General features: G+C 49.5%; 1 protein-coding gene across 2 annotated transcripts; it reads left to right on the top strand.

Annotated features, from left to right (window-relative positions):
• The first annotated feature begins 18,196 nt into the window (after positions 1-18,196).
• zbtb2b (zinc finger and BTB domain containing 2b) lies at positions 18,197-67,165 on the top strand. 2 transcript variants are annotated; one of them, XM_078405554.1, is made up of 4 exons: positions 18,197-18,302; positions 20,380-20,507; positions 62,874-63,055; positions 64,290-67,165. In XM_078405554.1, exons 3-4 carry the CDS (start codon positions 62,883-62,885, stop codon positions 65,677-65,679), a joined length of 1,563 nt encoding a protein of 520 aa, XP_078261680.1. In that variant the 5' UTR covers positions 18,197-18,302; positions 20,380-20,507; positions 62,874-62,882; the 3' UTR covers positions 65,680-67,165. The 2 variants fall into 2 exon arrangements, with proteins under 2 accessions (XP_078261680.1, XP_078261681.1); XM_078405555.1 differs by lacking the exon at positions 18,197-18,302 and adding an exon at positions 18,431-18,475.
• The last annotated feature ends 4,276 nt before the right edge of the window (positions 67,166-71,441 follow it).

Genomic DNA, 71,441 nt, shown 5'->3' with positions numbered 1-71,441 from the left:
AAGTTTGTAGGTTTTTCAATGGGCATGGGGAGGGAGTTTGTCGGGAGAATGGACATTGGTCAATCAAGGAGGTAGGATGGAGGAATGGAGGAAATTATGTAAAAAACCTCCAGGATCATGTAAAAAACCTCCTGTTAGCAACCCTAAAAATGGAGGGCGTGCAGCGTAGGTTCACTAGGTTAATTCCCGGAATGGCGGGACTGTCGTATGTTGAAAGGCTGGAGCGATTGGGCTTGTATACACTGGAATTTAGAAGGATGAGGGGGGATCTTATTGAAACATATAAGATAATTAGGGGATTGGACACATTAGAGGCAGGAAACATGTTCCCAATGTTGGGGGAGTCCAGAACAAGGGGCCACAGTTTAAGAATAAGGGGTAGGCCATTTAGAACGGAGATGAGGAAGAACTTTTTCAGTCAGAGAGTGGTGAAGGTGTGGAATTCTCTGCCTCAGAAGGCAGTGGAGGCCAGTTCGTTGGATGCTTTCAAGAGAGAGCTGGATAGAGCTCTTAAGGATAGCGGAGTGAGGGGGTATGGGGAGAAAGCAGGAACGGGGTACTGATTGAGAGTGATCAGCCATGATCGCATTGAATGGCGGTGCTGGCTCGAAGGGCTGAATGGCCTACTCCTGCACCTATTGTCTATTGTCTAAAACGTTGTCATTTTGTTTTGTTGCTTGTTTCCACTTTAGATCAGAGGGAGCTTGGGCATCTGCTAACGGGGGGAAATTCCTTTTGTATTCAACAAAAGCAGATTTAGATATGGTTGTTGAACAAAAACATTGAATAATGTCTTCAGGAAGATAATCTTCATCAATGTGTAGGATTAGATGGAGAGAATTGTGTGTGCCTAGTGTCACAATGACATTATCAAGAACAGATCTCCAGATGGAACAACGACCACTGTCTTCCTGCAATTTGCTCTCCCACTCAAACAAACAGATTAATTTGAGGCAAAACAGAAGGGTGTAACTCTGTGACAGAATCACAGAAGGGTGTAACTCATTTCCTGGATAATCTAAAACTGTGGGGTTCAAAACTGTGCCCCATTTTCTGGGCCAGCATTGGTTTGTAAATGATTCAATGGTGTTATTTTAAATGAGAGGGATTCTCTCTGGAATTCCAGCTAATATTTATCACACAATCAAAACATCACTAAAATCTGGTGATTTATTTGATGTTATATTTAGTTTAGTTTAGAGATACAGCGCGGAAACAGACCCTCCAGCCTGCCAAGGCCGTGCAGACCGCCCTGTACACTGGTTTCATCCTACACACTAGGGAAAACTTACCATTTTTACCGAAGCCAATTCACCTGCAAAACTATAGGTCTTTGGAGTGTGCGAGAAAGCCGGAGCACCCGGAGGAAACCCGCGTGGTCACGTGCTGAACGTACAAACTCTGTACAGGCAGCACCTGTATTCAGGATCGAACCCGGGTCTCCAGTGCTGTAAGGCAGCAACTCTACCGCTGCGCTACAGTGCTCCCCCTGGACATTCGCTGTACAGAAATTAGCTGTCATAATCCCTGCAACAGCGACTGCATTTCAAAAAGGACTCTACCATCTGCCAAGTACTTTGGAGCATATATACAGAAAGGGAAAAATTAAGAGCTGAAGGTAATGCTTGGTGTGACTTTGATACAGTGTCAACCAGACAATGTCATCTGAACAAAAAACAAACTGCTGGAAGAACTCAGTTGTCAGGCCGCATCTATGGAGAGAAATGACGGACAACGTGAAGAACCTTCCTCACTTGTTTTCTAGTCAAGAACCCATCATTTGCAATCTCTTGTGTCAGCCAATGTCATTTGGTTGGAATTGGCTGCTATACTTTGGACTTTAGAGATAAAGTGCGGGAACAGGCCCTTCGACCCACCGAGTTGACCAGCACTAGCGAGTACTAGCACTATCCTACAGGCGAGGGACAATTTACAATTTTTTTAGTCACTCTACACCTCCATCCCCCACAAGGATGGTCTCGAAGCCCTCCGTTTCTTCCTCGACCGTAGAACCAGCCAATCCCCATCGACCAACACTCTCCTCCGCCTAGCAGAGCTGGTTCTTACCCTCAACAACTTCTCCTTTGACTCCTCCCACTTCCTCCAAACCAGAGGCGTAGCTATGGGCACTCGCATGGGCCCTTGCTACGCCTGCCTCTTTGTCGGGTACGTCGAACAATCCCTGTTCCAGACGTACACTGGCCCCATCCCCGAACTCTACCTCCGCTACATCGACGACTGCATTGGTGCTACCTCTTGCACCCATGCAGAACTCACTGACTTCATACACTTCACCTCCAATTTCCATCCTGCCCTTAAATATACCTGGACTATCTCTGACATCTCCCTCCCATTTCTAGACCTCACCATCTCCATCACAGGAGACAGACTAGTGACGGACATTTACTACAAGCCCACCGACTCGCACAGCTATCTGGACTACACTTCTTCCCACCCGGTCCCCTGCAAAAAGTCTATCCCCTACTCCCAATTCCTCCGTCTACGCCGCATCTTCACCCGGGATGAGGTGTTTCAGACTAGGGCTTCCGAGATGTCCTCGTTCTTCAGAAAACGGGGCTTCCCCTCTTCCATTATAGATGAGGCTCTCACTAGGGTCTCTTCTACATCCCGCAGCTCCGCTCTTGCTCCCCCTCCCCCCACTCGCAACAAGGACAGAATCCTCCTCGTTCTCACCTTCCACCCCACCAGCCAGCGGATCCAACATATCATCCACCAACATTTCCGTCACCTACAACGGGACCCCACCACTGGCCATATCTTCCCATCCCCTCCCCTCTCTGCGTTCCGCAGAGACCGTTCCCTCCGTAACTCCCTGGTCCACTCGTCCCTTCCTACCCAAACCACCCCAACCCCGGGCACTTTCCCTTGCAACCGCACGAGATGCAACACCTGTCCCTTTACCTCCCCCCTCAACTCCATCAAAGGACCCAAACAGTCTTTCCAGGTGAGACAGAGGTTCACCTGCACCTCCTCCAACCTCATCTATTGCATCCGCTGCTCTAGATGTCAACTTATTTATACCGGCGAAACCAAGCGCAGGCTCGGCGATCGCTTCGCTGAACACCTGCGCTCGGTCCGCATTAACGCAGCTGATCTCCCGGTGGCCTAGCACTTTAACTCCCCCTCCCATTCCCAGTCTGACCTCTCTGTCATGGGCCTCCTCCAGTGCCATAGTGAGGCCCGCCGGAAATTGGAGGAGCAGCACCTCATATTTCGCCTGGGCAGTTTGCAGCCCGGTGGTATGAACGTCGACTTCTCCAACTTCAGATAGCTCCTCTGTCCTTCCCTTCCCCTCCTCCTTCCCAGATCTCCCTCTATCTTCCTGTCTCCACCTTTATCCTTCCTTTGTCCCACCCCCGACATCAGTCTGAAGAAGGGTCTCGACCCGAAACGTCACCCATTCCTTCTCTCCCGAGATGCTGCCTGACCTGCTGAGTTACTCCAGCATTTTGTGAATAAATCGATTTGTACCAGCATCTGCAGTTATTTTCTTAATCTATAAACCTGTACGTCTTTGGAGTGTGGGAGGAAACTGAAGCACCTGGAGAAAACACACACGGTCGCAGAGAACATGCAAACTCCGTACAAACAGCACCCGTGGTCAGGATCGAACCCGGGCCTCTGGCGCCATAAAGGGCAACTCTACTGCTCCGCCTCTGTGCCAATCAATAAAAAATGTTTTATTGTTAGTTCTACCACCGTTATTTGCATTAGAAAGCAGCCGCACCAGTCTGTGGACTACACTGCCAACAAGGCAGGGACGTGACTCTCTGAGGGATGAGCAGGCCAATAATCAAATGTAATCGAGCAAGGCTCTCTATGTAGAGCAGGCAGTGAATAAGGCAGATACATTGATGAGCTTGAGAAATGTGAGTACTCCCAGTGTTTTGCACTGCACATCAAATGAATGGGGATGTCCCCAAGGATAAAGGACATCACTTGAAGTCCGAGGGGTTCGTCAGAAATCCAGTGACATGCGAGAAATGAAGATATTATCATTGTTTATAGTGGGGTGGGAGATATTTGGGACATTGGTAGATCTGTTGACACCAGAGCCTATGGACATGATTGCTTATGAGGGCACAATAGATATTTCAAAGATGAATTTTAATCTTCTGCAAGAAATGCTCAGTGAATGTGTGGACCGACTAAGGACACTGGCAAAAAGGTACAGTGTTCCAAGGAGTTTAGGTTGGACATTGATGGATGATTTATCATGCAATGCTAAGTAATATGTTTGAGGGAGTGTTTATAATGACCAGTCATATGGAAATGCTGTTTGTGATCATGGGACAGCTTTGTTTGGGGGTGCTCCACACATGCGCTGGGCAGAACTGGTGTGGACACAAGTGGACAACACTGGCATTTGCAGGGTCACACCAATGGTAAATGAGCAGGAAGGCACTGCAGATGCTGGTTTAAACCGGAGATAAACACAAAAGACTGGAGCATCTTTTGCATATTTTTCATTCATTTGTTCTATATCTCTCTCTTTCACCGTCTATATCTCTCCTTTCCCCTTCCCCAGACTCTCAGTTTGAAGAAGGGTCTCAACCGGAAACATCACCTATTCCTTTTTTCCAGAGATGCTATCTGACCCGCTGAGTTACTCCAGCTTTTTTGTGTCGAGATGATGGTAAATGATTGTCTTGAGGCCAAGGCGATTGATACAGGTACAGATGATTCATTAATGAGTTGTGGTGGGTGGCGGCTCGAGAAAGCTCCTCAAACAACAGAAAGGTGTATCACCCCAGACACCATATAAGTGCCGACCGAGCTAGGTACAAAATAAAATGCGCTAACACTCTTATACATAACGATAGTGGCGTTTAAGAAGCTTTTATAGAGGAACATGGATATGCAGGGAATGGAGGAATATGGACGAGGTGCAGAGAGAGGAAAATGGTTTAACGGCACCATGTTCAGCACAAACATCACAGGCCCTCAGGCCTGTCCTGTACTAATCTATGTCCTTTGTTCTAACACTACTATTTATAAAACCAGCAACATGAAGTCAAGTCAAGTCAAGTCAATTTTATTTGTAACATCACATTTAAAAACAACCCACGTTGTCCAAAGTACTGTACATCAGTTCAGGTACTAAAAACGAACATACAATAGAACACAAACATAACAGCACATACAAAAACAATTCACAGCGCCCCCTCAGAGGGCCTCAAACGCTAGGGAGTAGAAATAGGTTTTGAGCCTGGACTTAAAGGAGTCGATGGAGGCGGCAGTTCTGATGGGGAGAGGGATGCTGTTCCAGTCAAGGAGCTGCAACTGCAAAAGCGCGGTCACCCCTGAGCTTAAGCCTAGACCGCGGGATAGTGAGTAGCCCCAAGTCGGCCGACCTGAGGGACCTGGAGATAGAGTGGTGGGTTAGAAGATATTTTGATATGGGGGGGGGGGGGGAAGCCCGTTTAGGGCTTTGTATGTGAATAGGAGGAGCTTGAAGTTGATTCTGTACCGTACTGGGAGCCAGTGGAGAGAGGCCAGAATCGGGGTGATGTGATCCCTTTTACAGGTACTCGTCAGGAGTCTCGCTGCGGCATTTTGGACCAATTGCAAGCGGGACAGGGATGATTGGCTGATCCCAGTGTATAGGGAGTTGCAGTAGTCTAGGCGGGAGGAAATGAATGCGTGTATGGGCTGAATAACACCACAAATGCAAAAAAGCTTTGCACTGGGTTTTTCTTGTTTATTTTTTTTTATGATGAATAGTTTTATTTTAAAAATAAAAACAAACTCCCTGTGTGAGTTGCCTGTAGGCAGCGCACTTTGACTGAGGCTTAGTGTTGGCGTTGCACCAAACAACCACAGCGGCTTTCAGTGCAATACAAGGATGGCTTCACTTATTTGGGCAGTCACCACATTGTACGAGGCCCACATTCCCATTCGGCAGTGACTCAATCCCCATTCATTTTCAACGGAGACCAAATCCTTCTGGCCTTAAGGCTTAAGCCCACAGTCGGAGGTGCTGCTAAACTAAAACGGAATTAGGTTTCAATGACGGTTTAACCTGCATATGCGTGGCACAGTGGCACAGCTAGTAGAGCCGCTGCCTCACAGTGCCAGAGCCCCGGGTTTGATCCTGAACCAGTCTCAGGGCCTATTTTCGTGCTGTATCTCTAAACTAAACTAATACGTGTCCCACGTCCTGCTTCTCACGACTTACTTGTGGCATCCGTAGGCTTTCAATATTTTAAGAAGTTGGATCTATCCCAAGTTGACACATAGTGGAATATGGGAGTGAGATACCTGACCTCCAACATGGGCAAAGGGCTGTGTGCTTGCATTAACTTAGCATGAGATTAAGCCAGCACAGAAGGATCTTCAGACGTCATGATGGATGTGTACAATCAGTCAGGACCATAACCTCATTGCCCCAGGGACCAAACCCCCATCACCACCCCATGTGAAGGCACCGTAGGGGTGGCGATGGGGCTAACTCATCAAGCTGCAGACATGCACTGCATGGTTGAAGCATAAAAGCCGTGCATTATTGCAGATGACTGTCTATTTTGGCCTCTGAATGGAGAGGGAAACACAGAGACCTGACGGTCTAAAATCGTTGGCCAGGTTGAGAGACATTGACCAATATTACCGCGCCAAAGTCTTCCCGGGATGAATCGGTATTACTTAAAGGCTCTCCTGATTTGCCCTCTTCACAAGGTGTTGCACAGAGAAGAGTTATGGGGTGGGTAGCAGATAACATAGAGCACGAAGTACCAGTAAATCTGTAGAGCAGAAAGTACCAGGGAATCTTTCCCAGGCCATTTTGAGCTGGGGAAGCCTTTTCCAACTGTCCTGTAGGACACAAAGTGCTGGAGTAACAGCGGGTCAGGTAACATCTCAGGATGTTTCCAGTCCGAGCGGCGGACAGGTTGGTGGCTCTAATCCAGGCAAGGAGACTCAACCGGGGAGACCAAAGTCATGAAGAGCCATAGTAGTGGGTGACACCATTGTCCAAGGTACGGACAGTAGATACTGTGGTGGCAGGCGGGACCTGAGGATGGTCAGTTGCCTCACTGGTGCCAGGGTTCAGGACATCACTGACCGGCTTTAGAACACCCTGGCGAGGGAAGGCGATCAACCGGAAGTAGTTGTGCACGTGGGCATGAACAACGTCGGGTGGAAGAGGAAGGAGATACTGCAATGTGAGTTTAGAGAGTTAGGAAGAAGACTGAGAAGTAGGATATCAAGGGTGGTTATCTCTGGACTGCTACCTGTACCTCGTGCTGGTGAGGGCAGGAACAGAGAGATCGGGGATATGAATGTATGACTAAGGGGCTGGTGCAGGGAACAGGGATTAAGATTTCTAGACCACTGGGATCTCTTCTGGGGTAGGGGTGACCTGTACAAAAGGGACGGGTTACACCTTAACAGCAGGGGGACCAACATTCTGGCAGGCAGGTTTGCTAGTGCTACACGTGTGGGTTTAAACTAAATAGTGGGGGGGGGGAGGGGTTGACAAATTGGGAATATGAAGATGGAGTTAAAGGGGAAGCGAATACAGGAGAAATTGCAAAGGACTCTCGAATGAATGGGAAGGGAAGTTCTAGAAGGGATAAGAGAGTAAGGCCAGGGCCATGTGAGAGGTGAGGTGAATACCGAAGTTAAAATGTTGTATTTAAATGTACGAAGTATAAAATAAAGTGGATAAGCTTGAGGCTCAGTTACACATTGGCAAGTATGATGTGGGAATTACAGCGACATGGCTACAAGAGGACCAGGGCTGGGAACTGAATATTCAGGGGTACACAACGTATAGAAAAGACAGACAGGTGGGCAGAGGGGGTGGGGTCACTCTGTTGGTAAGGAATGATTTTCTCTCCCTTGCAAGGGGCGACATAGAATCAGGAGATGTAGAATCAGTATGGATAGAAATAAGGAATTATAAGGGTAAAAAGACCCTAATGGGAGTTATCTACAGGCCCCCCAAATAATAGCCTCGACATAGGGTGCAAGTCGAATCAAGAGCTAAAATTGGCATGTTGCAAATGTAATGCTACGGTGGTTATGGGAGATTTCAACATGCAGGTAGACTGGGAAAATCAGGTTGGTAATGGACCCCAGGAAAAAGAGTTTGTGGAGTGCCTCCGAGATGGTTCTTAGAACAGCTTGTACTGGAGCCTACCAGGGAGAAGGCAATTCTGGATTTAGTGTTGTGTAATGAACCTGATCTGATAAGGGGACTCAAGGTAAAAGAGCCATTAGGAGGCAGTGATCATAATATAATAGGTTTTACTCTACAAATTGAGAGGGAGAAGGGAAAATCGGAAGTGTCAGTATTACAGTATAGGAAAGGGGATTACAGAGGCATGAGACAGGAGCTGGCCAGATTTGAATGGATGGAACCCCTAGCAGGGATGACGGTGGAACAGCAATGGCAGGTATTCTTGGGAATAATGCAGAAGTTGCAGGATCAATTTATCCCAAAGAGGAGGAAAGATTCTAAGGGGAGTAAGAGGCACACGCAGCTGACAAGGGAAGTCAAGGACAGCATAAAAATAAAAGAGAAGTATAACATAGCAAAGAAGGGTGGGAAGCCAGAGGATTGGGACTCTTTTAAAGAGCAACAGAAGATAGCTAAAAAGGCAATACGGGGAGAAAAGATGAGGTACGAGGGTAAGCTAGCCAATAATATAAAGGAGGATAGTAAAAGCTTTTTTAGGTATGTGAAGAGGAAAAAAATAGTCAAGGCAAATGTGGGTCACTTGAAGACAGAAGCAGGGGAATTTATTATGGGACTGAAGGCTGATAAATCCCCAGGGCCTGATTGTCTGCATCCCAGGGTACTTAAGGAGGTGGCTCTAGAAATTGTGGACGCATTGGTGATCATTTTCCAATGTTCTATAGATTCAGGATCAGTTCCTGTGGATTGGAGGGTAGCTAATGTTATCCCATTTTTTAAGAAAGGAGGGAGAGAGAAAACGGGAAATTATAGACCAGTTAGTCTGACATCAGTGGTGGGGAAGATGCTGGAGTCAATTCTAAAAGACGAAATTGCGGAGCATTTGGATAGCAGTAACAGGATCGTTCCGAGTCAGCATGGATTTACGAAGGGGAAATCATGCTTGACTAATCTTCTGGAATTTTTTGAGGATGTAATTAGGAAAATTGACAGGGGAGAGCCGGTGGATGTGGTGTACCTCGACAAGGTCCCACATGTTTGTGAGTGGGTACATTCAGAGGCACTCCGGAGTATATGTCCTTTATTAGCAGATCATTGGCAGTACAGATGCTGGCTACCGTTACCTCCAGCCCTCAAAATAGTCTCCTAACACCAGGATAACGCAGTACATAACCCGGCCTGGATTATGGACCGGATGCACAACAGTAAAACCAGACATGGATCTACACCACATAGGAGATTATTGGGGAAATTAAGGCACATGGCATTGGGGGTAGGGTACTGACATGGATAGAAAATTGGTTGGCAGACAGAAAGCAAAGAGTGGGGATAAATGGGTCCCTTTCAGAATGGCAGGCAGTGACTAGTGGGGTACCGCAAGGCTCGGTGCTAGGACAGCAGCTATTTACAATATACATTAATAACTTGGATGAAGGAATTAAAAGTCATATGTTGAAAAACTGGAGCGACTAGGCTTGTATACACTTGAATTTAGATGGATGAGAAGGGATCTTATAAGATATAAGATTATTAAGATTATTAAGGGGTTGGACACGTTAGAGGCAGGAAACATGTTCCCAATGTTGGGGGAGTCCAGAACCAGGGACCACAGTTTACGAATAAGGGGTAGGCCATTTAGAACGGAGATGAGGAAAAACGTTTTCAGTCAGAGTTGTAAATCTGTGGAATTCTCTGCCTCAGAAGGCAGTGGAGGCCAATTCTCTGAATGCATTTGAGAGCTAGAGCTCTTAAGGATAGCGGAGTCAGGGGTTTTGGGGAGAAGGCAGGAACGGGGTTCTGATTGAGAATGATCAGCCATGATCACATTGAATGGTGGTGCTGGCTCGAAGGGCCGCATTGCCTACTCCTGCACCTATTGTCTATTGAGAACATGGAAGGGTGACATTTTGGGTCGGGAGCCTTCTTCAGACCCAAAGGGTCGAAATGTCACCTATCCATGTTCTTCAGAGATGTTGCCTGACTCCAGCATTTTGTGTCCTTTTGTGTAAACCACCATCTGCAGTTCCTTGCTTCTACAACTGTAATGCGATGTCCACAGCTGTGGATGAAGGAGGGGAGGGAAATAAGCCATGGGAATCAACTGCAGCCACTTCCAGCACACTCACCCCCAGAGGGGAGAAAGATCAGAGAAGGGGCTCTGGGCATGATTTTATTTTGGTTACTCGATCTCAGAGGTTCTCCAGTGGAAGACATTTCACTTTGATCTTGGACTTTAAACCACTCTACGCAACTAATGCTCCTACGTTGGCCATTCCACCCACAATGGTTGCATGGTTGTAGGAAGGAGCCTCCTGACGCCTCACCCACACTGCTCCACAGAGGACAACACATCGAAGCCAACCTCAGATTTAATGTCCGGGCTCAGATGAGTGGTCCAGGTGTGACAAGAGGAGACCTGGCCATGCAGTCTGATTGTGAAGAGGCATTGATTAAGGTGGAACTGAATCTCCTTCCATTGAGGGGTGCTATTGGCGATTTTCTAAACTTAGCCGAAGCCAAGGCCTGGCATGAAGATACAGAATATCAGTGCTAAAAAGGGAGCATGTCCTGAAGGAATCAAGGACAGAACATGAATGAGGGCAGAAAATGCTGCAAGCATTCAATGGGGTGAGAATAGAACTAGTTCTGAGTTGCTCCTGCAGAGACCTGGTGTTAGTTACGGCTGACACCTTTTGTGCTATTAACTGGTATATTTCTGTCCCTTCAGTGTCAAACAAGCCGAAAAAATATTTCCTATCACACCGGCAAAACAATAACAAATAGCACTTAATAGGTAAAACCATAAAATATATAATTGTTTATTTAATTTAGAGATACAGCATGGAAACTGGCCCTTCCCTTCAGCCACCGAGTCCACACCAATCATAGATCACTCCCTACACACTAGGGGCAATTTACAGAGTCCAATAAAACCTACAAGCCTATTTGTCTTTGGAGATGGGAGGAAACTGGAGCACTCGGAGAAAACCGCATGGTCACAGGAACATGCAAACCGCATACAGACTGCACCCGAGGTCAGGATCGAACCCAGGTCTCCAGCTGCACTACTGTGCTGCCCTGGTAGATACAATAGATAATATAACAGTAAATGCTAGAAGCACTCATTAAATCACTGGTGCATGTACCTCACTGTACTTGTGAATATAATAAACTTGATTTGAGTTGTGGAAATAAACATGGAAGTCCAAAAGTCTTGTATCCATTCTGGACACAAAGGGCTAGAGTAACTCAGTAGATCAGGCACTACCTTCGGAGAATATGGATATGTGATGTTTTGGGGTTGGGACCCTACTTCTGACCTGAAACATCATGTATGTTCATGTTCACAGGAGAAGCTGCCAGCATTTTGTGTCCTTTTTTGTAAACCAGCATCTGCAGTTCCTGGTTTCTACAAATTAATTCTTCCTTGCAGAGGTCTAGAGTTTTGTGAGTTTGCAGCAGGTCCTGCTACTTTCTACATCAAGGGCTTATGCTATGCCACCTCCACTGATGGATGGGCAGGTAAAGTCCACTTCGGTGCTGCTGTCTGCTCAATTAATTTAAGATTCTGGAACCTCAGTGCTGCTTTTGCAAGAAGGTATGAACCTAATGGATCACAGCATGCTTAAATGCTCTCCCACAGCATGCGGTGGGAGAGGGGAGGCTGATGGCAAAGGTAACATCGCTGCTGGACGACTCCCACCCCATGCAGGACACTGTCACTGCATTGAGTAGCTCCTGCAGTGACAGACTCCTTCACTCCAAGTGTGTGAAGGAGATATCGGAGGTCCTTCCTTCCCGCTGCTGTGAGACTGCATAACCAGCGCTACTCCCAACAGACCAGTTAACAGTTACAGTAAAAAAAACAGTAAATGATGACAATTATCCTTATCTTTATTTATATTGAATGCCCCTTGCTATCCACTTTGCTGCTGTAACACTGCACATCTCCCCAGTGTGGGATAAATAAGGGAATTCTATTATTATTATTAAAAGATAAATATTCCCCAGCTCACTAGGAGAACTCTGTTGTGTCTTTTCAAATAGACTCCTGGGAACCACACCTGTCTTCCCCACAGGGCTTTGGTGTAATGTTGCACCGATAACACAGTGAGTACAACAGGGCAGCACTCCTTGCACTAGTGCCTAGATCATGTGGAGTAGGACTTGAAATCATGACCATCTGAGAAGTGTTATTACAGATCCACAGGTAAAAAACTCATAGCATCAAATTGTTCAGTATGTCCTAGTTACAGATATCTTAAACAATGAGCCTCATCTATCTTTAGTGGCCTCTCTCCTCAAGCATATACTTATTTTTCAGAGGGTCTTGAGCTAACCATACAGTGGTGCTCTGTGAATGCACATGTTCATAAGGCTGCCCAATGCGAGAGTGTGATTGCACAAGAGTTTATATTTGTGATCAATTAATTATTTTGACAGCTAGCTTTTGATTAGCTTTGGCATCTGTACATCACATCGATTGTCAACCCTTTCATCTTTTTTCAAAGGTATTTGAACTGTGGTTTTTCCAGTTCAGAATCTCTCTAATGTTACGCGTGAAAACCAGTCCATTCTCTTGCTTAGCAGTTTCAGTGGTGGCTGAAAGCGATATCACTTACCAGGGAAGATACAAGAATCCAATTACATGGCACACGCATTCCAGAAATAGCATTCAGTGAAACTATTTATTAACACTGTGAACAATACAAAGAAGAGCAGGCTTTGAGAGACAGTGGAATTGTTTTATTCGTAATTTTTGTTTTTCAAGCTCACAAGCAAGATGGACATTTCTCCCCATTTTTGAATGGGCTTGAAAAGCCTACAGATGGTGTTTGAGAATCTGTGGTTTCAACTGGATTTCTGTACACCACAAACAAGTCAAACAACAAACAGTACAGACTTATGCAATAGGCAACTTTCGTAAATTCGCACCTACTTAAACAATTCTGTAGTCAGTCCTTAGTGCAATCAAGGCAGTTTGTAATTTCCACAACACTGTACGATCACTCATGTTTACATCGGAAACAAGCCGGCAATGGCAGTGGTGCTTACCCAGAAGTCTGTGCACTACAGAAAGTGCCCTGGACACAGCTGAGACAGTTAATACTCTGTGATTTATTTTAGGCGGGGACGCCAATTCCGACTGACGGAATCACAGAATGTAACCCTCACGCAATTTGGGGAGTACCTGAAATAGGAAAGGTGTCCTTCGCATGCTTTGCACCCCAGCTAGTTTTTTTAAATGGTATTGGGCCAAGAATGATTTGGGAAAGCTCCTATTGATTATTATTTATCAACCTGCCACAGATGAAGAATCAGGATGAGTGTGCTGAAAACTGGTTGGAAGAAGCACTGAGGGTAGCAAAGGTATAGAATACTCACTGGGTGGGATTGGAGGTGGGGGAGTGGTTTTCAGTTCTCTTCAGTCAACTTTCCTCGTGCTTCCTTGCTTGGTGGGCGGCAAGGTGGTACAGCAGGTGGTGCTGCTGCCTTATAACTGTACTGAGCCCAGTGCTGTTTGCATGCTTTGTGCGCTCTCCCTGTGACTTGTGGGCTTCTCCTGGGTACTCCCGTTTCTTCCCATGTTCCAAACACAGGTCAATTGATCAGTTAATTGGACAGTGTAAATTACTTAAAAAAATCAACTGAGTTGATGCACTCAAATGGGACCTGAAAAGATGCTGAGGTCAATTCAGTCTGTTCCACATAATGTATGTCATACATCACAATACAAACCCTCCTTTAATCATTCAGAACCATGTGACATTTAAGGCAAGCCAAAGAAAGAATGATAAAAACCAAGCCAAATTAGCAAAATAATAATCTTGGATATTCTTCTCTGACTTCCTGGGAGATTGACACTAGTCCAGGAGACAAATCTGGCTTTGATAATTTTGTACACAAAAAACAAGACCTACTTGGTATCGGGAGATCTCAGATGGAGGCATTTACTCAAGTGAAAAGCTTTTGTATATTGGCACTCGTTAGACTGGCTCCCATATGCTCTGGTCTGGGCTGGCAGTTATGCCAAGAAATAAAACAGCAGAAGGACAAGGAAGCAGAGATTGCGTGAATAAGCAGCAATAGGACTGCCTTTTGTTAGCTGGTTCTGTGTTGACAGCAGTACCCGAAGATGGGGAGGGGCGGAGAAGTTGTTATACAGATAGTTCTGCGTATTTCCATAACTTGACATCATGTCCAGTGTTAACCTTGTCGGCCGAATGGCCCACTCCTCTGCTGTTCTCTTCTATGCTCTTTAACACAAATTGGATATAATTCAAGTGATGAATTAGAAAACACTATCTGCATTACGAGGGTGGAATTGGTTCGAAAGGTTATTGGTTTCAATTGCTTAAAAGTTAATTTGGAAGTTAATCAGCAGAAAAAGCCTATCGGGGGGGGGGGGGGGGGGGTAAAGTTCAGGGGGAAAAGTGTTTCCATGTAACCTCCCCACAGTATTCAAATACCAATGTCTCTTAAGAACACAGCTGCTACTTTTGGAGTAACCATCAAAATTGACAAGCAAGGGCCCAGACCCAAGGGCACAGCACCCTTCCTTTTTCTCCAGAGATGCCGCCTGGCCCACCGAGTTACTCCAGCACTTTATGTACACTTTTGCTTCCAGTGACAATTGCAAGAAAATTTGTGTGCTGTTGGCCTTTAATAGGGCCAGCCCTGAAGTCCGGTCAAGGAGAGGATTTTTTCTCTGGAACAATATTCTGCACTTTGCTATCTCTCCCTCTTCTCTCTATCTATTGTACTTGAGTTTGTCTTGATTGCATTCATGTATAATATTATGTACAGCAAGGGAAGGGCAATTCAAACAGCGACAGGAAGAGGCGTGTCACAGCGAGGGGAGGGGCAAGACACACTGCGATGGAAGGGGGGGGGGGGCAAGTCACACAGCAACAGAAGGGGGGGGGCAAGTCACAGCAGTGGGGAAGGGGAGGGCACGGTAGGCCACACAGCTTACGGGGGTGGCAAGTCACAGCAGCGAGAAGGGAGGCAAGTCACACAGCAACAGGGGGGTCACACAGCAACAAAAGGGGGAGGGGGCAAGTCACAGCAGTGGGGAAGGGGAGGACACGGTAGGCCACACAGCTTATGGGGGGGTGGCAAGTCACAGCAGCGAGAAGGGAGGCAAGTCACACAGCAACAGGGGGGTGAAGTACCTCACACAGCAACAAAAGGAGGAGGGGTGTATGTATGTGTACTATTATAAATCTCTGTGTCAAACAGGGTCAGTTTAGAAACTTCTTTAACATTTCATTCAGTCAGTTGAGCAGCCTGATTATCAAGATTCACTCAGCTGGTCAACACAATGTTATTTGTAATAGGATGGCAAATCTCTCTGAAAGCCATTATTGGATGATGGTAAATTGTCTCGTGTTTGTCATTTCCTAATTGCTTGTCATCCTATTGCCCTGCTGAGGATTTCTAGTCTTGAATCTGTGCTTGTAATTCCTACAATTTGCTTTGCTTTGCTTTCTTTCATTTGTAAAATTACTCACAAAAGGAGCTCATCCCAGCTTTCTTCGAGGGAGAGAAAAGCCCCAACTGTTGTATGTATATGTAATAGGAAGCATTCACTAGCAGTTATGAATGCTGGAATAGCACTCAGCATTGGAAATACATGCACATAATATAGCCACTGGAGGCCGTCTAGGAATATAAAATAGTGGGGGGAAAAAGAATCAGATAGAGGAAGCAAACAAAGGAAACGAGAGAAACAAAGAGAAAACATTGTTTTGATCTTGTGCCAGCTTTGTGGCGGACAATTCTTCCCATGTAACTCCACTTATGTAGCAGTTCTCATCTGCAACTCCGGCAGAGTTTGAGACAGAAATCCATACATTTAGCCCATGTTAATTGCCCCACCAGGCCATTTCCCAAAGTATTGCAAATAGGCAGTCATGTTTACTCACTCATTGCTGAGCACACTGTGCCATAATACAGTACTACAAGAACTTTAATTACATTTGAAAACTATGGATCAGCTCCATTTTTCCCCACTGTGTAAATCTCTGAATATGTTGGCAGGTCAAATGATGCCATGTTGAATAAAGTAAGGAAAGTATCTAGTGTGATTGAGAATATGGGAGAGCAGCCCAATGGCATTTTACCACTGCAGCTCAATGCCTGTACTAATTTCTTAAATTGATAATTGCACTAGTGAATAACCCCACATCATCCCAGGGTGAGCTTGGTGATACAATTACCTCCTCTCTGGACCCTTCCAATACTTTAATGTGGTTTCAAACGACTGGTCAAAGATGTATTGAAATAGCGGACATTTTGTGCAGGGACCTATCGACATCAGCAGTGAGATGAGGGGTTATGGTCAACACATTAAATTCCTGATTCCACTTCTTCACAAAATGTCTCCACCCAGCTGCCCCCTAGCAATATTTTTGTACGCCCCTGAAACAACAGAGCTGCCACCGAGTGCGGGAATCTCTATGGGCGATTATTGCCGCCTCCAGCCAAACACTCACGGTCATTAGAGTTAGATGAAGCGTTGCTGGAGCACGCAATTAAGGGAAGCTGTTTCTCTCCCAGACACACCTCATTTTCGAAATATTACCTGCTCAAAAAGTAAAAGAAGCGACCCCAGAGGACTAGAAAATAAAATCATGCATCCTTAGCTTCAAAAACAGCTCCACAAATGAACGTAGGGGAAGGAGACACGGGATAAGACGGGGTGCATTTTAACCGACCCCCGCCGCGTTATGTTGGATGCAATGAAACCAGCAGTCTTTGCCTTCGTAAGTGTGTGACCCCCCCCTTTCATTTCCCCCCTGCCATACTTAAAAAATGTAATCGCCTCACTACCATATTAGGATAGCATGCTACCAAATGACCTTGGATTACTGCTGCGGACCGGAGGGGCGGTCTTTACTTTGCAAAAATATTAAATTAAATTGTTATTAAAAACACATATTTTGTCGCAAAGGCGACAAAACTCTGAAGCAAGTTAACTTTTTTTCTTTTCCCTTGCAACAAACACACGTTTAAAAAGTTTGGTTTAAAAGTTAAGGGCTTCAATAAATTAAAAAAAACCCGGCACACACGTTGAACGATGGGGAGAGAAAGAAGATGCATTGCAGCAGGAAATGTGGCTATGCCGGTACATCAAGTTGCTTTAAAAAAATGTAAACCGGGGTGATGCCATGGTTGGAAAGGGGTGTATTTGTATTTATACATACATGTAAAAAGGAACATGCTGGGTAATGAAAGGGGGGTTTAGGATGGATTCGTTACACTGCGGGAAAGGTGGAGATGCAATGCGCCGGTTGCAAAGGGGTACATTTATATGTCTACATACAAAAAGGAAAATGTAGTGGAGTATGCAATGCAGGAAGATGGTTTAGGACGGATTCGTTACACCGGGGGGGGGGGGGGGGAAGCCCCGGTTGGAAAGGGAAGATTTGTAAAAACATAAAAATATATACATAGACGTATAAACATATATACATACATACATGTAAAACGAAAAATAAGTGGAAGACAGGGAGATAGTTCAGGATGGATTCGTTACACCGGCAGGGGATGCAACGGCCCCGGTTGGAAATGGGCCATTTGCATGTATACATGTAAAAGGAGAATGTAGTGGAGTGAAAAGGGGAGGGAGTGTGTATACAATGTGCAGGAAGATGGTTTACGGTAGATTCGTTATACCGGGGGTGGGAGGGCAATGCTCCGGTTGCCTCGGTTGGAGGGAGGGAGGGTGGGTGGTGGTGGGGGGGGAGGTGTACCTCGGTTCGCTGCATGCATTGCAAGCGGGTGAGAGGCGTCCGTGACGGGCCGGGCCGCTCTCGGTTGGCTGGTCAGCAGCCGGCGCCGCCTCGCCCGCCCTGTGCCGAGCCTCGCCTCAGCGCCCCGGGAGCTCTCAGCCCACTCCGGTCATGTGACGGCGAACGTAACGGAACGTGCAGCGACCGTTTGGCAGTTGGGTCGCGAGGAAGGCGGCGGCGGCGGCGAACGGTCCCGGTCGGCGCGCGCGCGGAAAGAGAAAGGGGGGGGGGGGGGGAAGGGGGAAAAACCAACCCCACCACCACACCAGGTCGGTGGAACCGTGAGGTGAAGGAGAGAATATATATATATGCAAACTGAAAACAAACACCGTACGGACCAGGAAGAGGTCGGTAACCGGGGTGGGCGGGCGGGCGGCCTCGTGCGTGTTTGTTTTGTGAGGGGAAGTGTGGAGGCTGAGGAAGGCCGCTTAGGCCCAGGCTCTGCTGGGCCCGGCGTGATGGCGGTTGTTCCTAACGGGGTCGGTGGCGCCCGCCGCGGTGAGGGAGTTCGCAGTTGCCGGTGAAGGGGGTGGGGTAACGCCGCTGCGACTCTCCCTCCCTCCCTTTGTCTCTCTCCCTCCCCCCTCTCTCCCTCACCCCCTCCACCCACTCGTCCTCCCCGCCCGCGCCTACGCGGGACAAGATGGGTGCGGAAGGGGCGGCCGGCTGGCTGCTGACCGCGCTTATTCCGGTCACACGGACGAGAAAGGCTGAGCCACGCAACGCCATCAGCCAACCGGGCCAGCGGCGGAGGCGACAGCGGCGCCAACCAGTCGCCGTCGCCATCACCATCCCCCACCCCTCCCTCGTCTCCTTTCCCGCCCCGTCCTCCGCTCTGACCTGCAAACCAGTCGCCGCCAAAATGGGGGCGCCGCGCACCTTTTCTTCCCGCCCGTCTGTCTGTCAACGAGTGAAAGCAAATCCCTCCTCGGCGGCGACGGGCAGGCGGGCTTGCAGCGCGCCATCTGACTTACACCCCGATCGCACTCCTCCTCTTTCTTCCCTCCCTCCCTAATCATTTTAATACCAGCACGTTGGCGTGCAGGTTTCTATCCGCCGCCTGCTTGCTTCCCTTAATTTTATTTTATTTTTTCTTTCACGTGTGATCTGACTCTCCCTTGCGCGTGCATCCGAGTTCTTCAGGCAATTTTTGCCGACTTTTAAAATATGTTTTATATCTCCTCCCGTAATTGCTCTACTCGCGTGAAACTTTAGTCCCAGCTCAGCTAGTTTTTTTTTTTAGTTCGCACTTCCAAACCTGCGTCGGTTAGATTAGTTTACGTTGGTATCATGTTTGGTGCAGACATTGAGGCGAAGGGCCTGTTTCTTGTGCTGTACTTTTCTAAGTTCTAATTGTGTTTTAGAGGGAAAAACCATATGCAGGGAATGGAGGAATATGGATAATGCGCAGGCAGATGTGATTACTTTATCTTGGTATCAAATTTGGCGCAGACATTGCAGGGCAAGGGGGCCTGTTCCTGTGCTGTACTTTGCTAAGTTCTAATTGGATTTTATGGGGAAACACATTAGATTTCATTTTTCTAAAAGAATGAAATCAAAGCACAAACAAAAATTCTCTTATCTTGTCATAAGAATTAAATTGGAAATAAATGACATTTCAAGTTGACACTCTTCTGAAGATTAACCCCTGCTCACTTGTGTCCATCTATCCTTTGCCAGCTCTTGCCCCATTACTTACCCACACATCTTTCTTTTAGTTCGAAGAAGTGCCCTGTGCCAAAAAGTTGCCTGTCCATTTCCCACCACAAATGCTGGCCCATTGCCCACCCACCACAGTTCCTATAACAGTTTTTTCCCTCCAAATTTCAGCATCTGTAAGGTCTTCTGTCTCCAATTATTGTTTCAGATTGATCTTAAATCAGAATTTTGAATCAAAATTCTGTTTTTGTTTTCTCTTCACATGTGCTCCACATGGATTTTCTAATTTACAGTATCTACAGTATTTTGTTTTCATGGAAAGAGAAATTGTTCAGTTACTGCAAACATACACAAGGCAACATTGATGCCTTGTACTTAAGAAATCAAAAACATACTCAAATAGGATTTATTCCATATATGGGATTTTGAGATGAGATGCTGCCTGAGTTACTCCAGCATCTTATGTCTATATTCAATAACTCTTTTATTTTCAAGAGATAGAGGATGAGTTATCCAGTTATAATTACGTTATAATTAACTACACTACAGGTAGTGTTTGCTCTCTTAAACATCTAAGTATGGATTGGAAGATTTGTCTGATAGACTACTTGTATAAATACAATTTTAATGTAGTATTACAAGAATATTTATTGTAAAGATAAAAGGTTAACTTTGTTATTACACATTTTTGAAATTAGGTAACTTTAGAACTAATTGTTAAAATGATGTTATTCATTTTTTTCATCCATGCAATATGTGCTGCAGGTCCAAGCAAACATTCTACAAGAACCTCACCTGTACCTGTCTCAAGGATCCCTGATTTTATCAGCAACCTGGCCTCAATTGAAATCCGCCAGCTAACTTGAGGAGCTGACAGATGGTCTCGGCCCCAGGTCGGATTCGTTATATGTCTCCATTGTGATTTTAAGCGATGGGTTATGTGATAAGACTAAAAGCAATAATTAATAGGAAACTGCAATTATAATTAATAATGGCAAAGTCTAGAACTAGAGGTCATAGCCTCAGAATTAAAGGATGTTCCTTTAGGAAGATGAGGAGGAATTTCTTTAGTCAGAGGTTGGTGAATCTGTAGAATTCTTTGCCACAGAAGGTCACGTCAATTGATACTTTTTAAGGCAGATAGATTCTTGATTAGTACGGGTGTCAAGGGTTATGGGGAGAAGACAGGAGAATGGAGTTAGGGAGAAATAGATCAGCCACGATTGAATGGCAAAGTAGACGATGGTCCGAATGGCCTAATTCTGCTCCTATCACTTATGACATTATGAAACATTTTAATTTTAATTTAAAGCATTGGACATTATTAGAGTAACTCAAAACAAAGTTGAAACATAATTAAACAATTCCACAATTGTACTGGAATGGAAATACAACGACCCCATCCCCTACTTTCAGTTTCTCTTTTCTACCGCTCCCAAGAAGAGGTTTTCCATCCCAGGACATCCATGATGTCCTTGTTCTTTAGTAATTGCGGTTTCCCTCCTGCATAGATGTATCCCTCACATGCATCTACTCGGTTTTCTATAATTCTACTCTAGCTCCCACTCCCTGCAGATGGAACAAGGGTAGAGTTGCCCCGGACCTCACCTTTCACCTCACCAGTATCTGCATCTGACACATCATCCTCCAATGCAATCCTTTTCCTACCCCTACAATGCCTGCCCTTCCACCTCCTAAATGACAGATGGCACTGCATCTGTCACTGCACTTTGCTGCTAAATTCCATGTGGAGTCCAGTGACGAGGCCTTTTCAAGATGGAATTTCTCAGCATTACAGAGCGGACTTGTGGTACAATAGGTTAGAGCCTATTCATTTCAATACGGATCCAGGCTTGCAGATTAGAAGGCAAGGTGGGGTGTTGAGCAATTCTTAAAATATTATTTTCGCTTAATGTTTATAATTATTCGTACATGGTTGTGTTTTTATTTCATTTTATCTTTTTTTAATAATATTGATAAAAGTTTACATTTTAAGTTTGATTTTTAATGGTCAGAGATATCTAAAAAAACACTAAGACATCCAAGTTATTTGACAGCTTTGATGACAAGACAAATTCTGACCCCAACTTTGCTTGCTGTTAAAGCATGCTGACACTTTTGGTGACAGGTACCTAGTGCCATGCCACTTGGCACTTGGTTGCTGCTGAGACCTGCTGCCTGACCAGAGGGTGTGCCAGGCTAATAAGATTAGTCTTATGCATCCAGTCCAAGTAAATGCATTGGGTGTGTGATGACCATGGACCGATTCCCGAAAGGCCTGACCCTTGATTGCCTTTGGCTGCACGCAATGAGTTACAGTGGTGTAAATTTTGGAGCCCTGTGAACCTTCAGGATTTGGAGACAACACTGTTCCAGCCCCACAATGAGCAAAATCAGACTTGTGATTATTGGTACACTTGTATTTTTATAACTAAAATGCTAAACATCTCATCTTGCATTTCAGACTAACAAAGTGGTTTAGTCACAGTTCCTTCAGAAATGATGGCTGTAAGATAAAACTGTTATAATTTTAAATAGTTACTTGAGCACAGTGGACAGTTCTCTCTGTGCTGGTTGCTCGGAAATAAGTTTGGCTCTTGCCGCATTTTTCGGTAATAATCCTGCAATGCAAATTTACTTTTTTTGTGGAATTCCCCTTGTCCTGGGAGACAACAGAAGCATCTTATTTAATCCTTTCACCATTATCCCGAATAGCAATGTGGTAAATTAAACTTTTTTAAAAATCCTTTCTCACTTCTTAGAATATTATTGTGTGCTGTATAGTTGGCAATTCTTTACCTTTTCTTATGGAGTGAGAATGAACAAGAGATAGATAGACAAACCATTTATATTGTACACATCACAATAATGGAATATGCAAGTACTGTAATTTAAACAAATGTTACAAGTTATAGGTGAATTTGATTACTATTCTTTGTTCAGGAATCTTAGAGAATGTTATAAATTCCCACAATTACACTGCCATGTATCTGATTTTCAATGCTATTCTATTTTCAGTGTGTCAGTGCCCCCAACTGGTCGTTTTGTTATTTGCTGCAAATGAAAAATAAATATTGGTTCATCATATGTGTATATATATCAGTATACTAGTTGCAGGGGAATGGTCTAAAGTCACAATGTATTGAGTTGGAAAACTACCATAAAATTGACACCATCCACTTTGAGAATTTGTGATTGTAGCCTGTAAGCAGAAAGATAATAAAGAGATCCACTTTTGTTGGATTTAAGATTTTTATTGGCATTGACGGCTGGTTTCCATAATTTTGAAATCCGTGGATGTTATTAATGAACATAGAATCGTGTAGATTAACCAGGGATGGTTAGTGTACACAATTGATTTGTAAATAGTGTGACTAATTTTATTCACATTTGTAATAAATAAGATTGTACAAATGGAATGTGGCTATTGTATTTTCAAGTATTTCATTAGATGACATTATGATTTTGGGTACATAATGTTAATGGGAAATTGGCGACATAGACGAATAACTGATGTGCAAAAAGCAAAGGGTGGCCTGAGTTTTGGGTTATTGGATTCTGCCATGCCTTCGGGTGTGTACTGATTTTTTTTCAGTTTCATTTATTTAAAGGATTTGTTCATGGATAGAATTGATGCCATATTAAGAACATAACAAACTGCCAAGATAGTAGGTTGGACTGAAAAGTAGAGCATACATTACTCTGTATAGAGATATGAGAAGAGTATTTTGGGTGAAATGAAATTATCTATCTATCTATATATCTATCTTATCTATATATTTATCTTATATATATATCAACGCCACAATTTTTGCTCCACTTTAATCACGGATCGCGACGACTCTTTATAACAAGTTTTATTTAAATCGGTCTTATATTTTTTAAGTAACAGACATTTTAAAGTTCAAAAATCTAATTTCTAAAGACATTATTTCAAAGTGCTGTGCATATGATGTCACCATAGGGCACGCACGGCCTCTCTCTTCACTCGCACAAACAAGATGGACGCCGTTAGCGGAGTCGCCCGCCCGCAATCAGGGGCTCCTCTCTCCCCTCACTTCTCCCCTCCCCTCGCTCCTCTCTCTCCTCCCTCCCATCTCCCCCACAAGGGCCGCAAGTAATCCCAGCTCGGCTAGGCCACAGCCGCCGTGCCCGTCTCGAGTAGTCCGGCGCTCCCTCCTCCTCCCTGCACGCTCGGTAAGTGGCTTTCGCCGCCAAAGGCTCCACGGAGGGCAGTGGGCGTGGGGGGCGAGTGTGTGGAGGGGAGAATGGGGGTAGAGGGGGGTGAGGGTGGGGGGAGGAGAGGGGGGGATGCGTAAGAGAGAGTGGGGGGGAAGGGGGGCAGAGGAGAATGGGGGTGGGGAGGAGAGGAGAGTGGGGGTGGGGAGGAGGGAAGATTGGGGGTGGGGGGAGAATGGGGTGCAGGCAGGGGGGTGGGGGGAGGGGATGGAGGTCGAGGTGAAGGGAGAGGGGGGATAGGGGTGGGGAATGAGGGTGGGGGCAGGGGACTGGCAAGTGGGGGTCGGGGCAGGGGAGTGGCAAGTGGGGGTGCGTAGGGGGGATGGAGTGGGTCAGTGGGGGGGGGAGGGGATAAGGTGGATTGAGTGGGGGGGTTGAGGGTGCTACACCAATACAGGAGAGGCTTTGGGTCGAGGGATCACTCAGTCACACCTTCTCCCATTCCCTGTCCCCCCTCTACGAGGAATGGGCCCAACGGGTCCGCTTGGTCTAGTATTCTTTTAAAAAGTGTGACTGCAAATCCTCAAATATGTACAGCAAATTGATATCCACAGTTATGTTTTCAGCTCTGGATACCCAAAATAGGAAAATGTAAGATCCGTAAAAACAGTACTGTGATGCTTTACATGAATGACACCTGAAATGAGCAGACACTTTTTGAATAAAATACGTAGAATTTAGGGTTTATTTTAATGGAATATTAACGGTAATGGACAAGGACATGGTGGTTAATGTATTATAGATTTTTTGAAATTCGTGAGGCTAACTGATGTTGAAAATTTATGAGAGGCCCAAATATTGAGATTTTGTTGTGATTTTGGTGTGTGAATCTCTAATCAGTATAGAAGTTTCAAAAGGTGTTGGATGTAGGATAATCTGTTACATATTTAAATCACTTAATCAGTGATCTTTTTTAACATGTAAACCATTTTTTCTTTTAAAGACGGTTTTCTGGTTAAATATACTTTATTCATAAAACTAGCAATACAGGTGACTCCTGCATCACTCAGGGTAGAAGTGTGGAGGTGTAGAGTTCAATACTTCATTAAACCAAGAAGTGGTTAGCCAGTATGAGTTCATTAACAGGCAGCATTTCTGGAGAGAAGGAATGGGTGACGTTTTGGGTTGAGACCCTTCTTCAGACTGAGAGTCAGGGGGGATGGGGATGGATACAGAGATAAGGAAGTGTGAGAATGAGACATCAAAGGGGGTGGATAGATAAAGATAGCATCTCTACCTCCGCTGTATTGATGACTCCATCGGGGATACCTCCTGCACCCATCAAGAAATCACGGACTTCATCAACTTTATTACTAATTTCCATGCTGCACTCAAATTCAGTTGGACCATCTCTGATATCTCCCTACCATTTCTTGATCTCACCGTCTCCATCACAGGAGATAGACTATCGACTGACATCTATTATAAACCTACTGACTCACAGCTATCTGGACCAGACTTCCTCCCACCCTGCCTCCTGCAAAGCATCTATCCCCCTACTCCCAATTCCTCTCTCTACGCTGCATCTGCGCCCAAGATGAGGTGTTCCACACCAGAACATCAGACATCATTCTTTGGGGAACATTCCCTCTTCCATCATAGATGTGCCCCTCACTAGGGTCTCCTCGATATACCCCAACCCTGCTCTTGCTCCCCCTCCCCACAGTCGCAATAGGACAGTCACCCTAGTCCTCACCTTTCACCCCATCAGCCGTCGCATACAGCACAAAATCCTCCAACATTTTCGCCACCTCCAACAGGATGCCACCACTAGCCACATCGTCCCATGTCCACCTCTTTCCCCTTCCCGCAGAGACCGTTCCCTCCGCAACTCCCTGGTTAACTCGTCCCTTCCCACTCAAACCACACACTCCCCAGGTACTTTTCCCTGCAGCCGCTGGAGATGCAACACCTATCTCTATACCTCCTCCCTCGACTCTGTCCAAGGATCCCGGCAGTCTTTTCAGGTGAGGCAGAGGTTCCTCCAACCTCATCTACTGTATCCCCTGTTCCAGGTGTGGACTCCTATATATCGGTGAGGCCTAAACCTATCTGATATCCAGGTTGCAAAACACTTTTAACTCTCCCTCCCATTCCCACACTGTGCTTTCTGTCCTGGGCCTCCTCCCATGTCTGAGTGAGGCCCAGCGCAAATTGGAGGAACAGCACCTCATATTTTGCTTGGGTACACTTCTGTAACTTCAAGTAATCCTTGCTTTCTCTCTCCATCTCCTTCCCAGTTCTCCGACCAGTCTGACTGTCCCTGATTACATTTAATCTGTTTGCTTTGTTGTTAGCTTCTCCTAGCCAACAATTATCTATTCTACATTTTCCTTGATCTCCATCCCCTTTGATGTATCATTCTCACACCTTACACTATATCTCCCCCTCTTCTTTCCCTGCTCTCAGTCTGAAGAAGGGTCTCTACCCGAAACGTCACCCATTCCTTCTCTCCAGAGATGCTGCCTGTCCCGTTGAGTTACTCCAGCATTTTGTATCTATCTTCGGTTTAAACCAGCATCTGCAGTTCCTTCCTACTCAGTTCATTTACATACTGATTATCCTTACCCTTGTTGAAGGTATCACAAAAAGCTGGAGTAACTCAGCAGGTCAGGCAGCCTCTAGGAGAGAAGGAATGGGTGACGTTTCGGGTCGAGACCCTTCTTCTGATTGATGTCAGGGGGCGGGACCAAGAAAGGATATAGGTGGAGACAGGAAGACAGTGGGAGAACTGGGGAGGGGAAGAGAGGGACAGAGGAACTATCTAAAGTTTGAGAAGTCAATGTTCATACCACTGGGCTGTAAGCTGCCCAAGCGAAATATGAGGTGCTGTTCCTCCAATTTGCGGTGGGCCTCACTATGGCACTGGAGGAGGCCCATGACAGAAAGGTCAGACTGGGAGTGGGAGGGGGAGTTGAAGTGCTCAACCACCGGGAGATCAGGTTGTCATGGGCTTCTTCCAGTGTCACTCCCAGTCTGACCTTTCTGTCATGGGCCTCCTCCAGTGTCACTCCCAGTCTGACCTTTCTGTCATGGGCCTCCTCCAGTGAACCGAATGTCCTGGTTAATTCTTATAACGAATAATATATCAAAACATTTAGGAGACAAAAAACGACAGATCTTTGCAATGGGTGGTATGTGAATGAATCCAATAAATAAATGTACTGAACATTGTTCTTACTAACCTATCATATGCATCATCTTATGAAAGCATGAATAGGATTGACCACTGCACAGGCCTTGCATTCTTGAAGTTCTAATTTTAAACTATAAGCGGCTTCCATAACATGTGGATACTGCCATGATGCTAAATGGATATATTCAAAACCAAGCTTATGAATCAAAACTGAGATGCTCATCACCAACCCAATCTGTAACCTGAGCTTGTATATAGAAACATAGAAAGTAGGTGCAGGAGTAGGCCATTCGGCCCTTCGAGTCTGCACCGCCATTCAATATGATCATGGCTGATCATCCAACTCAGTATCCTGTACCTGCCTTCCCTCCATACCCCCTGATCCCTTTAGCCGCAAGGGCCACATCTAACTCCCTCTTAAATATAGCCAATGAACTGGCCTCAACTACCTTCTGTGGCAGAGAATTCCACAGATTCACCACTCTCTGTGTGAAAAAAAACGTTCTCATCTCGGTCCTAAAAGACTTCCCCCTTATCCTTAAACTGTGACCCCTTGTTCTGGACTTCCCCAACATCGGGAACAATCTTCCTGCATCTAGCCTGTCCAACCCCTTAAGAATTTTGTAAGTTTCTATAAGATCCCCCCTCAATCTTCTAAATTCCAGCGAGTACAAGCTGAGTCTATCCAATCTTTCTTCATATGAAAGTCCTGCCATCCCAGGAATCAATCTGGTGAACCTTCTCTGTACTCCCTCTATGGCAAGAATGTATTTCCTCAGATTAGGAGACCAAAACTGTACGCAATACTCCAGGTGTGGTCTCACCAATGCCCTGTACAACTGCAGTAGAACCTCCCTGCTCCTATACTCAAATCCTTTTGCTATGAATGCTAGCATACCATTCGCTTTCTTCACTGCCTGCTGCACCTGCATGCCTACTTTCAATGACTGGTGTACCACGACACCCAGGTCTCGTTGCATCTCCCCTTTTCCTAATCGGCCACCATTCAGATAATAGTCTGCTTTCCTGTTCTTGCCACCAAAGTGGATAACCTCACATTTATCCACATTATACTGCATCTGCCATGCATTTGCCCACTCAACTAACCTATCCAAGTCACCTTGCAGCCTTCTAGCATCCTCACAGCTAACACTGCCCCCCAGCTTCGTGTCATCCGCAAACTTGGAGATGTTGCATTCAATTCCCTCGTCCAAATCATTAATATATATTGTAAATAGCTGGGGTCCCAGCACTGAGCCTTGCGGTACCCCACTAGTCACTGCCTGCCATTCTGAAAAGGACCCGTTTATTCCTACTCTTTGCTTCCTGTCTGCCAGCCAGTTCTCTATCCACATCAATACTGAACCCACAATACCGTGTGCTTTAAGTTTGCATACTAATCTCTTATGTGGGACCTTGTCGAAAGCCTTCTGGAAGTCCAGATATAACACATCCACTGGTTCTCCCTTATCCACTCTACTAGTTACATCCTCGAAAAATTCTATAAGATTCGTCAGACATGATTTACCTTTCATAAATCCATGCTGACTTTAGATCTCATAAATATTATAATCAAGTTAAGGGATGTATAGAAGGCACACTGAGAGTAGCACCAGATATACCGAAAAAATAAGTATCCAGCCTGACAAAGCTGCAACATGGCACTAGATTAATAATAAATAGTAAGCAAAGCCGGCAATATACAAAACTAACCATTCCCATAACCAACAGATGAGATCAAAGATCTACAGGCCAGCTATATACAGTTGTGAATTATGGTGGACATTATCTAATTTTGAGTGCTGTAGCATTTGCACCCATTTTGAGCCCAAAATTTGGAAGTGGATGATGTATCTTGGCTTCTTCCAGAGGTTTCCACCAGCACAGAATTCTTGTCGCCAATCAGTTCTATTCATTCTATATTGTTGCAATGTGTCCCATCTACAAACTACACTGCAATTACTCCCAAAGCTCTGATAAAACATCCCAAACTTGCAAAACGTATTGCCATGAGGGAGAACTACCAGTACATGAGAACACTAACTACAACTTTCTATTTTCAGAACATTCATGCTGCAAAATTTATCCCCATTCTTTCATTGTTAATTATGCCAAATCCCAGTCACCAACACTAAGGAAGTACTGTACCTTTAGAAGAAGAACTGCAACAGGTCAAGGTGTCTTTGTTGACCAAGAGTTTATTAAGAGCAATTAAAAATAGGTAATGGCCACATACCAAAAATTCATAAAGCTTGGAAGACAATCACTCGTCGTTGAGTTGCACCACTGGCTGGTAAGACCATTACAAAATGTACCAAGGACTACCGTACATTTCTAGGGCGATTTAAATGAAAAGCAGTGGAGGTTGAATAATTTTCATGCATGCTCTGAGAGTGGTAGAGTTCTGGAATTTGCTGCTGAAAACGAGATTGGGAGTGGGGTTGTTCTGCTTCCATCACGTATAAAACCTGGAAACATAGAAAATAAGTGCAGGAGTAGGACTTTCGGCCCTTCGAGCCAGCAATATGATCATGGCTGATCAGCCAAAATCAGTACCCCGTTCCTGCTTTCTCCTCATATCCCTTGATTCCCTTGGTGTGTTTGATACATTAATGTTCAGGCTGGGACATGCCTAGTGGTGTCCAGCATGTCCTAGTGTGTTAGCCAGTATGTACCTGGACACACTCAATGGAGGATGCCATTTCCCAGCCAGGAGGCAGCACTGTGGATTTGGCTTAGAGAATGAAGTGGGCCAAGTTGGTCAGGAATTAATGGTAGAGCACCTGGAGAGTAGTGATCACCATATTATAAGGTTTAGATTGGTAATGGAGAGGTTATTTTGCAATCTAAAATTGATCTTATTTGGAGGAGAGATGGGATGAAAAAGGACCCAGCTAAGATAGAAACATAAAAATAGGTGCAGGAGTAGGCCATTTGGCGCTTCGAGCCAGCACTGCCATTCAATATGATCATGCAAAATCGGTACCCCGTTCCTGCTTTCTTCCCATATCCCTTGATTCCGTTAGCCCTAAGAACTAAACCGGTGGCGCCGTCATCGATGGCAGCCTTGCCGACAGTCTGTCTTTTTGTATTTTTTGTTATTTTTAGTGTGTTTTAAAAAGCACTAGACCAAGTGGACCCGTTGGGCCCATTCCTCGTAGAGGGGGGGCAGGGAAGGGGAGAGGGTATGATTGAGTGAGGCCTAGACCCAAAGCCTCTCTTGTATTTTAGCACCCTCAACCCCCCACTCAATCCCTACTCCTCCTCCTACTAACCCACTCCATTCCCCCCAAGCCACCCCCACTTGCCCCTCCCCTGCCCCCACCCGGGAACGCGGGGGGATGGAGTGGCTGAATGTTAGACCAATGCAGTAGAGGTTTGGGGGAGTTTCAAAGGGGGTTCAGGGGGGATGAATTGGGTGGAGGGTGGAAGAGAGGGGCGGATAATGGGGCTGGGGATGGAGTGGGTGAGAAGAGGATAAGGGGGTGGGTTTTGGGGGGGGGGGTGATAAGGAGTTGAGGGGGTGTGAATGGAGTGGGTGAGTGGGGCTCTTAAAAAAAACCAACCTGAAACCAATTTAAGTTAATGCAGCACAGGTTTGGGGGAGTTTTAAGGGGGAAATGGAGTGCGTGAGTGGGGCTCTGAAGAAAATTCCTAAACACAATTTCAGTTAATGCAGGAACAGTTTGGGGGAGTTTTAAGGTAGGTGGGGGTTGGGGGTTGAGGTGGGAATGGAGTGCGTGAGTGAGGAGATGTGGTGGCTGAGGAAGGGGAGGGTGTTAGACCAATGCTGTCGAGGTTTGGGGGAGTTTTAAAGGAGGTTCAGGGAGATAAAATTGGCGTGTCAAAAATGTAATGCTACGGTGATTATGGGAGATTTCAACATGCAGGTAGACTGGGAAAATCAGGTTGGAAATGGACCCCAGGAAAGAGAGTTTGTAGAGTGCCTTCGAGATGGATTCTTAGAACAGCTTGTACTGGAGCCTACCAGGGAGAAGGCAATTCTGGATTTAGTGTTGTGTAGTGATCCTGATCTGATAAGGGGACTAGAGGTAAAAGAGCCATTAGGAGGCAGTGATCACAACATGATAAGTTTTACTCTGCAAATGGAAAGGCAGAAGGGAAAATCGGAAGTGTCGGTATTACGGTATAGCAAAGGGGATTACAGAGGCATGAGGCAGGAGCTGGCCAAAATTGATTGGAAGGAGGCCCTAGCAGGGAAGACGGTAGAACAGCAATGGCAGGTATTCCTGGGAATAATGCAGAGGTTGCAGGATCAATTTATTCCAAAGAGGTGGAAAGACTCTAAGGGGAGTAAGAGACACCTGTGGCTGACAAGGGAAGTCAGGGACAGCATAAAAATTAAGGAGAGGAAGTATAACATAGCAAAGAAGAGTGGGAAGACAGAGGATTGGGACTCTTTTAAAGAGCAACAAAAGTTAACTAAAAAGGCAATACGGGGAGAAAAGATGAGGTACGAGGGTAAACTAGCCAATAATATAAAGGAGGATAGCAAAAGTTTTTTTAGGTACGTGAAGAGGAAAAAAATAGTCAAGGCAAATGTGGGTCCCTTGAAGACAGAAACAGGGGAATTTATTATGGGGAACAAAGAAATGGCAGACGAGTTAAACCGTTACTTTGGATCTGTCTTCACTGAGGAAGATACACACAATCTCCCAAATGTTCTAAGGGCCGGAGAACCTCGGGTGATGGAGGAACTGAAGGAAATCCACATTAGGCAGGAAATGGTTTTGGGTAGACTGATGGGACTGAAGGCTGATAAATCCCCAGGGCCTGATGGTCTGCATCCCAGGGTACTTAAGGAGGTGGCTCTAGAAATAGTGGAAGCATTGGAGATCATTTTTCAATGTTCTATAGATTCAGGATCAGTTCCTGTGGATTGGAGGATAGCAAATGTAATCCCACTTTTTAAGAAAGGAGGGAGAGAGAAAACAGGTAATTATAGACCAGTTAGTCTGACATCAGTGGTGGGGAAGATGCTGGAGTCAATTATAAAAGTCGAAATTGCTGAGCATTTGGATAGCAGTAACGGGATCATTCCGAGTCAGCATGGATTTACGAAGGGGAAATCATGCTTGACAAATATACTGGAATTTTTTGAGGATGTAACTAGGAAAATTGACAGGGGAGAGTCAGTGGATGTGGTGTACCTCGACTTTCAGAAAGCCTTCGACAAGGTCCCACATAGGAGATTAGTGGGCAAAATTAGGGCACATGGTATTGGGGGTAGGGTACTGACATGGATAGAAAATTGGTTGACAGACAGAAAGCAAAGAGTGGGGATAAATGGGGCCCTTTCGGAATGGCAGGCAGTGACCAGTGGGGTACCGCAAGGTTCGGTGCTGGGACCCCAGCTATTTACAATATACATTAATGACTTAGACGAAGGGATTAAAAGTACCATTAGCAAATTTGCAGATGATACTAAGCTGGGGGGTAGTGTGAATTGTGAGGAAGATGCAATAAGGCTGCAGGGTGACTTGGACAGGTTGTGTGAGTGGGCGGATACATGGCAGATGCAGTTTAATGTAGATAAGTGTGAGGTTATTCACTTTGGAAGTAAGAATAGAAAGGCAGATTATTATCTGAATGGTGTCAAGTTAGGAGGAGGGGGAGTTCAACGAGATCTGGGTGTCCTAGTGCATCAGTCAATGAAAGGAAGCATGCAGGTACAGCAGGCAGTGAAGAAAGCCAATGGAATGTTGGCCTTCGTAACAAGAGGAGTTGAGTATAGGAGCAAAGAGGTCCTTCTACAGTTGTACCGGGCCCTGGTGAGACCGCACCTGGAGTACTGTGTGCAGTTTTGGTCTCCAAATTTGAGGAAGGATATTCTTGCTATGGAGGGCGTGCAGCGTAGGTTCACTAGGTTAATTCCCGGAATGGCGGGACTGTCGTATGTTGAAAGGCTGGAGCGATTGGGCTTGTATACACTGGAATTTAGAAGGATGAGGGGGGATCTTATTGAAACATATAAGATAATTAGGGGATTGGACACATTAGAGGCAGGAAACATGTTCCCAATGTTGGGGGAGTCCAGAACAAGGGGCCACAGTTTAAGAATAAGGGGTAGGCCATTTAGAACGGAGATGAGGATGAACTTTTTCAGTCAGAGAGTGGTGAAGGTGTGGAATTCTCTGCCTCAGAAGGCAGTGGAGGCCAGTTCGTTGGATGCTTTCAAGAGAGAGCTGGATAGAGCTCTTAAGGATAGCGGAGTGAGGGGGTATGGGGAGAAGGCAGGAACGGGGTACTGATTGAGAGTGATCAGCCATGATCGCATTGAATGGCGGTGCTGGCTCGAAGGGCTGAATGGCCTACTCCTGCACCTATTGTCTATTGTCTATTGAATTGGGCGAATGGGGGGTGGAAGAGAGGGGATAAGGGGGTTGAGGTGGGTTGTGTGGGGGATGATAAGTGGGGTTGAGGGGGTGTGGTTGGAGTGGGTGAGTGTGGCTCTTAAAAAAGCCTGAAGCCAATTTAAATGAATGCAGCACAGGTTTGGGGGAGTTAAGGGGGATTGAGGGGGGAAAGGAGTGAGCAGGGCACTGAAAAAAATTCTAAACACAATTTCAGTTAATGCAGAAGAGGTTTGGGGAAGTTTTAAGGGGGGGGGGGGGGTTGAGGTGGGAATAGAGTGCGTGAGTGAGGGGGGGTTGAGGTGGGTATGGAGTGGCTGAGTACGGGAAGGGTGCTAGACCAATGCAGTGGAGGTTTGGGGGAGTTTTAAAGGGGGCTCAAGGGGGATGAATTGGGTGAATGGAGAGTGGGGAGGGGGGGATAAGGGGGCTGAGGGGGATGGAGTGGGTGAGGGGAAGATAAGGGGGGTTGTGGCGGGGATGATAAGTGGGGTTGAGGGAGTGTGGATGGAGTGGGTGAGTGGGGCTCTTACAAAGGTTTGGGAGAGTTTTAACGGGGTGTTGAGGTGGGAATGGAGTGCGCTCCTCCCCCCTCCTCTCCCCTCCTCCCCCTCCCCTCCTCTCCCTCCTCCTCCTCCCCCTCCTCCCCTCCCCCTCCTCCTGCCCCCTCACCCTGCCCCCTCCCCCCTCACCCAGTCCATCCCCCCCCCTTCACCCACCATCCCCCCTCAGCACTGCAGTCAGTCGGGTGGGTGAGGCGACTCCATCTCCCGGCGGTCAGCGCGGCCCGATCTGAGGAATGGCAGGCGCGAGACATGCCGGGATGGGCGGCTGTGCTCCGGGCGGGGGGAGCGCATGAGTGAAAGGTCCGGGTTAGGCGGGGGAGCGCATTAGTGAAAGTCCGGGGGGGGGGGGGGGGGGGCGGGGGAGCACATTAGTGAAGGTCCGGGGGGGCGGGGGAGCACATTAGTGAAGGTACGGGGGGGCGGGCGGGGGAGCGCATTAGTGAAGGTCCGGGGGGCGGGGCAGCGCATTAGTGAGGGGGCGGGGGAGCGCATTAGTGAAGGGTCCATGGGGGGGGGGGGGCGGGGGAGCGCATTAGTGAAAGGTCCGGGAGGGGGGGAGTGCATTAGTGAAAGGTCCCGGGGGGGGGGGGGGGGGGGGGCGCATTAGTGAAAGGTCCGGGGGGGGGGGGGGGGGGAGGGAAGGGGGTATGATTGAGTGAGGCCTAGACCCAAAGCCTCTTGTATTTTAGCACCCTCAACCCCCCACTCAATCCCCCCTACTCCTCCCCCTACTAACCCACTCCATCCCCCCTAGCCACCCCCACTTGCCCCTCCCCTGCCCCCACCCGGGAACGCGGGGGGATGGAGTGGCTGAATGTTAGACCAATGCAGTAGAGGTTTGGGGGAGTTTCAAAGGGGGTTCAGGGGGGATGAATTGGGTGAATGGAGAGTGGGGGAGGGGGGGATAATGGGGCTGGGGGATGCAGTGGGTGAGAAGAGAATAAGGGGGTGAGTTGTGGGGGGGGGGGGATGATAAGGAGTTGAGGGGGTGTGAATGGAGTGGGTGAGTGGGGCTCGTAAAAAAAACCTGAAACCAATTTGTTAATGCAGCACAGGGAATTTTAAGGGAGATTAAGGGGGGAATGGAGTGCTTGAGTGAGGGGGGGTTGAGGTGGATATGGAGTGGCTGAGTACGGGGAGGGTGTTAGACCAATGCAGTGGAGGTTTGGGGGAGTTTTAAAGGGGGCTCAAGGGGGATGAATTGGGTGAATGGAGAGTGGGGGAGGGGGGGATAAGGGGGCTGAGGGGGATGGAGTGGGTGAGGGGGGGGCTGAGGAGGGTTGTGGCGGGGGATGATAAGTGGGGTTGAGGGGGTGTGGATGGAGTGGGGCTCTTACAAAAACCTGAAAACAATTTAAGTTAATGCAACACAGGTTTGGGGGAGTTTTAAAGGGGGGTTGAGGGGGGAATGGAGTGCGCTCCTCCTCCTCCCCCATCTCCCCCTCCTCCTCCTGCTCCCCCTCACCCAGTCGTCGTCCCCCCCCCCTTCACCCACCATCCCCCCCTCAGCACTGCCATCAGTCGGGCGGGTGCCCCCCTCACGGAGCGGGAGAGGCGACTCCACCTCCCGGCGGTTAGCGTGGCCCGATCTGAGGAACGGCAGGCGCGAGACATGCTCGGGGGGGGGGGGGGGGGGGGCGCATTAGTGAAAGGTCCGGGGGTGGGGGAGCGCATTAGTGAAAGGTCCGGGGGGGGGGGGGGGGAGCGCATTAGTGAAAGGTCCGGGGGGGGGGCGGGGGAGCGCATTAGTGAAAGGTCCGGGGGAGCGCATCAGTGAAATGTACGGGGGCGGGGGAGCGCATCAGTGAAAGGTCCGGGGGAGCGCATTAGTGAAAGGTCCGGGGGGTGGGGCGGGGGAGGTGGGCGGGGGAGCGCATTAGTGAAAGGTCCGGGGGGGGGCGGGGGAGCGCATTAATAAAAGGTCCGGGGGGGGAGGGGGTGCGGGAGCTGATCTGTTGAAGACGTGCGGGTCGCATTGCATTGTGACGTCACACGCTGCGGGGAGCGCGAGCTGATCTCTCATTGGTGCATGGGTGCCATTGTGACGTCACACGCTGAAGCCCTTCAAGAAAAGGGTTAGAAATGAACATTTTAAACTTTAATATCTCTCTAGCTTTAAAAATGTAGCTTCAATTTGAATGAAAGTAATTACATTATATGGCCAGGTTAATGGTGAACATTGTAGTGCTATGGTGTACCGTTTTGGCGGAGTAGTCGTCAAAAATTTAAGCATACACACATACGTACATAAGTACATACACACGGACATCAGAGTTTTAGTAATATACTAGCAAAGCGGGCCCGTTGGGCCCGTCCCCACACCCCCCATTCTCTCCCCCCCCCAGCCCCACTCTTACTCTCCAAGTGTGCCTGTTGGGCCCGTCCTCCTGATCTGTGTATGTCAAGTGACTAACAAAAAAACCCACTTTAAAACAAGCAGTGATCTGGAAACTTTTTGAAACAATATAGCTGTTTTTTGAAACAATGTAGCCGTCACAAGCTGCACAAGCTGAAGGCTCAAGCTGAAGGCTAAATCTGCACCGCAGCGCCCCCCTGAAAAGGGGGGGGGGGGGGGGCAGCGCTTTAAAACCTCTGTAACTTAAAAAACACGCGACCAAAGCAAATGAAAATATCACGGCCGGTCGTTTGGGAGGTTGGCGATTAAGGCAGTGTGAAAACCGTCACGCTACTGTTCACCGGTTTTCCGCAATCGCTGTTACGCGCGAACATATTAAATAATTCAGGTCAAACCCAAAAAATATATATATACAAGATCTGAGTTTTAATAGTATACTAGAACAAGTGTGCCCGTTCAAAGCGGGCCCGTTGGGCCCATCCCCACACCCCCCATTCTCTCCTCCCCCAGCCCCACTCTTACCCGTTGGGCCCGTCCTCCTGATCTGTGTATGTCAAGTGACCACTATAACTTCCTTCTTTTTTTTTTCCTAATCAGATGTGCAGCACTTTGGTCAACGTGGGTTGTTTTTAAATGTGCTATACAAATATAATTGACTTGACTTGACTTGACTTGACTTGCAATAACAAAAAACAGCACTTTAAAACAATCCTGGAAACTTTTCGAAACAATGTTGGAAACAATGTAGCCGTCACAAGCTGAAGACCAAATCTGCACTGCAGCGCCCCCCTGAAAAGGGGGGGGCAGCGCTTTAAAACCTCTGTAACTTAAAAATCACGCGACCAAAGTAAATGAAAATATCACGGCCGAGCGAGCGCGAGATTGGCGATTGAGGCGGTGCGAAAATCGTCGCGCTACGGTCAGCCTTTTTTCCGCAATCGATGTTACGTACGGTTCAGGTCATTCTCAAAAATATACACAAGATCTGAGTTTTAATAGTATACTAGACCAAGTGGGCCCGTTGGGCCCGTCCTCGTAGGGTTTCCATTGTAAACGGGAGGGGAGTGGGGGGGGAGGGAGGAGGGAGGGTGGGGGAAAGGAAGGGGGAGGGTGGGGGGAGGGAAGGGGGAGGGAGGGAGGAGGGGAGGGGGAGGGAGGGGAGGGGGAAGCGGGATGGGGAGGGAGAGGGGAGGGTGGGGGGTAGGGAGGAGGGTGTGGGGATGGAGGGAGGTGGGTAGGGGGGTTGGGAGGGGGATGGAGGGGGAGGGGAGGGGGTGGAGGAAGGGGGACCTCCCCTTTTCCCAGTACCCCTCATTCCCCGTTGGGCCCGTCCTCGTAGGGTTTCCATTGTAACCGGGAGGAGGGGAGGGACGGAAGGGGGAGGGAGGAGGGAGGTGTGGAGTGAGGAGGGGAGGGGGAGGGGGGAAGGGGGGAAGGGGGGTAGGGAGGGGGGATGGGAGGGTGGAAGGGGGATGGAGGGGGACCTCCCCTTTTCCCAGTACCCCTCTTTCCCCGTTGGGCCCGTCCTCGTAGGGTTTCCATTGTAACCGGGAGGGGAGGGAGGGAAGGGGGAGGGAGGGAGGAGGGAGGTGTGGATGGAGGAGGGGAGGGGGAGGGAGGGGGGAGGGGAGGGGGGAAGGGAGGGGAGGGGGGAGGGAGAGGGGTAGGGGGGAGGGGAGGGAGGAGGGAGGGGGACCTCCCCTTTTCCCAGTACCCCTCTTTCCCCGTTGGGCCCGCCCTCGTAGGGTTTCCATTGTAACCGGGAGGAGGGGAGGGAGGGAAGGGGGAGGGAGGTAGTAGGGAGGTGTGGAGGGAGGAGGGGAGGGGGAGGGAGGGGAGGGGTTGGGAAGGGGAGGGAGGGGGTGGGGGGGGAGGGTGGGGGGGGAGGGAGGGGGGAAGGGGGGAGGGAGAGGGGTAGGGGGGGAGGGAGAGGGGTAGGTGGAGAGGGGAAGGGGGGAGGGAGGGGGACCTCCACTTTTCCCAGTACCCCTCCTTCCCCGTTGGGCCCGTCCTCGTAGGGTTTCCATTGTAACCGGGAGGAGGGGAGGGAGGGAAGGGGAAGGGAGGGAGGAGGGAGGTGTGGAGGGAGGAGGGGAGGGGGAGGGGGGAAGGGGGGAGGGAGGGGGTAGGGGGGAGGGAGGGGAGGGGGGAAGGGGGAGGGAGGGGGACCTCCCCTTTTCCCAGTACCCCTCTTTCCCCGTTGGGTCCGTCCCCGTAGGGTTTCCATTGTAACTGGGAGGCGGGGAGGGAGGGGGGAGGGAGGGAGGAGGGGAGGGGGATGGAGGGTGGGAGGGGAGGGGGAAGGGTGGGAGGGGAGGGGGGAAGGGGTGGGAGGGGAGGGGGGAAGGGGGGAGTTGGAGGGAGGGGGGAGGGGGGAAGGTGGGAGTTGGAGGGAGGTGGGGAGGGGAGGAGGAAGGGGTTGAGGGGGGAAGGGGGACCTCCCCTTTCTTTTTTCGAAACACTTGCCCCGGTGGCCCACGAGCATAGGGGCCCCATGCTGATCTGTGTATGTTAAATGACTTGCAATAAAAAACACAACTTTAAAAAACAATCAGCTGCCTTTCGCAACAATGTTGCAACCATCTCACACAAGCATTGTGACGTCACAAGCTGAAGACCTTTGAAAAAAAAGGTTAAAAATAAAAAGATGTAAATTTGTAAAGAGCAGACACCCAATAGCAGCTGCTTGTCCATTGTGACATCACACGCTGAAGACTAAATCCGCACCGCAGCGCCCTCTATAGAAACTTCAATATGGGGGGGGGCAGCGATTTAAAACCTCTGTAACTTTAAAAACATACGAACAAATTAAATGAAAATATCGCGGCCGGTCAGCCGGGAGGTTGGTGATCAAGGCGGTGCAAAAACCGTGGCGCCACTGTTTACCGTTTTGCCGGAATCACTGATACATACACAAATCCCGATACAAACCTACAAGATCTGAGTTTTAATAGTATACTAGACCGAGTGGGCCCGTTGGGCCCGTCCTCGTAGGGTTTCCATTGTAACCGGGAGGGGAGGAAAGGGGGAGGGATGGGGGAGGGAAGGGGGAGGGAGGAGGGGAGGGAGGGGGGGAGGGGAGGGGGGGAGGGGGGAGGGAGAGGGGAGGGAGGGGGGTAGGGGGGAGGGAGGGGGAGAGGGGGGGATGGGAGGGGGGAGGGGGGAAGGGAGGAGGGAAGGGGGGGAGGGAGAGGGGAGGGAGGTGGGTAGGGGGGAGGGAGGGAGGGGGACCTCCCCTTTTCCCAGTACCCCTCTTTCCCCGTTGGGCCCGTCCTCGTAGGGTTTCCATTGTAACCGGGAGGGGAGGGCGGGAAGGGGGAGGGAGGGAGGAGGGAGGTGTGGAGGGAGGAGGGGAGGGGAGGGAGGGGGGAGGGGAGGGAGGGGGGTAGGGGGGAGGGGGAGGGAGAGGGGAGGGGGGAGGGGGAAGGGGGGAGGGAGGGGACCTCCCCTTTTCCCAGTACTCCTCTTTCCCCGTTGGGCCCGTCCTCGTAGGGTTTCAATTGTAACCGGGAGGGGGGAGGGAGGGTGGAAGGAGGGGGGAGAGGGATGGAAGGGTGGAGGGAGGGGGGGAGGGATTGGGGAGGGAGGGAAGGAGGGAGGGGGGAGTTAGGGGGGAGGGGGGAGGGAGTTGGGGAGGGAGGGGGAGGAGGGGGGGAGGGAGTGGGGATGGAGGTGGGAAGGAGGGGGGATGAAGGGGTTGAGGGGGAAGGGGGACCTCCCCTTTTCCCAGTACCCCTCTTTCCCCGTTGGGCCTGTCCTCATAGGGTTTCCATTGTAACCGGGAGGGGGGGGGGAGGGAGGAGGGAGGTGTGAAGGGAGGAGGGGAGGGGGAGGGAGGGGGGAGGGGAGGGGGAAGGGGAGGGGGGAAGGGGGTAGGGGGAGGGGAGGGAGGGGGATCTCCCCTTTTCCCAGTACCCCTCTTTCCCCGTTGGGCTCGTCCCCGTAGGGTTTCCATTGTAACCGGGAGGGGGGGAGGGAGGGTGGAAGGAGGTGGGAGGGGGAGAGGGATGGAAGGGTGGAGGGAGGGGGCAGGGAGTGGGGGAGGGTGGGATGGAGGGAAGGAGGGAGGGGGGGAGTTAGGGGCTGTGTGATGATGGAGGTTGGGATTGAGGGGGGAGGGAGGGGGGGAGCGAGTGGGGATGGAGGTGGGAAGGAGGGGGGAGGAAGGGGTTGAGGGGGGAAGTGGAACCTCCCCTTTTCCCAGTACCCCTCTTTCCCCCACCACCAAGCCCCCTCCGCAACGACCCCTGTTGTCCCCCTCCCCAGTCCCCATTCTCAGACCCCCCCCATTCTCTCTCTCCCCCAGACACACTCTCAGTGCTTTTTTCGAAACACTTGCCCCGGTGGCCCACGAGCATAGGGGCCCAATGCTGATTTCTGTATGTTAAGTGACTTGCAATAAAAAAAAATACTTTAAAAAAAGATAAGTGCTTTTTAAGTGCTTGTTTTGAAACATTCGCGGTCACATAGTGCTTCTCACTGCGATCTGTTAGTGGTGCTTTTCGAAACAATGTAGCACCCATCTCAAACAAGCATTGGGAGGATGGGAGGGAGGGAAGGGGAGGGAGGGAGGAGAGAGGTGTGGAGGGAGGGGGGAAGGGGAGGGGGGAACGGGGGAAGGGGGAGGGAGAGGGGAGGGAGGGGGGATGGGATGGGGGAAGGGGGAGGGAGGGGGACCTCCCCTTTTCCCAGTACCCCTCTTTCCCCGTTGGGCCCGTCCTCGTAGGGTTTCCATTGTAACCGGGAGGAGGGGAGGGAGGGAGGAGGGAGGTGTGGAGGGAGGAGGGGAGGGGGGGAGGGGAGGGGGGAAGGGGGAGGGAGAGGGTTAGGGGGGAGGGGGAGGGGGGAAGGGGAGGGAGGGGGACCTCCCCTTTTCCCAGTACCCCTCTTTCCCCGTTGGGCCCGTCCCCGTAGGGTTTCCTTTGTAACCAGAAGGGGGGGAGGGAGGGTGGAAGGAGGGGGGAGGGGGAGAGGGATGGAAGGGTGGAGGGAGGGGGGGGAGGATGGAGGGAAGGAGGGAGGGGGGGGAGTTAGGGGAGGAGGGGTGAGGGAGGTGGGGAGGGAGTTGGGGAGGAGGGGGGAGGGAGTGGGGATGGAGGTGGGAAGGAGTGGGGAGGAAGGGGTTGAGGGGGGAAGGGGGGGAGGGAGGGAATAGGGGCCCCATGCTGACCTGTGTATGTTAAGTGACTTGCACAACTTTAAAAAACTGGCAGTTGCTTTTCGCAACAATGTTGCAACAATCTCACACAAGCATTGTGACGTCACAAGCTGAAGATGTAAATTTAAAACCGAGCTGATCTCTCATTGGTGCACGGGTGCCATTGTGACATCACGCGCTGAAGCCCCTTCAAGAAAAGGGTTAGAAATGAAAATTTAAACTTTAATATCTCTCTAGCTTTAAAAAGGTAGCTTCAATTTGAACGAAAGTACTTACAATAGTTGCCCACGTTAATGGTGAATATGGCGGTACAAAAATCGTAGCGCTTTGGTGTAACTTCAGGGAGGAGTAGGGTTTGTAAGTTATGGACAGAAATTCTTCGGAATCTTCCGTACATACACATATACATACATACATACGGAATGTTGGACCGCAGAGTTTTAGTAGTATATAGACTAGAACAAGTGTGCCCGTTGGGCCCGTCCTCGTAGGGTTTCCATTGTAACCGGGAGGGGAGTGGGGGTAGGGAAGGGGGAGGGAGGGAGTAGGGAGGTGTGGAGGGGGGAGGGGAGGGGGAGGGAGGGGGGGAGGGGAGGGGGAAGGGAGGGAGGGAGAGGGGAGGGAAGGGGGTAGGGGGGAGGGGGAGGGAGGGGAGGGGGGAAGGGGAGGGAGGGGGGAAGGGGAGGGGGAGGGAGGGGGGAGAGGGAGGGGGGAGGGAGAAGGGAGTGAGGGGGGAGGGAGGGGGACCTCCCCTTTTCCCAGTACCCCTCTTTCCCCATTGGGCCCGTGCTCGTAGGGTTTCCATTGTAACCGGGAGGAGGGGAGGGAGGGGAGGGGGAGGGAGGGAGGTGGGAGGTGTGGAGGGAGGAGGGGAGGGGAGGGGGAGGGGAGGGGGGAAAGGGGGGAGGAGGGAGGGAGAGGGGAGGGAGGGAGGTAAGGGGGAGTGAGGGGGGAGGGAGGGAGGGGGATCTCCCCTTTTCCCAGTACCCCTCTTTCCCCGTTGGGCCCGTCCTCGTAGGGTTTCCATTGTAACCGGGAGGAGGGGAGGGAGGGAAGGGGGAGGGAGGGAGGAGGGGGGAGGGAGGGGAGGGGGGAAGGGGGGAGTGAAGGGGTAGGGGGAGGGAGGGGGAGAGGGGAGGGGGGGGAGGGAGGGGGATCTCCCCTTTTCCCAGTACCCCTCTTTCCCCGTTGGGCCCGTCCCTGTAGGGTTTCCATTGTAACCGGGAGGGGTGGAGGGATGGTGGAAGGAGGGGGGAGGGGGAGAGGGATGGAATGGTGGAGGGAGGGGGGAGGGAGTGGGGGAGGGTGGGATGGAGGGAAGGAGGGAGGGGGGGAGTTAGGGGCTGAGTGGTGATGGAGGTTGGGATTGAGGGGGGAGGGAGGGGGGGAGGGAGTGGGGATGGAGGTGGGAAGGAGGGGGGAGGAAGGGGTTGATGGGGGAAGTGGGACCTCCCCTTTTCCCAGTACCCCTCTTTCCCCCACCACCAAGCCCCCTCCGCAACGACCCCTGTTGTCCCCAGTCCCCATTCACAGACCCCCCCCCCCATTCTCTCTCTCCCCATACACACTCTCAGTGCTTTTTTCGAAACACTTGCCCCGGTGGCCCACGAGCATATGGGCCCAATGCTGATCTGTGTATGTTAAGTGACTTGCAATAAAAAAAAATACTTTAAAAAGAGATAAGTGCTTTTTAAGTGCTTGTTTTGAAACATTCGCGGTCACATAGTGCTTCTCACTGTAGCACCCATCTCAAGTGTGCCCGTTGGGCCCGTCCTCGTAGGGTTTCCATTGTAACCGGGAGGAGGGGAGGGAGGGAAGGGGGAGAGAGAGAGGTGTGGAGGGAGGAGGGGAGGGGGAGGGAGGGGGTAGGGGAGGGGAGGGGGGGAAGGGGGGAGGGAGAGAGGGGGAGGGAGAGAGGGGGAGGGGGAGGGAGGGGGGAGGGGAAGGGCGGAGGGAGGGGGACCTCCCCTTTTCCCAGTACCCCTCTTTCCCCATTGTGCCCGTCCTCGTAGGGTTTACATTGTAACCGGGAGAAGGGGAGGGAGGGAAGGGGGAGGGGGGAGGTGGGGAGAGGGAAGGGGGAAGGGGAGTGGGGGGAGGGAAGGGGGAGGGAGGGGGGAGGGGAGGGGAGGGTGGAAGGGGAGGGCGGAAAGGGGGGGAGGGGGGAAAGGGGGGAGGGGGGAGGGAGAGAGGGGGAGGGTGGAAAGAGCATCCCTCTCCCCATCAGAACTGCCCCCTCCATCGACTCCTTTAAGTCCAGGCTCAAAACCTATTTCTACTCCCTAGCGTTTGAGGCTCATTGAGGAGGCGCTGTGAACTGTTTGCGTGCCACTGTATGTTTCATTTTTTCCCTCCATCGACTCCTTTAAGTCCAGGCTCAAAACCTATTTCTACTCCCTAGCGTTTGAGGCTCATTGAGGAGGCGCTGTGAACTGTTTGCGTGCCACTGTATGTTTCATTTTTTCCTTAGTACCTAATCAGATGTACAGCACTTTGGTCAACGTGGGTTGTTTTTAAATGTGCTATACAAATAAAATGGACTTGACTTGACAGCTCTTCGCAACAATGTAGCACAGGGGCATTGTGACGTCACACGCTGAATACCGCTGGGGGGGGGAAGGGGGGTCAGCTCGAGTCCATCTCACAGGGGCATTGTGACATCACAATCCGCACCGCAGCGCCCCCTTCTGTCAAAACTTCGATAAATCAGGGGGGGCAGCACTTTTAAACCTCTGTAACTTAAAAAATATGCGTCCGAATTAAATAAAAATATCATTTTCCAGCAGCGAACCGCATGCTGATTAAGGCGGTACAAAAATCGTGGCGCTACGGTTCACCGTTTTGCCGGAATTGCCGTATTCAGCCGACATCAGTGTTATATATATATATAACACAAGATCTGAGTTTTAGTAGTATACTAGAACAAGTGTGCCCGTTGGGCCCGTCCTCGTAGGGTTTCCATTGTAACCGGGAGGGGAGTGGGGGTAGGGAAGGGGGAGGGAGGGAGTAGGGAGGTGTGGAGGGGGGAGGGGAGGGGGAGGGAGGGGGGGAGGGGAGGGGGAGGGGGGGAGGGGAGGGGGGAAGGGAGGGAGGGAGAGGGGAGGGAAGGGGGTAGGGGGGGGGGGAGGGAGGGGAGGGGGGAGGGGGAGGGAGGGGAGGGGGGAAGGGGAGGGAGGGGGGAGGGAGGGGGACCTCCCCTTTTCCCAGTACCCCTCTTTCCCCATTGGGCCCGTGCTCGTAGGGTTTCCATTGTAACCGGGAGGAGGGGAGGGAGGGGAGGGGGAGGGAGGGTGGAGGGAGGAGGGGAGGGGAGGGGAGGGGGGAAGGGGGGAGGAGGGAGGGAGAGGGGAGGGAGGGGGGTAGGGGGGAGGTAAGGGGGAGTGAGGGGGGAGGGAGGGAGGGGGATCTCCCCTTTTCCCAGTACCCCTCTTTCCCCGTTGGGCCCGTCCTCGTAGGGTTTCCATTGTAACCGGGAGGAGGGGAGGGAGGGAAGGGGGAGGGAGGGAGGAGGGGGGAGGGAGGGGAGGGGGAAGGGGGGAGTGAAGGGGTAGGGGGAGGGAGGGGGAGAGGGGAGGGGGGGTAGGGGGGAGGGAGGGGGAAGGGGGGAGGGAGGGGGATCTCCCCTTTTCCCAGTACCCCTCTTTCCCCGTTGGGCCCGTCCCTGTAGGGTTTCCATTGTAACCGGGAGGGGTGGAGGGATGGTGGAAGGAGGGGGGAGGGGGAGAGGGATGGAATGGTGGAGGGAGGGGGGAGGGAGTGGGGGAGGGTGGGATGGAGGGAAGGAGGGAGGGGGGGAGTTAGGGGCTGAGTGGTGATGGAGGTTGGGATTGAGGGGGGAGGGAGGGGGGGAGGGAGTGGGGATGGAGGTGGGAAGGAGGGGGGAGGAAGGGGTTGATGGGGGAAGTGGGACCTCCCCTTTTCCCAGTACCCCTCTTTCCCCCACCACCAAGCCCCCTCCGCAACGACCCCTGTTGTCCCCAGTCCCCATTCACAGACCCCCCCCCCATTCTCTCTCTCCCCATACACACTCTCAGTGCTTTTTTCGAAACACTTGCCCCGGTGGCCCACGAGCATATGGGCCCAATGCTGATCTGTGTATGTTAAGTGACTTGCAATAAAAAAATATACTTTAAAAAGAGATAAGTGCTTTTTAAGTGCTTGTTTTGAAACATTCGCGGTCACATAGTGCTTCTCACTGTAGCACCCATCTCAAGTGTGCCCGTTGGGCCCGTCCTCGTAGGGTTTCCATTGTAACCGGGAGGAGGGGAGGGAGGGAAGGGGGAGAGAGAGAGGTGTGGAGGGAGGAGGGGAGGGGGAGGGAGGGGGTAGGGGAGGGGAGGGGGGGAAGGGGGGAGGGAGAGAGGGGGAGGGGGAGGGAGAGAGGGGGAGGGGGAGGGAGGGGGAAGGGCGGAGGGAGGGGGACCTCCCCTTTTCCCAGTACCCCTCTTTCCCCATTGTGCCCGTCCTCGTAGGGTTTACATTGTAACCGGGAGAAGGGGAGGGAGGGAAGGGGGAGGGGGGGAGGAGGGAGGTGTGGAGGGAGGAGGGGAGGGGGAAGGGGGAAGGGGAGTGGGGGGAGGGAAGGGGGAGGGAGGGGAGGGGAGGGTGGAAGGGGAGGGCGGAAAGGGGGGGAGGGGGGAAAGGGGGGAGGGGGGAGGGAGAGAGGGGGAGGGTGGAAAGAGCATCCCTCTCCCCATCAGAACTGCCCCCTCCATCGACTCCTTTAAGTCCAGGCTCAAAACCTATTTCTACTCCCTAGCGTTTGAGGCTCATTGAGGAGGCGCTGTGAACTGTTTGCGTGCCACTGTATGTTTCATTTTTTCCTTAGTACCTAATCAGATGTACAGCACTTTGGTCAACGTGGGTTGTTTTTAAATGTGCTATACAAATAAAATGGACTTGACTTGACAGCTCTTCGCAACAATGTAGCACAGGGGCATTGTGACGTCACACGCTGAATACCGCTGGGGGGGGGGAAGGGGGGTCAGCTCGAGTCCATCTCACAGGGGCATTGTGACATCACAATCCGCACCGCAGCGCCCCCCTTCTGTCAAAACTTCGATAAATCAGGGGGGGCAGCACTTTTAAACCTCTGTAACTTAAGAAATATGCGTCCGAATTAAATAAAAATATCATTTTCCAGCAGCGAACCGCATGCTGATTAAGGCGGTACACAAATCGTGGCGCTACGGTTCACCGTTTTGCCGGAATTGCCGTATTCAGCCGACATCAGTGTTATATATATATATAACACAAGATCTGAGTTTTAGTAGTATATAGATAGACTAGACCGAGTGGGCCCGTTGGGCCCGTCCTCGTAGGGTTTCCATTGTAACCGGGAGGGAAGTGGGGGGGAGGGAAGGGGGAGGGAGGGAGGAGGGAGGTGTGAGTGGGGAGGGGAGGGGGTGGGGAGGGGAGGGGGAGGGGGGGGGAGGGGAGGGGGAGTGGAGGGGGGAGGAGGGGGAGGGAGAGGGGAGGGAGGGGGGTAGGGGGGAGGGGGAGGGGGAGGGGTGAGGGGAGGGGGATGGGAAGGGGGGGAGGGAGAGGGGAGGGAGGGGGTAGGGGGGGAGGGTGAGGGAGGGAGGGGGGAAGTGGGGAGGGCGGGGGACCTCCCCTTTTCCCAGTACCCCTCTTTCCCCGTTGGGCCCGTCCTCGTCGGGTTTCCATTGTAACCGGGAGGAGGGGAGGGAGGGAAGGGGGAGGGAGGGAGGAGGGAGGTGTGGAGGGAGGGAGGATGGAGGTGTGGAGGGAGGAGGAGGGGGGGAGGGGAGGGGGAAGGGGGAGGGAGAGGGGAGGGAGGGGGTAGGGTGGGGAGGGGGAGGGAGGGGGAGGGGAGGGGGGAAGGGGGAGGGAGGGAGGGAGGGGGACCTCCCCTTTTCCCAGTCCCCCTCTTTTCCCTTTGGGCCCGTCCTCGTAGGGTTTCCATTGTAACCGGGAGGGGAGTGGGGGGGGAGGGAAGGGGGAGGGAGGTGTGGAGGGGGAGGGGAGGGGGAGGGAGGGGGGAGGGGAGGGGGTATGGGAGGGGAAAGGGGGAGGGGGGTAGGGGGGGAGGGAGGGGGAGGGAGGGGAGGGGGAAGGGGGGGAGGGGGAGGGAGGGGGGTAGGGGGGGGGAGGGAGGGTGACCTCCCCTTTTCCCAGTACCCCTCTTTCCCCGTTGGGCCCGTCCTCGTAGGGTTTCCATTGTAACCGGGAGGGGAGTGGGGGGAGGGAAGGGGAGGGAGGGAAGAGGGGAGGGGGAGGGAGGGGGGAAGGGGGGGAAAAGGGGAGGGAGGGAGGAGGGAGGTGTGGAGGGATGAGGGGAGGGAAGGGGGGAGGGGAGGGGGGAAGGGGAGGGGGAAGAGGGGGAAGTGGAGGGAGAGGGGAGGGAGGAGGGAGGGGGACCTCCCCTTTTCCCAGTACCCCTCTTTCCCCGTTGGGCCCGTCCTCGTAGGGTTTCCATTGTAACCGGGAGGTGGGGAGGGAGGGGGGAGGGATGGAGGAGGGGAGGGGGATGGAGGGGGGGAGGGGAGGGGGATGGAGGGGGGGAGGGAAGGGGGAAGGGGGGGAGGTGGAGGGAGGGGGAGGGAGGGGGGACGGAGGTGGGAAGGGGGGAGGGAGGGGGACCTCTCCTTTTCCCAGTACCCCTCTTTCCCCGTTGGGCCCGTCCCCGAGGGGTGAGGGAGGTGGGGAGGGATGGGGAGGGAGTTGGGGAGGAGGGGGGGAGGGAGTGGGGATGGAGGTGGGAAGGAGTGGGGAGGAAGGGGTTGAGGGGGGAAGGGGGACCTCCTCTTTCTTTTTTCGTAACACTTGCCCCCCCCACGAGCATAGGGGCCCCATGCTGATCTGTGTATGTTAAGTGACTTGCAATTAAAAACACAACTTTAAAAAACAACCATTTTCTTTTCGCAACAATGTAGCACAAGCATTGTGACGTCACAAGCTGAAGACCTTTGAAAAAAAAGGTTAAAAATTTAAAAATGTAAATTTGTAAAGAGCAGACACCCAATAGCAGCTGCTTGGCACAGGGGCATTGTGACATCACAATGAAGATTAATCCGCACCGCAGCGCCCCCCTTCTGTCAAAACTTCGATAAATCAGGGGGGGCAGCGCTTTAAAACCTCTGTAACTTAAAAAATATATGACCAAATTAAATGAAAATATCGCGGCCGGTCAGACGGGAGGTTGGTGATCAAGGCGGTGCAAAAACCATGACGCGACGGTTTACAGTTTTGCCGCAATCAGTGATACATACACAAACCCAGGATACAAACATATTTATAAACAAGAAGTGAGTTTTAATAGTATACTAGAAAAGAGGGCCCGTTGGGCCCGTCCCCACACCCCCCATTCTCTCCTCCCCCAGCCCCACTCTTACTCTCCAAGTGTGCCCGTTGGGGAGGGCCCGTTGGGCCCGTCCCCACACCCCCCATTCTCTCCTTCCCCAGCCCCACTCTTACTCTCCAAGTGTGCCCGTTTTTTTTTTTTTCCTAATCAGATGTTTTTTTTTTTTTTCCTAATCAGATGTGCAGTACTTTGGTCAACGTGGGTTGTTTTTAAATGTGCTATACAAATAAAATTGACTTGACTTGACTTGACTTGACTTGCAATAACAAAAAAGACTTCTTGGAAGCTTTTCGAAACAATGTAGCCGTCACAAGCTGAAAACTAAATCCTTGCTGAAAACTAAATGATTTTCTGTAAACTTTTTGAAACAAATGTAGCCCCTTGAAGAAAAGGGTTAGAAATGAAAATTTAAACTTTAATATCTCTCTAGCTTTAAAAAGGTAGCTTCAATTTGAACGAAAGTACTTACAATAGTTGCCCAGGTTAATGGTGAATACGGCGGTACTTTGGTGTACCGTCTTGGAGGAGTAGGGTTTGTAAGTTAAACTTCCGTACATACACACATACATCCCTACATACGAACGCAGAGTTTTAGTATTATATAGATAGATAGATAGATAGATAGATAGATAGATAGATAGATAGATAGACTAGCGCAAGTGTGCCCGTTGGGCCCGTCCTCGTAGGGTTTCCATTGTAACCGGGAGGGGAGTGGGGGGGGAGGGAGGAGGGAGGGTGGGGGAAAGGAAGGGGGAGGGTGGGGGGAGGGAAGGGGGAGGGAGGGGGGAGGGGAGGGGGAGGGAGGGGAGGGGGAAGCGGGATGGGGGAGGGAGAGGGGAGGGAGGGGGGTAGGAGGGAGGGAGGGGGGTGGGAGGGGGAGGGGAGGGGGTGGAGGAAGGGGGACCTCCCCTTTTCCCAGTACCCCTCATTCCCCGTTGGGCCCGTCCTCGTAGGGTTTCCATTGTAACCGGGAGGAGGGGAGGGACGGAAGGGGGAGGGAGGGAGGAGGGAGGTGTGGTGTGAGGAGGGGAGGGGGAGGGGGAAGGGGGGTAGGGAGGGGGGATGGGAGGGTGGAAGGGGGATGGAGGGGGACCTCCCCTTTTCCCAGTACCCCTCTTTCCCCGTTGGGCCCGTCCTCGTAGGGTTTCCATTGTAACCGGGAGGGGAGGGAGGGAAGGGGGAGGGAGGGAGGAGGGAGGTGTGGATGGAGGAGGGGAGGGGGAGGGAGGGGGGGAGGGGAGGGGGGAGGGGAGGGGGAAGGGAGGGGAGGGGGGAGGGAGAGGGGTAGGGGGGGGGGAGGGGAGGGGGTAAGGGGGGAGGGAGGGGGACCTCCCCTTTTCCCAGTACCCCTCTTTCCCCGTTGGGCCCGTCCTCGTAGGGTTTCCATTGTAACCGGGAGGAGGGGAGGGAGGGAAGGGGGAGGGAGGTAGTAGGGAGGTGTGGAGGGAGGAGGGGAGGGGGAGGGAGGAGAGGGGTGGGGAAGGGGAGGGAGGGGGTGGGGGGGGAGGGGGGAGGGGAGGGGAGTGGGGGAGGGGGAAGGGGGGAGGGGGAGGGAGAGGGGTAGGGGGGAGGGAGAGGGGTAGGGGGGGAGGGAGAGGGGTAGGTGGGGAGGGAGAGGGGTAGGGGGGAGGGAGGGGAGGGGGGAAGGAGGGAGGGGGACCTCCACTTTTCCCAGTACCCCTCCTTCCCCGTTGGGCCCGTCCTCGTAGGGTTTCCATTGTAACCGGGAGGAGGGGAGGCAGGGAAGGGGAAGGGAGGGAGGAGGGAGGTGTGGAGGGAGGAGGGGAGGGGGAGGGGGGAGGGACAGGGGAGGGAGGGGGGTAGGGGGGAGGGAGGGGAAGGGGGAGGGAGGGGGACCTCCCCTTTTCCCAGTACCCCTCTTTCCCCGTTGGGCCCGTCCCCGTAGGGTTTCCATTGTAACTGGGAGGGAGGGGGGAGGGAGGGAGGAGGGGAGGGGGATGGAGGGTGGGAGGGGAGGGGGAAAGGGTGGGAGGGGAGGGGGGAAGGGGTGGGAGGGGAGGGGGGAAGGGGGGAGTTGGAGGGAGGGGGGAAGGTGGGAGTTGGAGGGAGGGGGGAGGGAGGTGGGGAGGGGGGAGGGAGGGGTTGAGGGGGGAAGGGGGACCTCCCCTTTCTTTTTTCGAAACACTTGCCCCGGTGGCCCACGAGCATAGGGGCCCCATGCTGATCTGTGTATGTTAAATGACTTGCAATAAAAAACACAACTTTAAAAAACAATCAGCTGCCTTTCGCTACAATGTTGCAAACATCTCACACAAGCATTGTGACGTCACCAGCTGAAGACCTTGGGAAAAAAAGGTTAAAAATAAAAAGATGTAAATTTGTAAAGAGCAGACACCCAATAGCAGCTGCTTGTCCATTGTGACATCACACGCTGAAGACTAAATCCGCACCGCAGCGCCCTCTATAGAAACTTCAATATGGGGGGGGGCAGCGCTTTAAAACCTCTGTAACTTTAAAAACATAAGAACAAATTAAATGAAAATATCGCGGCCGGTCAGCCGGGAGGTTGGTGATCAAGGCGGTGCAAAAACCGTGGCGCCACGGTTTACCGTTTTGCCGGAATCACTGATACATACACAAATCCTGATACAAACCTACAAGATCTGAGTTTTAATAGTATACTAGAACAAGTGTGCCCGTTGGGCCCGTCCTCGTAGGGTTTCCATTGTAACCGGGAGGGGAGTGGGGGTAGGGAAGGGGGAGGGAGGGAGTAGGGAGGTGTGGAGGGGGGAGGGGAGGGGGAGGGAGGGGGGAAGGGAGGGAGGGAGAGGGGAGGGAAGGGGGTAGGGGGGAGGGGGAGGGAGGGGAGGGGGGAAGGGGAGGGAGGGGGGAGGGGGAGGGAGGGAGAAGGGAGTGAGGGGGGAGGGAGGGGGACCTCCCCTTTTCCCAGTACCCCTCTTTCCCCATTGGGCCCGTGCTCGTAGGGTTTCCATTGTAACCGGGAGGAGGGGAGGGAGGGGAGGGGGAGGGAGGGAGGAGGGAGGTGTGGAGGGAGGAGGGGAGGGGAGGGGGAGGGGAGGGGGGGAAGGGGGGAGGAGGGAGGGAGAGGGGAGGGAGGGGGGTAGGGGGGAGGTAAGGGGGAGTGAGGGGGGAGGGAGGGAGGGGGATCTCCCCTTTTCCCAGTACCCCTCTTTCCCTGTTGGGCCCGTCCTCGTAGGGTTTCCATTGTAACCGGGAGGAGGGGAGGGAGGGAAGGGGGAGGGAGGGAGGAGGGGGGAGGGAGGGGAGGGGGGAAGGGGGGAGTGAAGGGGTAGGGGGAGGGAGGGGGAGAGGGGAGGGGGGGTAGGGGGGAGGGGGGAGGGAGGGGGAAGGGGGGAGGGAGGGGGATCTCCCCTTTTCCCAGTACCCCTCTTTCCCCGTTGGGCCCGTCCCTGTAGGGTTTCCATTGTAACCGGGAGGGGTGGAGGGATGGTGGAAGGAGGGGGGAGGGGGAGAGGGATGGAATGGTGGAGGGAGGGGGGAGGGAGTGGGGGAGGGTGGGATGGAGGGAAGGAGGGAGGGGAGGAGTTAGGGGCTGAGTGGTGATGGAGGTTGGGATTGAGGGGGGAGGGAGGGGGGGAGGGAGTGGGGATGGAGGTGGGAAGGAGGGGGGAGGAAGGGGTTGATGGGGGAAGTGGGACCTCCCCTTTTCCCAGTACCCCTCTTTCCCCCACCACCAAGCCCCCTCCGCAACGACCCCTGTTGTCCCCAGTCCCCATTCACAGACCCCCCCCCCCATTCTCTCTCTCCCCATACACACTCTCAGTGCTTTTTTCGAAACACTTGCCCCGGTGGCCCACGAGCATATGGGCCCAATGCTGATCTGTGTATGTTAAGTGACTTGCAATAAAAAAATATACTTTAAAAAGAGATAAGTGCTTTTTAAGTGCTTGTTTTGAAACATTCGCGGTCACATAGTGCTTCTCACTGTAGCACCCATCTCAAGTGTGCCCGTTGGGCCCGTCCTCGTAGGGTTTCCATTGTAACCGGGAGGAGGGGAGGGAGGGAAGGGGGAGAGAGAGAGGTGTGGAGGGAGGAGGGGAGGGGGAGGGAGGGGGTAGGGGAGGGGAGGGGGGGAAGGGGGGAGGGAGAGAGGGGGAGGGGGAGGGAGAGAGGGGGAGGGGGAGGGAGGGGGGAGGGGAAGGGCGGAGGGAGGGGGACCTCCCCTTTTCCCAGTACCCCTCTTTCCCCATTGTGCCCGTCCTCGTAGGGTTTACATTGTAACCGGGAGAAGGGGAGGGAGGGAAGGGGGAGGGGGGGAGGAGGGAGGTGTGGAGGGAGGAGGGGAGGGGGAAGGGGGAAGGGGAGTGGGGGGAGGGAAGGGGGAGGGAGGGGGGAGGGGAGGGGAGGGTGGAAGGGGAGGGCGGAAAGGGGGGGAGGGGGGAAAGGGGGGAGGGGGGAGGGAGAGAGGGGGAGGGTGGAAAGAGCATCCCTCTCCCCATCAGAACTGCCCCCTCCATCGACTCCTTTAAGTCCAGGCTCAAAACCTATTTCTACTCCCTAGCGTTTGAGGCTCATTGAGGAGGCGCTGTGAACTGTTTGCGTGCCACTGTATGTTTCATTTTTTCCTTAGTACCTAATCAGATGTACAGCACTTTGGTCAACGTGGGTTGTTTTTAAATGTGCTGTACAAATAAAATGGACTTGACTTGACAGCTCTTCGCAACAATGTAGCACAGGGGCATTGTGACGTCACACGCTGAATACCGCTGGGGTGGGGGGGAAGGGGGGTCAGCTCGAGTCCATCTCACAGGGGCATTGTGACATCACAATCCGCACCGCAGCGCCCCCCTTCTGTCAAAACTTCGATAAATCAGGGGGGGCAGCACTTTTAAACCTCTGTAACTTAAAAAATATGCGTCCGAATTAAATAAAAATATCATTTTCCAGCAGCGAACCGCATGCTGATTAAGGCGGTACAAAAATCGTGGCGCTACGGTTCACCGTTTTGCCGGAATTGCCGTATTCAGCCGACATCAGTGTTATATATATATATAACACAAGATCTGAGTTTTAGTAGTATATAGATATAGCACAAGTGTGCCCGTTGGGCCCGTCCTCGTAGGGTTTCCATTGTAACCGGGAGGGGAGTGGTGTGGAGGGAAGGGGGAGGGAGGGAGGAAGGGAGGGGGAGAGAGGGGGGGAGGGAGGAGGGGAGGGGAGGGGGGAGGGGAGGAGGAGGGGGAGGGAGGAAGGGAGGGGAGGGGGGAGGGAGAGAAGATGGAGGGGGTAGGGAGGGGGAAAGGGGGAGGGAGGGGGACCTCCCCTTTTCCCAGTACCCCGCTTTCCCCGTTGGGCCCGTCCTCGTAGGGTTTCCATTGTTACCGGGATGAGGGGGGGGGGTAAGGGGGAGGGAGGGAGGAGGGAGGTGTGGAGGGGGAGGGGAGGGTTGGAGAGGGGAAGGGGGGGGAGGGAGAGGGGAGGGAGGGGGGTAGGGGGGAGGGAGGGGGAGGGAGGGGGAGGGGAGAACGGGGAGGGAGGGGGACCTCCCCTTTTCCCAGTACCCCTCTTTCCCCATTGGGCCCGTCCTCGTAGGGTTTCCATTGTAACCGGGAGGGGAGTGGAGGGGAGGGAAGGGAGGAGGGAGGGGAGGGGGAGGGAGTGGGGGAGGGAGGGGGGTGGGAGGGGGACCACCCGTTTTCCCAGTACCCCTCTTTCCCCGTTGGGCCCGTCCTCGTAGGGTTTCCATTGTAACCGGGAGGCGGGGAGGGAGGGAGGAGGGAGGTGTGGAGGGATGAGGGGAGGGGAGGGGGGAGGGGAGGGGGGAAGGGGAGGGGGAAGAGGGGGAAGTGGAGGGAGAGGGGAGGGAGGGGGAAGGGAGGAGGGAGGAGGACCTCCCCTTTTCCCAGTACCCCTCTTTCCCCGTTGGGCCCGTCCTCGTAGGGTTTCCATTGTAACCGGGAGGTGGGGAGGGAGGGGGGAGGGATGGAGGAGGGGAGGGGGATGGAGGGGGGAGGGGAGGGGGGAGGGGAGGGGGAAGGGGGGGAAGGGGGAAGGGGGGGAGGTGGAGGGAGGGGGAGGGAGGGGGGACGGAGGGGGAGGTGGGAAGGGGGGAGGGAGGGGGACCTCTCCTTTTCCCAGTACCCCTCTTTCCCCGTTGGGCCCGTCCCCGAGGGGTGAGGGAGGTGGGGAGGGATGGGGAGGGAGTTGGGGTGGAGGGGGGGAGGGAGTGGGGATGGAGGTGGGAAGGAGTGGGGAGGAAGGGGTTGAGGTGGGAAGGAGTGGGGAGGAAGGGGTTGAGGGGGGAAGGGGGACCTCCCCTTTCTTTTTTCGTAACACTTGCCCCGGTGGCCCACGAGCATAGGGGCCCCATGCTGATCCCTCCACTTCCCCCTCTTCCCCCTCCCCTTCCCCCCTCCCCTCCCCCCTTCCCTCCCCTCATCCCTCCACACCTCCCTCCTCCCTCCCTCCCCGCCTCCCGGCACAAGTGTGCCCGTTGGGCCCGTCCTCGTAGGGTTTCCATTGTAACCGGGAGGGGAGTGGTGTGGAGGGAAGGGGGAGGGAGGGAGGAAGGGAGGGGGAGAGAGGGGGGGAGGGGGAGGGAGGGGGAGGGAGGAGGGGAGGGGAGGGGGGAGGGGAGGAGGAGGGGGAGGGAGGAAGGGAGGGGAGGGGGGAGGGAGAGAAGATGGAGGGGGTAGGGAGGGGGAAAGGGGGAGGGAGGGGGACCTCCCCTTTTCCCAGTACCCCGCTTTCCCCGTTGGGCCCATCCTCGTAGGGTTTCCATTGTTACCGGGATGAGGGGGGGGGGGGGAGGGGGAGGGAGGGAGGAGGGAGGTGTGGAGGGGGAGGGGAGGGTTGGAGAGGGGAAGGGGGGGAGGGAGAGGGGAGGGAGGGGGGTAGGGGGGAGGGAGGGGGAGGGAGGGGGAGGGGAGAACGGGGAGGGAGGGGGACCTCCCCTTTTCCCAGTACCCCTCTTTCCCCATTGGGCCCGTCCTCGTAGGGTTTCCATTGTAACCGGGAGGGGAGTGGGGGGGAGGGAAGGGAGGAGGGAGGGGAGGGGGAGGGAGTGGGGGAGGGGAGGGGGGAGGGAGGGGGTGGGAGGGGGACCACCCGTTTTCCCAGTACCCCTCTTTCCCCGTTGGGCCCGTCCTCGTAGGGTTTCCATTGTAACCGGGAGGCGGGGAGGGAGGGAGGAGGGAGGTGTGGAGGGATGAGGGGAGGGAAGGGGGGAGGGGAGGGGGGAAGGGGAGGGGGAAGAGGGGGAAGTGGAGGGAGAGGGGAGGGAGGGGGAAGGGAGGAGGGAGGGGGACCTCCCCTTTTCCCAGTACCCCTCTTTCCCCGTTGGGCCCGTCCTCGTAGGGTTTCCATTGTAACCGGGAGGTGGGGAGGGAGGGGGGAGGGATGGAGGAGGGCAGGGGGATGGAGGGGGGAGGGGAGGGGGAAGGGGGGAAGGGGGAAGGGGGGGAGGTGGAGGGAGGGGGAGGGAGGGGGGACGGAGGGGGAGGTGGGAAGGGGGGAGGGAGGGGGACCTCTCCTTTTCCCAGTACCCCTCTTTCCCCGTTGGGCCCGTCCCCGAGGGGTGAGGGAGGTGGGGAGGGATGGGGAGGGAGTTGGGGAGGAGGGGGGGAGGGAGTGGGGATGGAGGTGGGAAGGAGTGGGGAGGAAGGGGTTGAGGGGGGAAGGGGGACCTCCTCTTTCTTTTTTCGTAACACTTGCCCCGGTGGCCCACGAGCATAGGGGCCCCATGCTGATCTGTGTATGTTAAGTGACTTGCAATTAAAAACACAACTTTAAAAAACAACCATTTTCTTTTCGCAACAATGTAGCACAAGCATTGTGACGTCACAAGCTGAAGACCTTTGAAAAAAAAGGTTAAAAATTTAAAAATGTAAATTTGTAAAGAGCAGACACCCAATAGCAGCTGCTTGGCACAGGGGCATTGTGACATCACAATGAAGATTAATCCGCACCGCAGCGCCCCCCTTCTGTCAAAACTTCGATAAATCAGGGGGGGCAGCGCTTTAAAACCTCTGTAACTTAAAAAATATATGACCAAATTAAATGAAAATATCGCGGCCGGTCAGACGGGAGGTTGGTGATCAAGGCGGTGCAAAAACCATGACGCGACGGTTTACAGTTTTGCCGCAATCAGTGATACATACACAAACCCAGGATACAAACATATTTATAAACAAGAAGTGAGTTTTAATAGTATATAGATAGATAGATAGATAGATAGATAGATAGACAGACAGACAGACAGACAGACAGACAGACAGACAGACAAGGCCAAGTGTGCCCGTTGGGCCCGTCCTCGTAGGGTTTCCATTGTAACCGGGAGGAGGGGAGGGAGGGAAGGGGGAGGGAGGTCTGGAGGGAGGAGGGGAGGGCGAGGGAGGGGGGGAGGGGAGGGGAAGTGGGGGGGGGGGGAGGGATTTCGGCTGATTTCGGAAAAACGGTAAACCGTAGCGCCACAACCGTAGATGTGTTAATGTTCTCTGGTTTGTTTTAGGTGGGGGGGGGGGGGTCAGGGGAAATGTTTTTTTCAATCTTGCCTTGTTGGAGATGCGATTTTTTTTCCGGGTGGTATTTCCGGTCGCTCTGAGGCCTAACATCTTGGAGCTGGCGGCCTGGCTCGAGACTGACTTTGAGCCCCACCGTGGGGCTGTAGACTTACCATCGGAGCCTGCCTGAGACCGACGCTCCAACCACAGCCTGCGCATTTCAACATCGAGGAGCTCGCAGTCTCAGGTAGAGAATGATATCGGGAAGCTCCAAGTCAGAGGAAGTTCAATCAGTCCCGACTCGGGAGTCCGATCGCCCGGCGCAGGGAGCTGAGATCCCCCCAATGCAGGAGCTTGATTGCCCCGATGCGGAGGGCTCGACCGCCGGTTGCGGGACCCAAGATCATCCCAACAACGGAAGGTTTGAGTGCCCCGACTGTGGGAGAACAAAGAAGGGAAGAAGATTGAACTTTTTTTGCCTTCCACCACAGTGAGGAATGTGGGGGATGGTCATGTTAAAATTTTATTTGGGTGCCTTGTTGCTCTTTATTGGTATGACTATGGCAATCTGAATTTCATTGTTCCTTAATAAACTGACCTTGAAACCTTATCTCTCTTGAAAACATCCAGTGAATTGGCCTCCACTGCTGTCTGGCAGAGAATTCCACAGATTCACAACTCTCTGGGTGAAAAAGTTTTTCCTCATCTCAGTCCTAAATGGCCTACCCCTTAATCTTAAACTGTGACCCCTGGTTTTGGACTCCCCAACATCGGGAAATTTTTTCCTGCATCTAGCCTGACCAATCCCTTAATAATTTTATATGTTTCTAAAAGATCCCATCTCCTCCTAAATTTCAGTGAATATAAGCCCAGTCGACCCATTTTTTCATCATATGTCAGTCTGGGAATTAACCTGGTGAGCCTACGCTGCACTCCCTCAATAGCAAGCATGTCCTTCCTCAAAACTGTACACAATAATCCGGGTGTGGTCTTACTTGGGCCCTGTACAACTGCAGTAGGACCTCCTTGCTGCTATACTCAAATCCTCTTGCTTTGAAGGCCAGCATGCCGTTTGCTTTCTTCACTGCCTGCTGTACCTGAATGCTTACTTTCAGCATTATAAACACATGTATGTGTGCTTGAGCTGCAACACATGATTGGATAAATCGGGTTAGAAACCTACTTGGGGAAGAACTTAAATACAAATCAATCTTGAGGGCTTGAATTCATGACCTGACTGTGTCAGACATGCTTCAGGTGGCCAGACTTGAGGAAGGACTGTTAGCAATCTATTATTGTAAAGAAGGGGAACAAAAATAATTCTTATAATTACAAAAATAAAAAGTTCTTATCATGAAAACGGTCTTAAAGGAAAGAAGAATAACACCTGAACAATCTTTTTTTCCACATATAGTTAATTTGTACTGGGTATTAGAGGAAGAATATTTAAGCTTTGTCTTTCATTACTAAAGGCACACCACTATGTAACTATGTAATATGTTTTCTCTTACCAATTATATAAAAACATGATTAAATTGTGACAAAATTGAGCACCAGAGCAGAATTTGGCATCTCAAACTACCATAGCAATGCAACTGATGATTTATTAGCGTTACATTATTTACTGTTTACAAGACGCATGCTGTTGATCTAGAATTTATTGATGCTGTGAGTTTGAATTGATTCAATCCATGCGCATAAAAACACCCATAATTAATGAAATTTCACGGTGGACACATTTAATTTTCCCTATTTTACCACCATTTTATTTTATGCACATTTAATTTATGTATTCTCCATACCTGACTGTTTGCAAATGTAATTTTGTATTAAACCATAAAACACTAACCTCCTGGTATGAACAACACAAAATATTGAATGGGTATTTGCTGGTGGTGAATCTCTGTAAAGTACATACCTTTCTACTTGACTTAGACCCATAAACATAGAAAATAGGTGCAGGAGGCCATTTGGCCCTTTGAGCCAGCACCGCCATTCATTGTGATCATGGCTGATCATCCACAATCAGTAACCTGTGCCCTCCTTCTCCCCATATCCCTTGATTCCGCTATCCCCTAGAGCTCTATATAACTCATTTAAATTCATCCAGAGAATTGGCCTCTACTGCATTCTGTGGCAGAGAATTCCACAAATTCACAACTCTGGGTAAAAAAGGTTTTTCGCATCTCTTTTTTAAATGGCCTTCCCTTTATTCTTAGACTGTGGCCCCTGGTTCTGGACTCCCCAACATTGGGAACATTTTTCCTGCATCTAGCTTGTCCAATCCTTTTATAATTTTATATTTTGTATATAAGATTGTTTCACCTCTAAAGTTCCGAGACAATGAACTCTGCACAATACTTCATATGTGATTTCAACCTGAAAATAATTCATCTAAATTGTCGGAGTATCATGGCCAAACTCCCCTATTTTGAAGCAGTCTTCGCTCTGGAAGACCCCGACGCGGTAATAGGTACAGAGTCCTGGTTAAACAACTCCATCGCGACTGGTGAAGTGTTCCCTTCACACCTCGATGTCATTGTCAAAATGCTAAAAGAGGGGGGTGTTTTCATAGCCATTGAGAACACCCTTGTTGCATCTGTTGAAACCAATCTCCAGACAGACTGCGAGCTGATATGGATCTCAATTCGTGTATTCGTGTATCCAGTGTACATAGGGACATCTTTAATGATCACAATTTTCACCAGCTTGTAAAAAAGACTACTAGAGAGAGTAATATTCTCGACTTGTGCCTTACTAACACTCCTGCTGCTGCAGGCTTTGTTAATGTCCAATGTGGTATCAGCGACCAAGAAATGGTTAAGGTTGGAGCGGTTTTGAAACGTAAGATCACCAGACCACTAAGACACAAAGTTTACCTGTATACAAAAGCCAACATTGCAGGAGTTAATAGTGATATGGAACAGTTTTGAGACTATTTGACTGATAACTTAATTAAAAGTAGCTCAACTGAAGAATTATATACATCTTTTAAAAGTACTCTCCTTAGTTCAATAGAGAAGCCTTCTAAGATGAGCTCCAGTCGCTCTCTTACCCATGGGTCAATAGTTCCATAAAGAGAGACATTAACAGAAAGAAACATCTATATAATAATGCAAAAAAATATGGCTGCTGCTTACTGGGCTAGTTTTAGACAACTTTGCAGGCACATTGACAGGAAGATTCGCATTGCTCATAAATCTTACATCAAAAATGTTATTGGTGGTAGCCTCAAGACTGCAAACACTGCAAAATTCTGGAACTTTATAAAATCCAAGCGAAGGGAAGTCTGTGGAGTTTCACCTTTGAACATTAACAATACCATCATTTCACCTCCAAAGGATAAAGCCGAAGCTCTTGGTCATCAGTTTTGCTTGGTTTTTACCAGAGAAAAACAATTTGATTTTCCAGATCATGGCCCTGGTAGCATTCCAGATATTGGAGATTTGCTCACCACCAAAGAGGGAGTTGAAAAGCTTTCGTCTGAATTGAATCCTAATAAAGCCTGTGGTCCATAACTGCCAGAGTTTTGAAATCATGTTCTTCAAGCATTGCTCCAATCCTCCAGATATCATTCCAGAAATCAATTTCTACTGGAGAACTACCGAGTGATTGGCGTAATGCAAACATCTCTCCAATTTACAAAAAGAGCAACTGCTCAAATCCAGCCAATTATTGTCCGGTATCCTTGACTTCAATTGCCTGCAAACTCCTTGAACATATTATTCATGGCTATGTAAAAAGGCATTTTGAAATACACAATATACTAGCTGACCAGCAGCAAGGATTCCGCAAAGGCAGGTCATGCGAGACCCAGCTCTCTGTGCTGGTTAATGATCTGCAAACAATCCTGGATAACGGAGAGCAGTCCGATCTTATTATAATGGACTTTATCCAGGCCTTCGACACCATTCCCCAACCAGGTAGGTTGATGGCTAAGCTTCACCACGTTGGCATCCGAAATAACATCTACTCCTGGATTGATTCATTCCTCACCAAACGACATCAAAAGTTTGTAATAGATGGTGAGTCATCACAACAATCTCCAGTTGAGTCCGACGTGGCACAGGAAACGGTGTTGGGACCCTTGCTGTTCTTGATCTACACCAACAATTTGCCTGACAATCTGTCTTCGAGAGTGAGACTCTTCGCAGACGACTGTATTGTGTATCGAGAGATCAAAGCTGCTGAAGATGCCAAGGTTCTTCAAAATGACATCAACTATCTTTGTAATTGGGAAACAATTTGATAAATGGGTTTCAATTACACCAAATGCTTTTCCCTGAGAGTTACTCATAAAGTCAAGCCGATCATAAACCGGTACAAGATGGGAGACAACCTGCTGAAAGAAGTTGATCACCACCCATACCTGGGAGTTGAACTCACATCTGGCCTAGCCTGGAACAGACACATAATCCAGATTGCCACAAAAGCAAACAGGCCTTCTCTGGGGAAATGTATCCGGTTGTGACAAACCAACAAAGGAGGTAGCGCACAAAACACTTGTCTGCCTACTGTTGGAATATTGCCAGACAATATGGGACCCTCACCAGAAAAATAACATTGACACCCTTGACAAGGTTCAGAGGTGTGCAGCACGGTTTGTTTGTGACTACTAAAGACAGTCAAGTGTCTCCGATATGTTAAATCGCCTTGGCTGGGAGTCACTGGAGTCAAGACGCACCAAAGCCCACTTATGTACGGTCTACAAAGAGACTCATGCCATCATCCCCAGTAACATATCTCACTCACTTCATTCAATCCAATACCCAGAAATTTACAAGACAGTCCTCGGGTCACTTCATTTATACTCGAATTAAAGCAAACAAAAATAGCTACTTACAGTCACTATATCCATGGACTATCCCAGAGTGGAACATCCTTCCCGACACCACCAGATGTGCACCAACCTTGTCACTGTTCAAGTCACAGCTCGACAACTTGGACATGGATCATCTCACCAAACTTGCCCACATAAAAATCTAAATAACCCTTTTGTAACCAGTATCTACGCGAGCGAAACCTGCACAAGATAGCCCAGCTGTTGGCGGTTGTGCAGCAGAGAGCAGCAAAGCAAGAGAAAAGGAAAAACAGGACTCAATATAATTGTTAATTGTAGCAAGATCACTTATTTTTCTCGGTTATTTAACAATCACTTTCGTAACAGCCTATCAAAAGCCTCCTGAAAATCTAAAATCTAAATGGTGTAGGTGTTACACATTGACTATATTTAAACAACTTACTAAGTGGAATTATGGATCTTTCTTTTTCTTTTAATCTTTCTCTATGTTCCAGCCTTGATCAGTAAGAATTCTTCCTGAAAGTTCAAACGCTAAAATTGTCCTTATGTTATTTGGTTATCGTTAAAGGTATTTAGTTAGAAATTTACGGGAAAAGGAAAGGTGGAATCAATTTTTGTGAAGTTTTAAATGGTGTGTGTTATTTTAAGAATAAGAAATATTTCATCAGGGTAGGTATATTGCATGTAACCTCAGGTAACTGTTCTCCCAGTTATTCATTACTGAGTATTCTAGTTTTAAATAGTTAATAGTTAAATTGTTGTATTATTAAATGTATAGTTACAGTATTTGATCATTCGTTTATCTGTTCAGTTGACTCCTAACTTGTCTTTAATAGTTTCCTTTCTTCTACCTCCTCCTAGATTCTAAACATGGAACTAGCTAACCATGGTTTAATTCTGTTACAACAACTTAATGCCCAGCGGGAGTTTGGCTTTCTTTGTGACTGCACGGTGGCTATAGGTGATGTCTATTTCAAGGCTCATAAAGCAGTCCTTGCTTCTTTCTCCAATTACTTCAAAATGCTTTTTATTCATCAAACCAGGTAATGCTTGGATCAAGATGTTAAATTGCAGAAAATTAAGAATGTAGTATGTGTTTAATTTATACAGACTTACTTTTTTTTCTCCATCTTATACGCCCCTTTTCCAATACAAGAATGTTCCAAACACATAAAGAACACAGCCACAATGTTTTAAGATATTTTGACGTTGTCAGCAAGTAACCAACAACGTAACAGCTTTCCTCCTCATCTGCAGTTTCAAGTGTGTACTCTGTTTACAGAACACTTAACTCTGCTCGGACGGCCATCTACCTTCTCTGGACCGTTTTATCTCTGCCGGTGAAACATCAACTGTCTTGACTTTTCTAATCCCTTTACCTACAATAATCCTTGCCTCTTTTGAACGCCAGGCCCTCTGCACACTTTACAAAAATCTCGACAATATCATCAAACCCGTCGACAAGGTAGGTGTTGTTGTAGTCTGGCGGGTTGACCTCTACCTTGCTAAGGCCAGACATAAGCTCTTGGACAGTCTGAAGAAGGGTCTTGACCCAAAACGTCACCTATCCTTTTTCTCCAGAGCTGCTGCCTAAACTACTGAGTTACTCCAGTACTTTGCATCTATCTTTGGTAGAAATCAGCACCTACATTTTATTGTTTCGACAGACTAACTTTAAAATGACTGTTTTATGGTTTGTGTTTCTTTATTTTCTATTCATTTGGAGGTCTTCAAAAATTTTGAATCATTCAATGTGTATTTAATATCCATTTAATCTATCGGCTCTTTATTAGAGCCATCAAATAATTTCACTTGACCCTCTTCTGCCTGAAGCATTTTAAAGAAATTCTCACCAAAATATGTATTGTTTAATGATTCAGGCATTTCATGTGGCAAAACATTCAATTATCTTTCAGGACAAAGATATGTATTTGAATCTTTCTCACCTCACTTTAAACTGAAATTAGAAGCACTAATATTTTTTCTTTTAGCATGTTCTACTCAGTCTGTATCTCATTTTACCACGTAATTTCTGTTGCTGTTCTCTGGTATCATTCTGATTAATTCACATTATTTTAAATGTTTTTTAAATGTTTTGTAAATGGTGTTTTGGTATAATCGATTAATCATGCATCAAATTCTATTATTTCTCATCAATTTGATGGATACAGAATGTTGTTATGCATTGACATCCTGAATATGTTACACTTCTTAAGAAAACTTAAAGAAACAATTGGATTGTTTAGTATTTATAAACATTTTAATATTTTTTCACAGTGATTGTGTCCGCCTGAAACCAACGGATATTCAGCCAGATATTTTTAGCTACCTCCTTCATTTAATGTACACGGGAAAGATGGCTCCCCAGATTATTGATCCTGTTCGTCTTGAGCAGGGAATTAAATTCCTGCATGCATATCCACTAGTTCAAGAAGCCAGCTTAGCCAGCCATGGAGCCATTCCTCGCCCTGATCAAGTTTTTGCTTGGACATCTTCACTGTATGGCATTCAGATTGCGGACAATCAAACTTCACCCCCAAGTAGGTTATCATCAGCTGCAGAAAAGTCTGGACGAGAGCCCAGGTCACACACACACCCTTCTCGGATAGAACAAGAACGAGGTTCAGAAGCTGGGCAGCAGCATCCCCAAAGTGCACAAATTCTCCAGCCCTCTCAGCATATTGGGCAGTCATCCGGAACACCATTAGGATTGGTTTCTCCATCTGGTCCTCCAACTGCTGAAGAACGCTGCGAGAATATTCCTCTATTCGATGGACAACCTGGAATACATGCAGTAGCTCACGTTAAGCCCAGTATTATGAAGAGGAATAGTGGTTTTCCGAAGTTTTATGTTTGTCATCTTTGTGGCAGAAGGTTTACTTTACGAAGCAGCCTGCGTGAGCACCTGCAGCTCCATACAGGCATGTCACTTCCTGTAACCAACCAAGCTGGAATGAATGTGCTGAGGCAATTGGTCGAGTCTGGGAAACCTACAAAAGAAGTTGAGGAAATACCTGAAGCAGAAGTAATTAGCGATGGGGAACTACAACAGAAGAATGATTCACCAATGGCAGATGGCCAACTGCAAGCAGAAACACCACCTCCATCAGACATTGCGGACATTGACAACTTAGAGTTAGGGGATCAAGACAGGGAGGTAAAAAGGCGAAAGTATGAGTGCTCTATCTGTGGGCGTAAATTCATCCAGAAAAGTCACTGGAGAGAGCATATGTATATTCACACAGGCAAACCGTACAAATGTAGTACCTGTGATAAAACATTTTGTAGGGCCAACCAGGCTGCCAGGCATGTGTGCCTTAATCAGAACTCCGATACTTTTATGATGGTAGATAATAAGCAGGCAATGCTCACTGAAGGCTCCTCAGAAGAAACTAGCCAGTCACTAATGGATCCAGTGTATCTAGCAACAAACGAGTCAAATCAATCATACAAGTGCAATCTTTGTGACAAAAGCTTTTCAGCTGCTAGTGAAGCTGTTCGGCATCAATGCCAAAACCAGAACTCAGATACCTTTGTTTTGATGGAAGGCCAACCAGCAGTGCAAGGGGAGGGCTCTTCAGAGGCTTGTGAAATCACAGAAACAAATCAGTCATTGTCAGAGACGGTGCATAATATGGAGGATGGTCAGGCTGTTTTAGTGGAATGACAACTGTTCATTTTATCACCTTTCAATGCATTTCTTATAATGTACAATACAAAATTATTAGTTATTAGATATAGTTTATTTTCTAAATTAGTTTTCGGCTTTCTTTTCTGGCAAAAGTATGTCATTATTCATTATTCGCTGATATTGTGACTTTTAAAATGAAAATCCTGGTGGCATAATGTGCAGTACCATGTACTATGTTGCACTAGAGTTCACATTAGCCCATGTCAATCATGAGCTGCGTTGGGACCAGATTCGGGAGTGTTTATTGCTGTGGCTGAAAGAAGCCGTGAATCGTTCTTTTTTATTAGCGTTGCCTGATGTGCACATCCCCTCGTGGATTGAACGGGAAATGAAATTACAGTGTCCCAAATCCATAAATCGTTATGCTCCAGAGGTATTTTACTCAACAAAACACTCAAAAGTGTGCATGCTCCTGTGTATGGATGTGTACTCAAATTAAAAGGGACAGTTTAATGAAACATTGGTGATTGCTATTGTGATTAAGAAAAGACACCTGTTTGTCAAGAGATGCAAGAGCTGTTGATAAATGTCCTTCTCTAATGATCAGCTGATTACCAGTACACATATCTATTGATTCAAGGAACAAATTACAAAAATGCATAACAAAGCGATGGCTTTCTTGAATCAATAATGAATTCAGAATGTTAGTTTTGCCCTAAGCTAGAACTTCACATAACTAACTCAGTCAAAAGTCAAACATTCAGTCCATGTTTGTAACGGAAATGCATGAACCTGGAGGTATGAAATACCAAAATTATTTTATTTCAAAAGGTCTCACTGCAATCTGTAATTACTGAAATGCCCTACTAATTAATGAATCGAACATATGAACAGTATTTCCTAAATAAAACGTTCACCATATTGATCGTATTAAATAAATTACTCACGAACAGAAAAGGAGGTTTTGTTTTAGATATTCAAGGCTATTTTCCAGTGTGATAGAACAAAAATGTGCTCTGGTGCTCCACATTTGTCCCTATTCAGTTGTATAACCTTGTTTTTAAACTATGTTCAGTGTAATTCTGAATATTACTTACCTCACTTATTTACGATTTGCTCTTCAATATGTCTGTGTAATCTGCTTTCAAGATTGGGGGTGGGGGGGGTGGGGGTGGGGAAGACTTAAAACATCTATGCATGCTGACTTCAAAATACAGTAGTAGTATTTGTAACTTGTTTTACAGAAATCGTAGATGCATTATTTATTCTGTCGTCTGTCTTTATACATTTTTAGAGTTAATTATTAGGAAAAAATAAGCTGAGGAACAGCACACTGAAAAATATCTATCCTTTCAAATTCTGGATTAACTGTAAGGTGGATCGGAATTGCTGTCTGGAGGAAACGCAGGGTGGTTACTGCAAAAATTCACTTATTTGGTTTGTTGTTCAAAATATTTTCCAGTTGTGCACATACAGTGCCCTCCATAAGGTTTGTGACAAAGACCCATCATTTAGTTATTTGCCCCTGTACTCCACAATTTGAGATTTGTAATAGAAAAAAATTACATGTGGTCAAAGTGCACATTAACAGATTTTAATAAAGGCCATTTTTATATATTTTGGTTTCACCATGTAGAAATTACAGCAGTGTTTATACATAGTCCCCCCATTCCAGGGCACCATAATGTTTGGGACACAGCAATGTCATGTAAATGAAAGTAGTCATGTTTAGTATTTTGTTGCATATCCTTTGCATGCAATGACTGCTTGAAGTCTGCGATTCATGGACATCACGAGTTGCTGGGTGTCTTCTCTGGTGATGCTCTGCTAAGCCTGTATTGTTAGCCATCTTTAGCCTATGCTTGTTTTGGGGGCTAGTCCCCTTCAGTTTTCTATTCAGCATATAAAAGGCATGCTCAATTGAGTTCTGATCGGTTGATTGGAGGAAAGACTAGATGCTGAGAGCTTTCTTATACCTGCATTAAGGAGGCAATTAAACACACATGACAGGCATCTACTATAAACCCACTGACTCGCACGGCTATCTGGACTACACTTCTTCCCACCCTGTCTCCTGCAAAAAATCTAACCCCTACTCCCAATTCCTCCGTCTATGCCGCATCTGCGCCCGGGAAAAGGTGTTTCACACTAGTGCATCAGAGATGTCCTCATTCTTCAGGAAACGGGGCTTCCCCTCTTCCATTATAGATGAGGCTCTCACTAGGGCCTCTTCTACATCCCGCAGCTCCACTCTTGCTTCCCCCTCCCCCCATTCGTAACAAGGACAGAAACGTTCTTCCACCCCATCAGCCAGCATATACAACAAATCATCCTCCAACATTTCCATCACCTACAACGAGACCCCACTACTGGCCACATCTTCCCATTCCCTCCCCTTTCTGCAGAGACCGTTCCCTCCGTAACTCCCTGGTCCACTCGCCCCTAACTACCCAAACCACCCCATTCCCGGGCACTTTCCCCAGCAACTGCAGGAAATGCAACACCTGTCCCTTTACCTCCCCCCTCAACGCCATCCAAGGACCCATACAGTCTTTCCAGGTGAGACAGAGGTTCATCAGCACCTCCTCCAACCTCATCTATTGTATCCGCTGCTCTAGATGTCAACTTCTTTACATCGGCGAAACCAAACGCAGGCTCGGCGATCGTTTCGCTCAACACCTTCGCTCAGTCCGCCTTAACCAAGCTGATCTCCTGGTGGCTGAGCACTTCAACTCCTCCTCCCACTCCCAGTCTGACCTTTCTGTCATGGGCCTCCTCCAGTGCCATAGTGAGGCCCACCGGAAATTGGAGGAACAGCACCTCATATTTCGCTTGGGCAGCTTGCAGCCCAGCGGTATGAACATTGACTTCTCCAACTTTAGATAGTTCCTCTGTTCCTCTCTTCTCCTCCCCTTTCCCAGTTCTCCCTCTATCTTCCTGTCTCCACCTATATCCTTCCTTTGTTCCGCCCCCCTGACATCAGTCTGAAGAAGGGTCTTGAGCTGAAACGTCACCCATTCCTTCTCTCCTGAGATGCTGCCTGACCTGCTGAGTTACTCCAGCATTTTGTGAAATACCTTCGGCTTGTACCAGCATCTGCAGTTATTTTCTTACACATGACAGGCATGGGAATTTTCCACATATTTCCACGTTTTTTTAATCCATTTTCCGTGCTTTTTGCATGATTTCCGCGTTTTTCACTTTCCCTGATAAACGGAGAAATCGGATCGAATAAATTTAAAAAAAAAATAAATGATGTATAGACTTGTAATGAGCACTAGAGTTCCGCTAGAGGTCGCTAGGGGTTCGGCGAGAAATCCCCCGTGCCCTGGAAGTCTCCCCGAAAATGTGGCACCTAGGCTGGGTAAGGCAGCCAATCTCGATTGGGACTTCCATGGCCAATTTGTCAATTTGGTCGCTAGGGGTTCCGCGAGAAATCCCCCGGTGCCCTGGAAGTCTTCCTGAAAATATGGCGCCTAGGCTGGGCAAGGCAGTTAATCTCGACCTCATCGGAACATCCATGGCCAATCGGTGGGTTGAATTGGCCGGGGCTCTGGAACTCCAGCCCAGCTGGTGCCAGCACATCTATCCCCATAGCCAACTTCCTTGGCCTGCTGGATAAACTAGCAAAGCTCTGGAACCAAGAGTGCCAGAAAATCATTGGTGGAACTGTAATGAGTACATATTAAATTTAAGTGCAAGATTACATAATAATTAATTAAGACAGGGTTAAAATATAAAACACAGCAGAAAAACCAATTACCACCTTTTTGGGCTGATTATCAATTAATGTGTGAATTTACTTCAAAATGTTATTAGTATACAGTGACATATTCACATTATTTTGTAATGTCTGTTTTTACTTTGAAACGGGTGATTTTGTGTGTAAGTTTTCAAAAACTTTCCAATTTTCTGACCCCCATAGCACTCAGCTGTTTTCCTCTTTTTTTTTTTACCTCACTCACATGCCTGACCTGAGCAATTACAAACGGCTATGAAGCCATGTGTCCCAAACATTGTGGTGCCCTGAAATGGGGGGACTATGTATAAACACAGCTGTAATTTCTACATGGTGAAACCAAAATGTATAAAAATGGCCTTTAATAAATCTGACAATGTGCATTTTAACCCCATGTGATTTTTATCTATCACAAATCTCAAATTGTGGAGTACAGAGGCAAATAAATAAATGATGGGTCTTTGGCCCAAACATTATGGAGGGCACTGTATACCGAAAGCCAACACTTCTCTATGGTGGATGTTATATAAGCCGTATTTTACGCCCACAAAGTACTGTGTGCAAAACATTTACGTGGATAAGAAGAGATTTTACGCACTTGCATTTTCTTAATGTCTTCTTGCATCCGGTTGTGCAGAATTATGCTTCTAATGATTGACTTACTCCATTTAGCTTATTTTTATTTGTTGATTAATGTATGACAAGGTAACTTCATTCAGTACAGTACTGGTTGCAATCATTTTTTAGTAAATTGCCCTTACTGTAGAGGTGAAATGAAAACCACAAGATGGATTAATTGGAATTATCAAGCATTAATTTTCCATCTTGATTATAAGGTCATTAGCCTGGTACATTTAATACTGTTACATGCAAATGTTACAGGATTTATCAAACCCCAAGGTATTTTGTTGCTGTTTATTATAGTTTGAACATTTCTTTTGCAGTCATTTAACCACTTTATATTGCTCAGTTAGCCTTCGTACATATTTATATATATATATATGTATGTATATATATCAAGGTATTACTTGCAATTATAAATTCCAAAAAAAATATGGATTAAATTCTAGGAAATAATGTATGTAAATTGTTCGGTTGTTTACAAGTTTTATATGGACATTATGATAGGATTCACATTTGAAATAATAAAAAAGTTAAACTGCCTTAAAATACTCAAGCATAAAAATGATGTTCATTATTAAAACTATAATTTGCATTAATTATGATTCAAATAAAATGTAGATTTAAAAAGTCAGTATTTTGTGAAGCATGTTTCAAGGGGGAAATATAATGCAGTTCAATCTTGTAAAGAAGTCCTGGGTGAAAAGAGACATTCCTTCATTGTAGTACTAATAAATAATGCATTGTAGTTACTTTAACCAAAACAAACTGAGGATTGACCAGTTTAATTGGGGACATAAATATTTTGGTTCAAAATGGGTTTTAAAAAAAAAATTTGATCGTAATTTCAAATATGTTTATATTAATGAAGTTGAACTTCACTTGACTTATAAATTGCAGAAATTAAGAACACTCTTTTCTGTGACATCACCTGGAGTAGCGCTCCTTGCCAGCATTGTTGAGATTTTTAAATACATTGTACTGTGTTGCCTTTCTGTAACTTTTCTAATTAAGTTGCTGTTCAGAAGCTGGCCATTCATCTGCACAGTTGGGGGGGGGGGCTTATTTAACAAAGCATACACACATGGTGGATATCCATACTGTATGCAGTGATGTTTAATTGAAATGTTTGTGTGCTTTGTTAACTAAGTCAGTGCTAAGCTTCTGCCTTACTTTATTTTTCTGAGTTAGCATTTTGTGTTTAGTTCCAAATATACAAATTTAATACATACCACATTTGTACGTCTTGATTCCATGCCACATTACTGTTAAATCAAAATCTTTGTTAGTTAATAACTGTAAAATGTATAATATAACGCTGCCAATACCAAAGACTTGAATAAAACGAGCTTGGTAGGAACTGGAAACTGTACTGTCTCAGTGAAATCTTTGTGCAGTATTTTGTACAAATTATAGATTGAAGCAAACATTGGTTGTA

The sequence above is a fragment of the Rhinoraja longicauda genome, chromosome 9, assembly GCF_053455715.1.
Source record: "Rhinoraja longicauda isolate Sanriku21f chromosome 9, sRhiLon1.1, whole genome shotgun sequence".
NCBI classification, from domain to species: domain Eukaryota; kingdom Metazoa; phylum Chordata; class Chondrichthyes; order Rajiformes; family Arhynchobatidae; genus Rhinoraja; species Rhinoraja longicauda.
This window is presented reverse-complemented; position numbering and strand designations above follow the sequence as displayed.

Bases quoted from the DNA above. Each gene is read 5' to 3' on its own strand.
- zbtb2b (XM_078405554.1), top strand. From the start codon at position 62,883: ATGGAACTAGCTAACCATGGTTTAATTCTGTTACAACAACTTAATGCC. The intron at 63,056-64,289 runs GTAATGCTTGGA...ATTTTTTCACAG, and splicing joins CTTTTTATTCATCAAACCAG to TGATTGTGTCCGCCTGAAAC.